The following is a 72,089-nucleotide window of genomic DNA, read 5'->3' as shown; positions in this document are numbered from 1 at the left end:
TCATACGGTTCGCAAGAGCGCGCAGCCATTCGAGTTGATTGTGCTGCACCTCGAGTAGAAAGTGTATTCGAGCAGCAGCAAATTTACTCATGAAGCAGTCTTCTGAGAGCAATCAGTTGTATTCACCTGCGTTGGAAAATGGCTCTAGGGGATGACAAACCTCACTCGCTTTCCTGGAGCTTCGCAGGAAAATATTCCGTCATGTGGTGATTGGTGGAGCTTGACTGGAACTCTGTGTTACAAGAGTAACTCAGAGTCTCCAAGTTTGGCAGTTCCGTGGGTAGAATGAAATTCCCGCTCATCCCTGGTTCTAATGTTCCTAAGAGACAAGAGTAGAAGGTAAATACATTTCAAATGTCCATGAAGGAAATGAAAGATATTTTTTCAGAAATCATATTCAACATAAATGTGAAAAGATGAGATGCGACCCACTTATGATGCCTTGAGATGTACAGGGGTATAGATATCATATTCAACACAAATGTGAAAAGACGAGATGCAACCCACGTATGATACCTTGGGATGTACTAGGTTATGTTCACAAGGGCATTTAAGAGTACACCAAAACTTACTCCTGTAGTACTGATGTAAGCACTTTTACACGCCTTTTTGAATTGCCCCCAAAACATTTGAAGTAGTAATACAATTTTAATTTTCAGGGAATAGTCATAAGCAGTTCATACTTTTAGAAAGAACTGTGCCCACTGTCAAAATTTAGGGAGTTGGATATTTGAGAGCTGATTCACAAAGGCGTGTGGGAGTATGTAAAAGACGACTCTAGTGGTACTACTTCCTCTTCTCATAAATGCTCTTGTGAACAAGCCTCTAAAATTTACCAGGATTTAATAATCCTTTGGAAAGATTTCTATAACCACAGGATTGTTAGTACAGCTGAATAGTCTGCAGCAGAGAGGCATTGCTATGTTTGTTAAGTTATACAGAATCACAACACTCGATTCAGAAAGATTTTGCTGCAGAGAACAGAGTAATGTAACATTCCAGAAATATATAATCCATGAGCGAGAAAAGTGTGTAACCTGGCCAATAACAACATTTTTTTTGCATGCGACAGAATAAACAACAGAAATTCGGAAAATGGTGACAAAGGATTAATATGAGAAACTGCAGGGAAGGCCTGTCCTGTAATCAAGTTAACGACGTGCAGAGTCGAAGCATGCAATAACATTGAGCAGAATGATGACACAGGTAGAAAACAGAGGTTACTGTGATGACACATGAAAAAATTACTGAGAGAGAAAAAGGACTGCCAGCAGAGTATTGGGGAGAGGCGCTTAACACACCATGACAAACCATGATGGTTGTCATTGTTACAATGCCTGGCCACGATGAACCTCAAGCCACAGTGGAATTTGTTCTGGAGACGCAGGCGTCAGCCAAGGAAACATACTTCATTCAGTACACAAGAGTGAGCACCCCAGGAGTTGATTTTTGAAGAAGGTAAGCAAGATAATGCGAACAAGTGCGGTTAAAAATGAAGAACAAATATCTTGATTACACAAAACTATAGGATAACACATTTTAAACCTTGCTAAAAATCAGCTTCTAAAATAGCAGCTGCACTGATAACTATAAATTAATTACACAATAGGGTGAACATGTGTGAAAAAGTCCATGAGAACTAATGCATGGAACTCCATAACAAATCCTATGTTTCTTATTTTCGATCAATCAACTGTATTGCTTCAGCCTTACAGATAAAAGCCATACAATATACTGCACAGATCATAAGTTAGTATGAAAAGTTTAACATTTCTATGGATACCATAATTAGGCAAGAATTGACTCATGCTGCACAGTACTACCTACAACAAATTGGTGATTCAGCTTGCCCAATGAAGGTTTACAATACAATGAGGCATTTCTCCTGGATCGAAGTTGGGCAGGCTGCGCACTCAAAAGGTATAAGGGCGCAGCCAAGACTGAAAAAAATGTCAGATCTATCTTCCTACCATTTGATGACGGTGGCTAAGCAGGAGAGGATACTGTACATTTTCATAGCTCATCAACGTAGTGTATGGAAATGTCTGATGAAGCAGAAGAAAGATAAGTGCAAGACGATATAGCATCAACAAGTATGTGACTGTACTCTGGCTTGGAAAGCTCTCTGGTCCATAAAGGTTACCTCATAAAACATGTACCATTTTAAACAGAGCACCTCCGTCACATCTTGCTATATGAATGCAATATTCATGCTGTGTGAGAAAAAAGTGTATGGATAGCGGCCCCTGCATTAGGATGTGCAGTGTGACTTAATGTGCAAGTGAGCCTCACTACTCTAAGCTGTACAAATAGGTGAAAAAGCTATTGTATTGTGTGCTATAGATGTTATTGGCTGGCATCAGTGGCTTCTCCTCCTGAAGAAAAGGTGAAGATACAGACGTTTTGGGCTCCTCGCAGGCTGTGAAGTAATGTTTTTGAGCTGAGAATTGACCACCCATGAGGACCGAAAATACAAATCTCCTCCAGGACCTGCTCTTTGCACCTCCACCAACCATCTGTGATGACCGCCAATGCGAGATCTGAACTTTGTGCCAACAATGACAGCCCACGACGATTGCCAATGCACCACTGCAGTGATGACAAGCTCTTTGCACCTGATCTGTCCCTTTCGCTGACAACAACCTCCATGTAGCCCCGCCAATGTGAACTGCACGTGGACTTGAACAGGTAACTCTTCAGCAGGAGAAACCTTGTTCCTGTATTGAGTGAGACAAGTAATCCAGCATTTAGCACTATTTTCGTAGTGCCGAATTTAAAGTTAGGCCCATGATAGGCCGGAGGATGCATTTTGCACTAACAAAATAGCACTACATGCTACAGGGCACGAACAGCAGTAGCTAGCAGCCACTTGCTCTCTCTTAGCTTGTTATTCCTGTACTCCAGTGGTTGGATTTTTGCCTATAAATTACTCTTAGAAACTAGAGTAATCTCATAATTTTGGTAGTTTCACAGCGCAAGAGTAAAGCGTAATTACTGAAATTACCCCAGTTATACTAGCGTAATTAAAATTTCTACCAGGCTCACAGATATCCCTGAGTCACACTTTGCGCTTCTTGGTGCTATTTTCACTAGAAACCTTAAAAACTCATATCTCCATTTCTACTGATTTAATTTTTGGGGGGATTTTTACTTCATATTTCCAAAATTGGTTTGGGATTTTTATTGTGTTAAGTTTTACCTTTACTGCTGTTTGAGTGCTGAATACATAGTTTACATATTATCTCTAAGTTTGTGCCAAGCTTCCAAGGGATTAAGCACAGGCTATTATGGTGACATTTGTATATTTACTAAAAAAATAAAAGAGAAAGGTGGAAGTGATGTTATAGATAGGTATGGTAAACATATCTAAATGTACATAATAAACCTCACAAATACAAGGGGGGCGTGGCCAGGACTCCGGCAATGGCGGTCGCTTGAGAGCTTGGCTCCGGAGGGGCCAGCTCGAGAACCCCGGCCCAGCGCGCCGGCACAAGCCGCAGGAGCGCTAAATCATCCGGCCGCGCTGCCGGAAAGTGAGCGGAGCGGCGGGACCCCCGGGTCGAGCCCGGCAAACATTGCAGCCCACGCGGGGCTGCCTAGGCGGCGAAGAGAACTGCGGCCTCACCTCCCTCCTCCGAAGCCGCGGCCTCGCGTGAGTAGTGGGCGGAGCTGCCTGGAAAAGACGGAGAAATCGCCCGAGCCCCGGGTCTTGGAGGCGGGACATAGCGACACTGTGGGGGCACCACTGGACCTGCTGGTGCCCCCCGTGAAGGGGCGCCTCGCCCAAAATGAGTAAAACGGGTGTGGCCCTGTATCCAATGGGGCCGCCCGTGAGCACAGGCACCTGCCCCACAGGGACACCCTGAGCGGCGGCAGTAAGCAGCAAGTGGCCCTCCCTGGCAGCAACCAGCAGAAGGATAGCCGTAGGGTGAGTGACACCCCATATCTCCCCCTCTGAGGAGACGCAGACAACTTTGTACCGCTATTTGGGGGCCAGAGTGATATCACCACCAACCATTGTGAGCACGTGTTGCGCAGGCGGGCGTGCACACCCACGGGCACACTGGTGCCGCCGGCGAAAAAGAGGGAGCGCTCAGCGGGGGATCGACTACGCCCTGACAGCACCGCGCACCTGACCCTGGCTGGCACGGCGGGCCCTACCAGCGGGGGCAGGTGAGGGGGTTGACACTGCCTGGTGCGGCAAACACTCGGGACTGGCGACGCCGGAGTACTCCCCCCCCGAAGCAGAACACAACCGACAACGAACAGCGCCAAAATTGCGGAGCCTAAAACGCGGGGCAAATCTTGGTGGTGACTCCCACGATAGCGCCCGGGTCGGCATCCGGCCCCCTCCCCGGGACAAACCTCTTGGTCGGACCGATGCCCCCCAAGGGCCGACATAAGGGTAGAGTCATGGACCCCCCAACACCCTCTGGGAACGGTGTGGCGGAACTGCTGAGCCAGCCACACTCCAAAGTTCAAGACACCCTAGACAAAATATTGGGAGCCATAGAGGACACAAAGTCAACGCTGCAACGAGACATCAACCAAGTTGCAATTGAAGTGGGTCTCCTGAGAGCCGAACATCACAAGCTGGCTGACAGAGTCAAAGATACGGAGGTCACGCTGGCGGACATCACCCCAAGGCAGAAAGACATGGCGGCGGAAGTAACCTCACTGGCTGACAGAGTAGCAAGGCTTGAACGACGCGCTGAAGACGCAGAGGGGAGGAATAGAAGGAACAACATACGAGTGGTGGGCCTCCCTGAGGGGTCCGAAGGAGAGAACATGGTAGAATTCCTGGAGAAATGGTTGAGCATGGAAGTTGCGCCGGGATGCCTGACTTCCTACTACACATTAGAACGCGCTCACCGCGTGCCATCAAGACCGCTGGCTCCTGGCAGACCCCCCCGCGCCGTAATTGCTAAACTACTGCATTACAAGGACAGAGATATTCTCCTACAGAAAGCCAGAGAAATGGGTCCTTTCAAAGTAGCAAACGGAGAAGTAACACTATTCCCAGACTTTACACTGGAGGTCCAGAACAGGCGAGCCTCATTCTTAGCGGTCAAAAGAGCATTACGAACCAAAGGGATCCAATACTCGCTCCTATACCCTGCAAGGCTGAGAGTGATCGTGGATGAAAAGACCACTTTCTTCCAATCCCCGGAGGAGGCATGGGACTGGCTCGAGAGACGCAGGGCCCAAACACTAAGACCAGCGCTGACGGATAATGGAGCTAGTGGGACCCACAGAGCAACTAGGAGGAAGAGGCCCGGGGATCCCCCGCGCCTGGCCCCGACGAAAACGCAGAGGGAAACAGGCAGAAGAGCGGCCTTGGAGGTGGCGGCCCGGGTCGGGTGCGATGTGGCCTGAAGTCAGAACGAACAGAACAAATGATTGGCCCCACCGGACCTGGCTGCTTCCCCCTGACTATACCTCTCGCCTGTCTGGCTTGGCTGGCGAGTACTGCAATTATGTGTTTGGTAAAGTTGCACCGTTGCATGTTTTTTTGGGCTACCCATAGTTCCGAGGGTGCCCCGAGGAGGGGGAGTTGGGGTTCACAGTCTCGAGTTAATCCAACAGCATGGGCAATTGAATGTTATCACAATGTAGGAGCGAGCGCAGCAGTGGGTAGATTGAAATGCCGGGCGCACTGGTCCTCCAATTTATTAGATCCCAAGAACAGGATGGCAGATTACAATATTATAACCTGGAATGTCAGGGGATGTGTACCCCGGCAAAAAGACACAGAATACTGTCATTCCTAAAGAGAAGGGGGGTGCAGATAGCAATGATACAAGAGACCCACCTAGCCCCAGGGGAAGGAGAGAAACTCAGACGAAGATGGAGAGGGCGAGTGTTCGCTACAGAGTACTCAGCCTATGCAAGGGGGGCAATGATATGGATCAGAGCAGGTGTCCCCCTGACAATTGAAGCCGCAAACATAGACAAAGAGGGTAGGTTTGTGATATTGGAGGGTAAATTACATGGGACCCCATTAGTCCTGAGCTGCATCTACGCCCCTAACCAAGATCAGATTTCATTCATGTCGAGCCTGTCGCGACACCTTACCCGCCAGCATACAGGGGAGGTACTAATAGGTGGGGACTTCAATGCAGTACTAGACATAAACATGGACAGATCCACCCCACCGTTACAGGGAGCCACATCAATTAAAATAGCACAAAGCTTGGTCAAATGGCTTAACTCATGGGGGCTGGTGGACATATGGCGGGTGCATCACCCAACCGACAGGGACTACTCGTTCTTCTCGGGTCTCCATCACGTTCACACCAGAATCGACAGGGTGGTCTGCACCCCGGGCCTGGCCCGTGGGATGACACGTTCTGAATACCTAGCCCGAACAATCTCAGACCACAACCCACTATTATTAACACTGAGGACATCACAGGATAGACCTCCTATACCGTCATGGCGGCTTGCCCCCGCGGCGCTCGAGGATCAAGCGTATAGAGAGGCACTACGAGACTACCTAACGGAACACATTGAGACCAACAAAGGATCCACCTCCTCCAGGGCAGTGGAATGGGAGACACTCAAGTTGGGGACGAGGGTTTTTTGCCTGGGGCAGTCAGTAGGGGTAAAGAAAACACTAGAAAAGGAGCTCACCACATTAGAGAAGATCATACATAAGCGCGAGCTAGGTCTGGGCATTGCAGCCCACGAGGAGGAAGAATACAACGGTGCCCGCAGAGAGCACTCCCAAGTCGAAGAAAAGCTCAGATGTCATAGCATGCAGAAATACCTGGCTTCCCTGCAATCGGAGGAGGGGAGGTCGGGCAGACTTCTGGCGTGGCTGGTGCGCCCGGGCGGGAGCAGTGAACCCATCACTAGTGTAACAGACAAAGAGGGAAACCGTAGACTTAGCCCGAGCCCCATCAATGACGCATTCAGAGATTATTACATGCACCTGTATAGTAGACCTAGCAGCCGGGAGCCAGTGACCTTTGACAATTATCTGCGACAGACCCCGCTCCGTGAACTGAGACCAGAGGACAGGGACAGCTTGGGGGGTGCGGTGACAATAGAGGAGATCAACGAGGCAATAGCGCACCTGGCCCCTGGGAAAACCCCTGGAACGGACGGTCTCCCCATGGACTTCTACAAAAAATATAGATCCTTGTTGACCCCAAGCCTGGCGGAAATGTATGCGGAGGCATTGCGGTGCGGAGAGTTACCAGACACGATGCGCGAGGCACTGGTGGTGCCACTCCCTAAGTCCACTAACAGTGAAGCCTTGGTGACAGATTTCCGCCCACTATCAATGCTGAACAGCGACTTTAAGATCCTTAGCAGGATCCTGGCCGACCGCCTGCTCCCACATATGCCCACGCTGATTCACGCCGATCAAAACGGCTTCATTCCGGGCCGCAGCCCCTCCCTAAATCTTAGACGTCTTTTCTCTATCATGCACATGCCCCGAGAATCGATTCCGCCAACCGGGGTCCTGTTAGCGGTGGACTTCGAAAAGGCTTTCGATTCAATTAGGTAGGACTACCTGAGGACGGTGATGATGAGGATGGGCTTAGGCGAGAAATGGGGGAGCTGGGTTGACCTACTATACTCGTCCCCACTGGTAAGAGTGAAGACGGGTAGAATTATATCCAGAGCATACCCAGTGTTTCGTGGAACCAGACAGGGATGCCCCCTCTCTCCGCTTCTGTTTGCCCTGGCGATTGAGCCTTTGGCGAGCCGACTCCGGGAGGAGGGAGCAGGACGGGGGGTAATGTGCGGACCGACTGAACACATTGCCTCCCTGTATGCTGACGACATACTAATATACCTAGGTGACGGCAACAGCAACCGCCCTTGGGCTCTCAGTGTCTTAGAAAACTTTGGCGAGGTCTCCGGACTTCGCCTAAACCGCGGCAAAACGTACGTGTTCCCCCTGTCTCCTGATGGTGTGCGTCCTGCTTCATGCCCGACAGACGTGAACTGGGCCCCCGGAACCTTCAAGTGTCTGGGTATCCAGATATTCCACGAGCTGGTAGATCTCAGGGAGGGTAATCTGGGCAGGGCACTGCGATCGCTGAGGTCCTCGGTAGGGTTCTGGCGTTCTTTGAAACTAACCGTAATGGCTAGAGTGGCGCTGTCCAAAATGATTATGCTTCCCCGACTCCTCTATTACTTCGCAAACCTACCGCTGCTGATCCCCCCATCATGGTTCCGTGACCTGAACACACTACTAAGGGAACTAATATGGGATGATGGGCGTAGGCGCACTGCACTAACAACCCTCTGCAGACCAACTCAAATGGGAGGACTGGGCGCCCCCGACTTTGAGGCTTATTACTTAGCATCCCAGCTACAATGGGTATCTGGTTGGATGTCGGGCAGGGGTCCACTGGAACTGTGCACTTCTAAGGGGACAATAGACGCAACATGGATTGTGGCACGCATGATAGGTAGGAAGATAGCCCTACCTGGGAGCAACATAATGACGAGTGTTGCATTGGCATGCTAGGAGAGGTGTATGAAAAGAGTGGGAGTGGGTCCCCCCTATTCTCCGGCTCTGCCCATTTCGGCGCTGGTCCTGGGAGATGGGGGACTGCGCCCGGGAGGCCTCGGACTTGGCCCATGGACGAGAGCAGGGATCGAGACCGTGAGCGACCTCTTTAACGGGGGTACTGAGGGATTTCTCTGCCCTAACGGAAGCGGGTGTTCCCCGGGGCCAGTTCCTACTCTTCTGGAGGCTGGTCCACACCCTGAAAGATCATTGGTGCACGATAAACGCAGAGCCTGCAGTCCACGGGGTACTGCACCTTTTGCTGACATCGGGGGATGAACCCCATCTGATAGCCAAAATTTACCGGGCCCAGACCCATGCAGTATTGGCCCCCTTGCAACCCCTGAGGGAGCAATGGGTAGGCACCATTGGGAGGGAATTGACTGAATCAGAATGGAGCAGGGTGCTAGCATACCCACGGGTGGTCTCACGTAACATGCGACTACGTTACATCCAATATAATTATCTGCACAGAACATACCTCACACCGCACCGAATATTCCGAATATACGGAGGTACCCCCAGGACATGCCCAAGATGCCAGGGGGGCGAGGCAGATTTTGACCACATGGTGTGGGGGTGCCCAGTGCTCCAGACCGGCTGGGTGGAGACACTGGCTGCCGTATCCCGACTACTCGGAGTGGAGTTAAGGCCCACTCCGGACCTGTGTTTACTGGGACTCAAGCCAACTGAGTTAAAAGGGAGAGTAAGAGGGCGTTTCCTGGACCTAACGCTAGCCCTCTATAAAAGGCTGATCTCAAAGGGCTGGAGGGCCCCGGCCTGTCCATCGCTCACCGAATGGAAAAGGGATGTTACGAAATGGTCCAGGGCCGAACTACAAGTCCTGAAAGCCGAGGAAGCCAAGGGCGTCCGACTTGTTCCTACTGCCCGACTTGGGAAGAACTAGTGACGGCATGGGACGCACTAACCAGGAGTACAACAGACATTGAGGTAGGGGTGGCTGGAGGGCGGCTTACATCAGAGGGTGGTCCTGAGTAGGAGGTGGCCAAGTTGGTGCCCTGAGGTCCCTGTACTAACAATAGGACCACATGTAGAAACGATAAAATAACAAAATTAAAAAAACAAAAAGCCACGCGAACAGCCACCTCCCACAACGCCCCAGGAGCAAGGGGGCGGAAGAGGTGGGAAAAGCAGACTCCTATCCCGCTCACAAACTAGTGCGCCCTGGACATGGCCCCCATAAGACTGTCATAGCGCGCCAGCTCCTTAAAGAACATTAATCACAAGTATCACCCACACAATGCTGTAAAGTTGACCCTTTGTTTAGTTTGGCTACCCTTCCTGTCCCTTCCAGGTCTCCCTTACATCCCCTCCTTTTCCCCTTCCCTCCCATTATCTCCGATCCTCACTCCCTATGGTCCCCCTTCCAAGTTACAAATAGGAATGGGTTTGTTATTCACAAATTTGTTACATATAAAAATGGCATAAAACCAATACACTAAGACTAACGATGAACTCGGCGTAGTGGATCAAGGGGCTTAAAGCACTAGAGCCAGGACCTGATAACCGCACAAACACACTAGGGGCGCTGCAAGAACTAACAGCGTAACGCGAGTAATGTATGCCACAACTGTGACCAGCTTATGTGTTCATGTATAACTGGTGCAAGTGACTGCTCTGAACCGAAACACAAATGTATAATAACAAAATGTTAATAAAATATATTTAAAAAAAAAATAAACCTCACAAATACACCCCAAAAATCACAAAGATTAAAGTGACGTTGTAGTTGGTGAAAACAGAAACAAATAATATGAAACACACTGAAATTCAACATTTGTAGTTAATTAAAGTAACTATAACTTGCACACTTAAACTGCACAGTGATGTCAGTGATGATGTAATTTCAGATGTCCTCAGTGATGTTATCAATGATATCATACAACATATCAAGAGTGATGTAATATGTGAGTTCATAAGCAAAGCAAAGTTAGTGTGCAAGGACCGGACAACATTACTCCTTGATAATGACATGCTCTTTAGGGAATCTAGACTAACGTTTGTGTACTTTAAGATACTGAATGATTAGTACTGGTCTCTCTGGAAACTGAAAAATCCAAACTTCTACCCCATGACCTTTGTCGGAGATGTGATGTCACCCACTGAAATACATATCATATCCTCTGGGGTTGCTTGGCTTTGTAGCAATACTGGATGGAGGTCTGGAAGTTCTAGTGGCTCCACAGTTCGTTATGGATATCCTCTTCCCCTCAACTGGCTTTACTCCTTCATGTCTCAAATATTTCTGACATGACTACGCACATCCACCGATGCCTGGAGACATCACTGGCAGTTGACAAAGTCTGCATCTTGTGCCATTGGTGATAATCCTCCATCCTGACCAAACAGTAGTGAGTGGCAGAGCTACCCAGAGTGTCTGGCCATGAGTAAATCACATATAAATTCCATGATAAGTTTGAGATTTTCACTTGTCTTTGAGGCATCCTCCACGGTTCTACGACTGCTTCATTATAGGTCATGGATATGGTGGGAAGTCAACATATCATACATTGAGCCCTAGGTACGTCCGACTGGGGCTTTCGTGGCATACCAGGGGAATTGGGATCGGTTCAAGATCTAACAGGACTGAATCCCCTCTCCATAGCACTCTTTCCTACTTCCCTTCCCCATTCTTCCTTGTTGGACTATCTTCCCTTTACCAGGGATCTCCCAGTATCCCTTCATTATCCAACCACCATGACCATCCTGAGTCTGGGTCGGAGTGGGTCTGTTATGCTCTTTCCCTGAAACTCTTCCTGCCTATATCCCTGCTCACATCATCATGTTTCTGTAACTGTTGTTTCTGATGCATACATAAATAAATAAAAATTGAAAAAAATAGAAAGAAGGTACAACTGTTCGGTTGAGGGTGAACCATTGAGCTGTATCCAGCCTGTGTTCCATTGTGATCAGCTTAAAAAGGGACATGGGCCCATGTCCTCCATCACCAAAAACAAATAGTACCCCTTTGATATTTCTTTGCAATTTTTTACATTGAAAATGTAAAAATCCATACCCCCTGCTAGAAATGGGGTCTTTGTTTAGCAGTCAGGTTACCCCCTGTCCAGGCAAGGACCTTCACTCTAGTCAGGGTAAGTCACACACAATCCAATTTATCCTGTGCCCACCCTCTGGTAGCTTGGCACTGAGCAGTCAGGCTTAACTTAGACGGCAATGTGTAAAGTATTTGTGCAATAAATCATGCAATAACACAGTAGAGTACCCAAAATACACCACACAGTGCTTAGAAAAAATATAGAATATTTATCTGGTAAGATGCAGGTCAAAACGATCAAGATTCAATAAGTACATGTTGAAATATCACTTAGAAAATTATAGAAAAAGTCTTTAGTTCTTAAAAATCAACAAATGCCTCTTGCAAGCACAAAGTACCTAGTTTGCATTCAAATTCTCCGCAAGGGAACGCAGGGGAGGAGCTGCATGGAAAACAGGGAGGTGTGCATCGATTTTTCCGGCAGACACAGACGAAGCGTCGCTAAGTTTTCAAACAGGGCAAGCTTTGTGTAAATTTCTGGTGCGTAGACTGGGATCCTCTTTGGGTTGCAGGATTTTCCGATGCCCTGGGGAGGATGCGTTGAAATCTTGCGCGTGCAGAACAAAGTCACAGGGGTGGCGTCGATCAGGTGGGCGTTGCATGGAAATTACTGCTGCACGGCAGGCACTGCGTCGATTCCTCTCAGGAAGGCGGGCTGCAATGTTCCAGTTCGGCTTTGCATCAATCCAGTGGGCCATGTGTCGAATTTCCAGTCACAACGTTGGCACTGCGTCGATCTCCTCATCAGGAAGTCAGGCTGCGTCGTTCCAGTTTGGCGTGCAGTGATTTTCTCAACGCGAGGCAGGCTGTGCGTTGTTTCTTGCAGGGTGTGCATTGATTTTCGCCGCACAAGGAGTTCTTTGCAGAGATGAAGTCTTTTTGGTCCTGAGACTTGAAGGAACAGGAGGCAAGCTCTATCCAAGCCCTTGGAGAGCACTTCTCAGCACAGCCAGAGAGCAGCAAGGCAACAGGGCAACAGCAAGGCTGCAGTCCCTCTCAGAAAAGCAGTCCAGGTGAGCCCTTTGGGCAGCCAGGCAGTTCTTCTTGGCAGGTTGCAGGATCTGGTTCAGGGATTCTTCACCAGAGGTATCTTTTCCAGAAGTGTCTGAGTTGGTGGGGTCAGATACCCTGCTTAAATACCCAAATGTGCCTTTGAAGTGGGGGAAAATTCATAGAGTGTCTTAGAAGTGCACAAGGTCCCCTTTCAGTTCCATCCTGTCTGCCAAGGTCCCAATAGGGGGTGTGGCATCCTTTGTGTGATGGCAGGCTACTGTCCTTTGACATGTAAGTGTTAGGCCCCCCACCCTCCCAGCCTAGGAAGACCTATTCAATATGCAGATGTGTGCAAGTGTGACTGAGCATCCTGTGTTTGGGGTTGTCTGAGTGAATGCACAAGGGAGCTGTCAACTAAGCCTAGCCAGACGTGCATTGTAAGGCACAGAAGGATTTAAGTGCAGAGAAATGCTCACTTTCTAAAAGTGGCATTTCTAAAATAGTAATATTAAATCCTTCACCAGTCAGCAGGATTTTGTATTACCATTCTGGCCATACTAAATGTGACCTTGTTACTCCTTTCAGATCAGAATCTACCACTCAAACAGTATATGAGAGTAGCCCTAATGTTTGCCTATGAAAGGAGCAGTCCTCACAGCAGTGTACAAACAAATTTAGGAGTTTTACAGTACCAGGACATGTAAACTGCACGGGTACATGTCCTGCCTTTTATCTACATAGCACCCTGCCCTATGGCGTTTCCAGGGCCTACCTTAGGGGTGACTTATATGTAGAAAAAGGGGGATTTAAGGCTTGTGAAGTACTTTTAAATGCCAAGTCAAAGTGGCAGTGAAACTGCACACACAAGCTCTGCAATGGCAGGCCTGAGACATCGTTAGGGGGCTACTTATGTGAGTGGCACAACCAGTGCCTCAGCCCACTAGTAGCATTTAATTTACATGCCCTGGGCACATGCAGTGCACTTGACTAGGGACTTACAAGTAAATTAAATAAGCCAATTTGGTATGAGCCAATATCACCATGTTTTAAGGAGAGTGCATAGGCACTTTAGCACTGATTAGCAGTGGTAAAGTGTGCAGAGTCCTAAGGCCAGCAAAAATGAGGTCAGAAAAAGAGAAGGAGGAAGGCAAAAAGTTTGAGGGCGACCCTGCGGAAAAGCCATTTCCGACACCTCCTGTTTCCCTCATCTATTTTTTCTCATTTTGATTATGTTTTGTTCATTACTGTAGCATCTTCGAGGTGTGCACATTAGAATCTTCTTGGATCTGGGTGGACTCTGAACTAGAACTATGCAATGGATGGGAGGTGTTATGGTGTGGTTAACAGAAAGTATGATGTACTGCACAGTACATTAGTGTATTCTAAGGAAAAAAGTTATGTTTGAATGCAACTCCCATATGGCGTATTTCATATCTATGCTACTGGGCTGAGGAAGATGCTTCAACCGATGATGAGTAGGGGGTACATGCCTGAGAAGACATGACTGCTCTCTCTCAGAGTTTAAAATAATATGGCAAACTGTTTGTGCGTTGCCATGTGTACCAAGAGTTTATATAGAGAGGTCTGTGACTAGCACATGTGGAGTCAAATCTCTGCTCCAGCCTGTACACAGCTGCAGAAGAGATAATAGACCCTGCAAAACTGCAGAGGAGGTGGTCGCTATAGACACTGCACCATGCATCAAATACAGAATGATTATTCAGACAAAGCAATAAATAACTATTGCATCAGCATGGTATAAAAGACAGCAAATTTACACACAAACAACAGCGTTTGAAGTACCCAACAAAGCATTCTCCTAATGAAATTTCTGCTTGCAGAAATTGTCGATGCCATTCTGTGTGGCAATAGCTGTCTGAATAGCACGTGCTCTCAAAGGTGGCAGAAGGAGTCATGAAATATGATGCACTCCTGTTCCTGAAGACACCACTGCCTTTCAGCGCTTCTAGTAAAGCAAAACATTGGTGTCAGGTGGGCTGCCAGGACTGAAACACTTCATAGATGCACTGTAGGAAGAAGGTGACAGGAAGATTATGAAATATTTTTAAAACCTTGTAGCAGACGGAGTGAAAGAAGTGCTAAAGGAAATCTGACAGATTGATGCAAAATCATACCAAAAGGTAACAGAAGTATTAGAGACCGAGTGCACTACCCATGCCAAATGTCGACTATGAAAGGTATATGTTCAACCAAGCATGACAATAGGTTGGTGAAACAATGGATGAGTTTGTTGAAAGGCTCAATACACTTATTAAACATTACAAGTGCTTACACTTCATTGACGAAGAAGTCATGTGCCTCAGAATTACTGATGGCTCGTTTAGAAGGTGCATGCTGAGAGAAACACACAGTTTAAAGAAAATGCTGATGACTGCAAGAGCAGAAGACTGAGCAAATTGACAAGCTTTTGACATGGAAGCAGGAGCTGCAACCATGAAATGGCATTGTCTGTGAAGAGCAAACACAAGCATAAACAAGACACACGCAGGTTGACGTCTTCAAAGAAAAGAAAAGTATGCTTCCGATGTGGATTTTCATTTCCCCATGAAGATAAATGTTCCACCATAGAACAGGTTTGCAAAGGTTGTGGAAGAGAGAACCACTTCATAAATGTGACCTGGGCCAAAGAAAAATCAAATGCATCCCAAAGGCAAGAGAAACTGGCCGCAAGAACGTTCCAGAAGCATTCACGCCACACCCATAAAACCAAAAAGCAACATCACCTACAACAAATAGAAACCAGGCAAAATCAATTGTCATCAAACTCATCGTTCAAAGGCTATTCAATGACACCATCAACCACCAGTGATGAAGACGAATATGCACTGATGATATCCACCAAAAGACGGCACACGCATATGGGGGTCATAATTTAAAGAAAGCTCACCAAACAGAGCGACAGTCGTCATATGGGCACTGTCCCAAAATCGAGTTGAAGGTGAATGATCATCCAATAAGCTTCATCAAAGACAGTGGAGCATCGATTAACATCATGCCCATAGTAAAGTTTATTAGTCTATCTCCTGTGCCTTGCCTCTCTCCTTCAGGCACAAAGGTATATACCTGGGCTGCTTCTGAGCCATTGCTAAGCCAAAAACTGTTCTCAGTGACTATGCAATACAAAAAGACATCAGTGCGAGCGACCATTCACGTTCTACAAGAGACCTCGCTGAGTGCTTTCGTACTCGGTTTTGCCACTGCTGCTGAAATGGGACTGATAACCCTCAACTACAACTTCTGTGTTAAATCAGAAATTATGATCCAATTCTCATTGTTGTTCCACGGCCTGGGAAAACTCAAGAAAATTAAAGTACAGCTTCATATCAATGAAGACATCCGACCTGTTGCTCAGCGACATCGTAGAGTTGCTTTCCATCAATAAGAAGCTGCAAAGAAAAAGTTGGAAGCTCTTTTAAAACATGACATCATTGGACACTCACAGGCCCCACGCCATGGGTTTCACTAATAGTAGTAGTACCAAAAAAGTACAGCAGCGGAGAGGTGTGCATTTTCATTGATATGCACCAGGTGTCAGGATCTCCCAGGTTGCTGCAGCCTTACTGGCCAGCACCGGCCCTAGGACCTTTTTTCTTATGCACATGACACTTCCGTCTTGCTTTACTCTTGGTGCATCCTGTGGGATATTGAGGCTGACACTGGACTCTCCGGTGATTTGCATTGCATTCCACACCTAGATGGTTTTAGTACCACACAATAGTTACATTTCTGTGTAGATATTGGGCACATGCATGGCTCTCGAGTGCCACGTTCACCACTCAAAGTGATAAGTACCCTGTACTTTAGTTTTAAGAGTTGCTGTGGGGATACCTGCACATTGACCTTCATGGGCTTTCCGGAGGTGGGGCCTATGCATTGTGTGGAACAATGTAAATTTTCACCTTCAATTTAAGAGCTATTGTTACTCTGTGATTAATAAAGGAAACTTCATATCCAGCCTCATCTTCGATCACTGATAGTGACAACATTCACTAATACTAAGTTTCTTATTTCAGGCCTGGGAATGGTTTCATGTTAGTTCCTGTTTATGCCACAATACACTGTGTTGTGTGGGCATATGTTCCCTCAAGCTGCAGGGAGTTTAGTTACTTGCCTAGCTTTACATGTGGCTTTTTATGGTGATGTAACCGGGCCCTGCATTCCACTTAAAAGGATCAAGTAGGAGCCTCCAAACATTCTGAGAAAGTCATAACCTACTTTGAGTTGGTACTTGTGCAGTGAATTGTCCTACCTCCTAAGTATCCAGGAGGCCATCCTCCTGACGGTCAAGGTGGTCAACTCTATCTTTACAAGAGTTTATTATGTTAGTTTGTTGTTTCAGTCATTTGTTTTAGTTATTTATTTGAGCTTGTTCCTAGACCCATTTCCCTTGGACTCATTCCGATCCCACTGCGTATAACTTCTGGTGGTGACAGCATGGGTGTGAGGGAGAGTCTGTCAATGCTGTCCCCACAACAGGTCAATCAAAGTATCATGGTTTAGCAAGCCTGACACCAGGCAGATAAAGCCATTGAGAAGGAGACAACCTGGTCCACACATAGCAGACATGATCATGCAATTGAACGGAGCCAAGAAATGTTCATGCCTCGTCCTGAATAAAGGGTACCATCTGTTTTGCTTTCCTTATTTTATGACCGAGCTGATAAAACTTCTCTGGAATGCACTTCTTAGTTTAAAGAAGACATTTATTATTATTACTTCACCACGAGGTTCTTGAAAGACAAGATTAGTAGGTTGGAAGCACATGTTTAAAAGTAGTCGCAGCAATGAAAGCAAAATATATCAACGTACTTCTCAATTGCAATGTACACAGCAAATACATGTGATTATATTATAGCATAACTTCAAAGCAAAGAATAAAAGTCAAAATTTCATCACCGTAGGGCTCATCACTGCTCGTCATCCTTCTCATGCCTGCAAGTTGATGAATCCTGTTCAACCGCGAGAAAGAGATTTTCCACCCAAACGGGAGGCCAGGCAGCTGACGTCTGCTCCTGACTGAAGTCCTGGAAAAATTTCTCCTTGCTGCTGCCCAGGGACACCGTTAAAAGCACAAATACTGGCTCAGTGTGGGAACTGAACAAGTTTGGAGAGTGGCCAAGTCTCCAAACTTCGCTCGTTCCCAGGCTGGAATGAGAGGTAAACACAAAATATACGCTCTCTTATCACGTTAAACACAGCTTGGTCTATCATGTGGAAAAACACAGCTCATCTGCAATGTCTCAACTGCAATGTCGAACTCCACGTTAAAGCCAATAGGCAGCTAACCTAAATACCAAATGTAATGTCTAATGTCACGTTAAAGCCAATAGGCACCTAAACTGAATACAGAATGTAATGTGCTCCTGATGAACATTGAACAACTAATATGCGCAGTGGTGAAACACAAAGTCATTGGTCAAACACAATTAATGGCATAACACCATCACTCGAGTTAGAGGAGAACAGCAGGTTACATTACTGCATTTTAAACTCATGATGGTTTGTTTAGATATAAAAGACTGAGTTTTGGAGTGGCTTTGGCTGCTGAAATATTTCAGGATGTTATTTGCTGAGTGATTCAGCCTGTTACACATGTTTTTAATTACAGTGATGACATACTGGATTTTGGGCAAACACAAGAAATAAACTTGATAAAGCCTTGACCGTTGGTGTGCCAGCTATTCACTGATGTAGGCCTCACTCTGAAAGCTTCAAAGTGTGAGTTTCACAAGACCAAACAATTTTTTAAGGCACATGTTCTCTGATGGAGGGATGACTCTGGATCAAGATGAGGTGCAAGTATTATCAATCACTTGTCCTTCCCCTCAAGATGGCACCATGCTAAGGTCTTTTTTAGGCATGGCCATTTATTGCTCAAGATATATCCACAACTTTGCGACAGTGAGTGCCCCACTGAGAGACTTGAGAAAGTGAAATCTACCATTCCAGTGGTCTCCAGAATGCGGCCAGAGTTTCAAAGACGTTAAACATGCAATTGAGAATGAAACGGAAATGGCCTATGCCAGACGAAGCCAGTCTGATACAGAACATGCTCACTCTAAGCCAGAAAAAGAGAGTTAGGCTGTGTGTTGTGGGCCTGCAACACTTTCATGTATTCCTCTATGGAAAATGATTCACCATCATCACAGACCACCAAGTGTTGCAGAGAATTTTAGGGAACCCAAAGGCTAAGATGTCCCGTTGCATAGGGAGGTGGGGGTCAAGACTTTATTGAAATTGTACACAAACTGGGGAAGGATCAAAAACCAGCAGACTATTTTTCACAAGTGCAGCTGCGTCGTCACAGCTCAACATCCAAGACAGCTGAAGCAAATTTCAACTTTATTGTGAAATCTTGCAAACTAGCGGCTCTGTGTATGCAACAAATCATTGCTGCAACCAATGCAGACATGAACATGAATGTTATCAAAGAACTGATTACCATGCAATCATAGAGGTGAAAGACCCTGGTTGACAATGTTGAATTCCAAGTTTAAGAATGTACAGGATGAGTTTGCAGTCACCTCAGAAGTTGTGATACCATGAGGAATTGTCATACCTGAAAGCCTCAGACAGTGAGTCACTTAGCTGGCTCATGAAGGACATTGTGGTGTTGTGGGCACTAAAAGAGCACTAACTGCCAGATGTAGCAAAGGGTTTGCGCCTCGTAAACAGCAAAAAACACCGTTTGCGAGGCGCAAAAGCCTCTTTGCTATGCAGAAATGCATTTTGCGAGTCGGATCCGACTCGCAAAATGCATTTCCGACTCGCAAATAGGAAGGGGTGTTCCCTTCCTATTTGCGACTCGCAATGCGATTCAATTTCATTTGCGACCGCGAAAGCGGTCGCAAATGGAATCGCAGTTACCATCCACTTGAAGTGGATGGTAACCCAGTCGCAAACGGGAAGGGGTCCCATGGGACCCCTTCCCCTTTGTGATTGGAAACAAAAATATTTTTTCAGGGCAGGCAGTGGTCCAATGGACCACTGCCTGCCCTGAAAAAAACCGAAACTAAAGGTTTCGTTTTTTTTTTCCAAGTGCAGCTCGTTTTCCTTTAAGGAAAACGGGCTGCAGATGGAAAAAAAAAAAAAAACTGCTTTATTAAAAAGCAGTCACGGACATGGTGGTCTGCTGTCTCCAGCAGGCCACCATCCCCGTGAGTGCCCATACTCGCAATGGGGTCGCAAACTGCGACCCACCTCATTAATATTAATGAGGTGGGTCTTTGCGACCCCATTGCGACAAGGTGTCTGAGACACCTTTCTGCATACCAATTGCGACTTGCAATTTGCGAGTCGCACGGACTCGCAAATTGCAAGTCGCAATTTGGTTTCTTGCTACATCTGGCCCTAGGAGATTAGGTGTGATTCCCTTAGCTAGATGAGATAGTTGAGAAAGAGCTGAAGGCATGCCACATTTGCAACTGTATATCTCCCAAAGTGACCCAACATCCAGTAATAATATCTGATCTTCCTGCCCATGCCGGTGAGAGAGTTGCAGTTGACTTTTTTGGGCCTTTAGAAAATGGACACCATCTCATGGTAGTCATAGATGAATAACCACGTTACCCTTTAGTAGAAGACCTATCCTTGACAGCCCATGACAAAGCCATGGAACAGCTTAATGATATTTTAACAACATGGAGCATCCCTGAAATTCTCAAATCTGAGAATGGCCCACCCTTTAACAACATGGAGTTTGAAGACTACACGTCTCTGACCCCAAGCCAATTGCATAGTCGAACAATTCGGAGGCATCCTCAAGAGAGTCATTCAATGAGCATCCATGGAGGGAGCTGGCTTGAACCAAGGCATGTGTAAGGCCATCTGGGCATATTGATCAACTCCTCAGTCCACAACTGGTGAGAGTCCAGCTAACCTGGCTATTTGGGAAAGCCATCAGAACAAAACTACATCAATGGACCCAGGATCAATCAGTGAATACTGACAAGATTAGCGTCAGATGCAGCTTAGAAAAGAAAAATGAAAACAAATGCAGATCAGTGTCACCATGACCAAGATTTAGATGGTGACAAGGGATACTGGGTATTGGTTAAGTAGAAACACAGACAGGAAATGGACACTCCTTTTGGTGCTGATCCTTTACAGGTTGTGGTGAGCAAAGGACATATGGTGAATGCACACCATCCTGGATAGTCCTTCACTCAGTACACATCACATTTCCAACACCAACTGTGACACTTGTCGACTCCTGAAACTGAATGGGAAACAACCCAGCTATCCTATCCGCTCAAGAGCATGAGCCTATGGCACCGTTGTCTGATTAGGGTGAGCCTAACTCATCTTGAACCACCCGAGCTGGCAGACAAGTGAGAGCACCTCACCAATTATTCAAGGAAATGTGATTTTGTTGATGTCTACCACTTTTTATTTAACAAAGGGTGAGATGTGGCATCTTGGAGGTATGTGCAGTAGAACCCTCATGTTTCTGTGTGAACTCTGAACAGTAAGGACGCAATGGATGGAAGATGCGAAGGTGTGGTTAACAGAAAGTATGATGTAATGCACAATACGTTAGGGTATTCTGAGGAATAAATGTACGTTTGAATGCAGCTCCCATGTGATGTATTTCATATGTATGCTCCAGGGCTGGTGAAGACGCTACAATTACCGATTTATCTTTTCAGTAAATTGGTTTGGGAAGTGTACTGATTGCTTTCTTGACTCTAATGCTTTGAAGCTGCCTAAATAATTAAAACCTTTTTTATAAGGAAAACCCAGTTGATTTGTGCCATGTCTGCTAGAGGTAAACCCATGTGTTTTCTGTGAAATTGTATTTACCTAAAAACAAATGCACTAGTTTATTAACTTTGTAGGAGTTCATTAAACACTCTACCCCAAGTAATTAATCCAGGAAATCACAAATGTTTACAGTTTTATGAAGCATATTTTCTATTTCTTCAATTTCTTCCACTAAATTAATAAAATAAATACAAAGCGCTGAACTTTTGAGAGTGAAGAACTTTGCAGCTTCATGATTTTTGGAAAGTTTTATTTAGCAAATTTACTAAAAGGAAATCGTGCAATATTAGCCCCTCCTCCAAAACTTTTCAGTGTTTTTCTATTAAATACATTTTAGGACACCCCCTTCTACCTTCACAAATCGATAAAAATACCATTAACATTACATTAGTGGCAGGATATGTAGGCAGTCGCGGCTCCTGGAAGGGAAAAGGGGCAAGGCGGCGTAGCGGGGGGAAAGGACAAACACAAAAATAGTTTTAAAAAAGTATCTTCCTCGTTGCCTCCGCCGCGCCACTCCTCAGTACTCACAGCACTCACAGGCTGCCAGCCTGCCCTGTGGCAAATCCTAACACTGCTTTCATGCTGCTTTGTATCATCTGTTTCGGCACTTTTACAGCCTGCTCAGAGCAGGCGTTAAAGGAGGCACAACATTGTTTACAATGGCCCTCAAAGAGCTTTCCAGGATTAGTGTCAAAGTTATTGACACTAATCCTGCAAAGCTCCAAATTAGCATCTAAAATGTTGATGCTAGTTTCCCTAACTACCTCCATGGTACTCTATTTCTTAGATACAGCGCACACATGGTGGCGTTAGGGGGGCGCTAAGGGGCACAAGAGAAGTGGCCCTGCATTCAGTGCAGCACCACCTGTCTTAGCTTGGGACCATAATTTATTATTTTTTTATTGTAAATGGTTTGCAGCTGCTGCTGCGGTCAGTGGGGTGATGGTCCACTTATGTAGGGCTGAGTTGCCTCTGAATTTACATGCCAATCTGCTGCCCAATACACTAGCCCCCCTAAGTGTCAAACATTAGTTGGTACACTGAAGTGTCTATCATATGCAGACCCTACAATAATGAAGAATCATGCACATAGAGTTCAGGGCCTAAAGGACAAGGAGGAACAGGTAAAGTTTAGAAGCCTTTTTTTAATTTGTTTTATTTAGTTTTGGCTATTAAGGTTCCATAAGAACCATTTACAAATACACGAAGGTGATACGGTAGTCTCAGCCAGTGTCAATAGCTGCTAAAAATCTTTCACAACAATTAACAAAAGCTTTTTTTTCATACACAATCTCTTCAGTAATTGCTCATTGTCAGTAGTGCACATGGCAGACAAATTTTGTCAGTATCAGAGAAGAAACAGTCATGTTGGATATGCAGAAAGGATTCCATTTCAGTTCCATATAACCTATAACAACATCTACGAGTGGCTGATACATTTGTCCAGGCAGCTGTTATTTGCAGTGGTAAATGTACCAGGCTTATTCTTGTACATGTTTTAACCATCAGAAAACATTAAGCTGATATAGGAAATAGGTTCTGCCCCTTTATTTCCCCTGGATCTTTCAGTTTTTGACAAACTGTTTTTGGACTTTGAGGAGCAGATTTATACTTTTTGCCGCAAACGTCCGTTAGCGCAGGTTTGAGGCAAAAAGTATAGCACCGGCTAGTGCCATTCCATGACGCCAGCCGGGTGCCATATTTATGGTATGGAGCAAGCCGACGCTAAGACCCTGTTAGCATCCTTGTAAAGGACGCAAACAGGGCTGGGGAGGTGTAGGGAGAAACGGGGCTTGTGCGCTACACTGTTTAAAAGCAAAAAAGTTGCCTCTAAGCAGAGTAGAGCCATTTTCTGGCGCACAAGCCCCATGGGCATGGCTCCTGTCTTAGTAAAGACAGGCACCATGCCCACCACCCCAATGGCCATGCCCATGGGATAATTTTCCCTGGGCATGGCCATTGGGGCCAGCACTGTGCAGGGGGCCCCAAGTCAGGTGACCTCCTGGTGTGGGTAGGGGTGGGTGGGTGTGTCCCTGGGGACGGGGAAGGGCACATATGGGCAATTTCCATGGTCTCAGACCATGGAAATCTGCCTACAGGTCCCCTTACGCCTGCCCAGACCCAGGCGTTAAATAATGGCGCTAAGCAGGCTTAATGCCATTATTTAAGACCCTCCTCCTCCCATACATGATTTTTGCATGGGAGGATAAATAAGGAGCAAGGGTCTTTGAGGCATTTTTTGTCCGGGAACGCCTACCTTGCAGCTCATTGATAGTTTTCCACAGCAAAAAATGTGGTTAACACCAAAATGTTGCCGCTAGACTTGTCTAGCGCCCAAAAATAAACATGGAGTTAGGTTTGCACCGGATTTGCATTAAAAAAAATGACGCATAACCGGCACAGACAGAGTATAAATATGGGCCTTGGTGTGTGTGAGTCTCATTACCTGAGTCTCACTCACAGTAAATTCTGTGGAAATAGACTGAGAGTGCTAACCACCAATGCCCCCCTTTTAAGACACGGTCCGTTGCTGCATGGCTGCTAAGAAGCTGTAGGCTAGGTATATGTGAACATGCAAGCACATGCATGTTTTAACTGTTAGAAAACATTAAGCTAATGTAGGAAATGGGTTCCACCCATTTATTTCCCCTGGATTTTTCCCTTTGTGACAAACTGCCTTTTTGACTTTTAGTGTGAGTGAGTCTCATTATCCGAGTCTCACTCACATTAAAGCCTGTGGAAATGGACTGAGAGTGCTAACCACCAGTGGCCCCTTTCTAGGATTTGGTCAGTTGCTGCATTGCTGGCTAAGAGAATGTAGGCTAGTTATATGTGAACATGTGAGCATGTGCATGTGTGCAGGTTAAGCATGTGAATCTACCATCTAGCTCAGCCAATATTTGCACACAAGTAGCCTGCTACCTAAGGGCCCCTGGGAGAGGTGCTGACCTAGGGTAGGCTTTACATTTTTGAGTGGTAATTCAGAGTAAAGATCTGTAGAGCTTTACTAAAAGTGTTGTGTGCTCACTGTATTATACATTATGGAAAAAAACGGTGCCATACCTATGCCTAGAGATACTGGTCAGGTATGAACCTCACTGGAAACGTAATCCAAGTGCAAATCCACTGTCACGTTTGTAATAACTGTACACTACACAGCATTTTCAGAATTATCCTATTTCTATGGCTCAGGTACAATCATGTGCATGCCTTTGTCCCCCCATACTGGGCCGAGTTACTCTACTGACCAGCAGGAGGATCAAAGGCCTCCCCACAAAATAGAACTATTAACATTGTTTGGCCCGGTTCCTGAGAAAGGAAGGTTGTAAAGGCAATCTTCAAGTGTTACTGAACACCTCCAGTTGCACCAGGTGTGGACAAGTCAAAACAAAGGAAGAGGGTTGGGCATCTGCAGCCAAACAGAAGATAGGCTTCCTTTTAACGTGTTAGTGGAAAAGGGTCAGGCAGCTGTGTTAGTTGGGGTGGGGACTAAGGCTACATGGGAAATTCTTTTCATATACCACTTGAAGTCGTCATTTTTAAATGTCCCAGATGCTATGCTGAAAGGTTTCAGGAAGGTTGGGGTAGGGCTGGGGTAATGATGTGGCACTCTGGGATTAAGCATACGTGCCTACCTTCCCGAATGTTCGACTCCCACTTAAAAACCTGTGCACAAAGGAGAGACACTTCAAAGGGTAACGGGCCTGGGAATTACATTTGCAAACGAATATCCAGCTGGGAGCCAAAAACACCTAACCCCACTGAGAAAAAGCACTGACTGGACAATGATTTTTACTGAGTGTTATTGTGTACAAGCAAGCTGGAAGTAGTAGCCGACACTACCTACAAGAGAAGATCTTGGACAGATCTTCTTCACTAACCTGATAAAGATAAGTGGTACAAGGGATGCTTGCTTCAAGCATACAGAATATTGCAGACTTATAACTTGTGAAGGACTCGCATCTTGGCGCCTAATAATCCATTTTTTATAGCTAACACATCTTACTAGGTACAGTGCTCATAATACATGAGATCATTTCTTAATAGTTAGCTCCTCCAATGAAAACTTACTTAGGTTTCCCATAAACGATTTTCTTGAATTACACAGTGAGAATGAGCATTCATGACTAGTCTTCTTGCATAAACAGTCTATCAACGCATACAGTATGTACCGTAGTTCTTAAATTTCCCATATCTAAAGCACTCAATACAATTTTTGTGTTTGCTTGAACACAGAAGCAGAACATAATTGAGCACCATTTATAGAAAGAACTTGTGCTTTCTGCAGCATATTCGCGCATTCACTAACTATGCAAGCAGACAGAGAATGATGGACATACACAATGATGGCTCACCACACTGTTTTGAATATATTAAACTTCCGAACTTGTACAACACTTGAGAATTATCTGAGTTAGTGAATAAACAGCAGACAGCACAGAAGGGAAATAGGGACAGGCAACACTACTTCCTTTTTAGGGTTGAGCCTGCGTCGCATGCGTCTGCGCATGCGTTTCGCTTGTGAGACACTTTAGTAATTAGAAAAGGGCTCGGAGCCCCGTCCGTGTCACGTCAGTGTCTTTCATTGGTTTGTGGGCTTGCCTGTTAAAATCTGCTTGCTTTCATTAGTGGAAGGCACGCATACATCATGCCATTTCCGATGGTTAGCCATCCTCAAGCACAGCAACCAAGTGCTGAAAACATGCGAGGCTCCATGTTTTCTGTCCGGTTTGTGGACTACTTTTTATCTTTTTTTCGCAACGCGATCTCGCTGGGCAGAAGTTGAGCGCTTTCCATGACATCGACCCTGTTACATAGTTAATTGCACTTTTGCCAATAGGTTTCACTACGGGTCAACTGTAGCAGCACGTTCGTGCTCTTTTTTTCCATTTAATGTGGCAAGAAAAGTCCGGTTGGTAGTTTATAACTGCTAATAGCTCTAACTTGGAGAAATGGGAGACCTGTTGCATTGTTCGCGTGAGCTAGTCTTTCAATTCGCATCGTTCTTTATTTCCCACTCACACCACGGTATACCGCTTCGCCTGAGCTTGCTATGCAGGTTTCATTCCTAGTTTTTTTTATTTTCAACACTTAACAGGAGTGCTTGTGTTTTCCGCCACTCCATGTTCCAGCGTGCATTTTATGCACATATACAATCTGTAAAAGAATAGAGTGGTGCTTTTGTTGCGACTACTGATTTTACAGTATTAATTTACACATAGGGCATTCTTGGGAGTGTGTGAATGCCTGTATTCCTTTCAGCTTTACTGTTGCTCTTACCTTCTGCCTGGGCTCATTATCCTGTAATTTCTATTGCTCTCCATGCTCTCACTTGTCTTTAGCTAACCTCCCCTCACTGGCTTCTCTTTCCTACTCCCACTTTTGAGTTGTTTCATCAGTATGGCCTTCCGGTCTCTTCCTTGTATCAAATTGCATAATTTGGCACAAACCGTGCCCCTTCCCCAACCCTTCCCCGTCAGCAGCGGTTTCCACTTTTTGTTCTCCACTTCATTCCTCCTCAATCTCAGTTTCTATCTCTTCTGCTACCCCCCTAGCTTGTTGGACTCTCCTTTCTGTGCACCCACTGCCTACTTTATGCAGTATTTTAAAGGGGCCCCTCCTAGCTTCTCGTGTTTGTCTTTGTGGTGCATCTTGAGGTCCAAATCGGAAATTGTAACATCTCTTATTTAGAGCGCTTAGAAAAGGTAAACGTGTCGTATTCAGCGCTATAAAAATACACGTTATTATCACACTATTCATACTCTTAATCAGGTGCTTCGAAAATGAGACACACCCGTTCTCTAAACATTGGAACTTCTGCGTCCTGGAGCCTTTGAGAGCAGCTGGCAGCGACATGGACTTGACATTTTCGGTATTATAAGTCTGTTTTCAATAAAGTGATGCCTAATCAAATTAGCCTTAAATGCAGTGCACACAGATGTCTTTTCTGTAGAATTTTATAAATGCGTGATTTTGCTTAGCAGATACTTTGTTTAATCTGTACTACATGTCAGGAATGTTTTCTTGAACTGCCTCTGTAAGGCTTGCAGAGTTGAGAAGCAGTCTGTCACAGAGTTGCCCCATATGACTTCTCAGACCAGCACTCAGTCCCGGACTTAAGGCGCTTCAGGTGCTGAGAATTTGGAGCCTACGCTTATAATGGTGACACTCAAAACTACAAGTTCCAGAATGGCGAGCTCTGCTGGCTAAAAAGCCCAGAAAGGCTCATGTTAGAACAGGTGACCGTAGTCAGACTGACAGGTGGGCGGCACGCATTAGGATCATGCCTGGATAAGGAAATAGTTTGCCACGTTACCGATTTGGGGATATTTACATTCTTTTATCAATTACGTACGTGACCATGCATTATATCCTTTATATTATGGGAGTTTTCCTGTGGCTTCTAAGGATAACATTTAAAGAAGATGTCGGTTCACATTTTGTGCGCAGTTAGCCATTGCATGCAAATTATGTGTGGTTGTTGGGTACATCTCGCTTGTGGTGAAATTGCAGCACCTCTATGGACCTGGCAATATGAAATGAGTGTAAGTATGTCATTTTCTTTTCAGACTAGTAGTAACATCAATTGAAAGATAATTTAAAGCCTCTCAATCCAATGCTTATGTTCTCAACATTCTTGAAAAATGAGATACTCGGATTGATGTGTATTTTCTATGAATATAATAATTGTTTGTAACATTGCAAAGTCTCCTTAGAGATTCAGCTGCCTCCTTTGGTGCCTGGAATCACGTTATTGGTGTTTCTCTGGGCTGAATGGGATTTCGTTCAGTTTCTCTGGTTGTATTTTGTATCCTGTTTACTAATTTTTAGCTCAGTACAGGTGCAATTCAGATATGGGTTTCTCTGGTGAACTATTTCGAGGCATGAGGTCCAGAAACCTTCAGCTATGCATTCCACAATGACAATGTCAATAGCTCAGGCATTGCTGAGACTGTTTGGCATTGCTAATGCTTGTTTTAGTGGTTAGCGCAAGTCGCTCCGTCCCCTGATGTAATCTCTCTTTGGGCTTCTAACCACGCCCATATCACGTCAGTCCCTTGCATTGGTTCGTGGGCTTGCCTTTTAAAATCCGCTTTCTTTATTTACTGTAAGGCATGCAAATGTCATGCCTTTTCCGGTGTTTAGCCCTCTTCGTGCGCACCAAGCAACTACAGGAATCAGACGAGGCTCCATGTTTTCCTTATGGTTTCTGGGCTACTTTTTCTCTTTATTTCGCAGCGCGATCGCGCTAATTTTTTTCCCCGATTAAAATGTGGCAAGAAAAGTCTGGTTAGGAGTTTACAATGCTAATAGCTCTAACTCGACAAAATGCGCGACCCATAGCATTGCAAATGCTTGTTTCTGAGCTGTGGCTCGTACATTAACCAGGAGAATGTTTTACTAAAGCATCGGCAGTTTAAAAAGTACTGTGTGTTAAACTTAACAATACAGCTTTGCTTTGTACCTGTGTACCAGTTCATGATAAGGCCCTTCCTCTTTGTACTGGTGCTCCCCAGACTTTTACGCACTTCCTGTTGGTCTTTAATGGTCCTCTCAAAAATCAGGGTCATTACTTGTTACCTGTATAAAAAGTTGAAGTAAAGGGCCAACCACTGCTCAGGGTTTTCCTTCCGCACTTTTGGTAGTGCACTCACGCATTTGTGGAGTTTGAGAGTGAGTACCCGAGATGTAGACACCATAACCTCTTTATTAAAGCCTTGTACTGCTGCCACCGAAAGCCACAGAATAGAGCTTCTCGCCTTTGTGAATCTGCTACTGGACTGGCCCATAAGAAGGAAGGAGCAGGGGGTTATTAGGCCTTATAATGTGTGATTTTTCAGGGCCCCATACTTAAACTACAACACGTATTTATTGATAACAAAAGAACCATGCCATTTGTATTAAGTTTGAGGCAGATAACACAGCTAATGCATATAGATAGCACCGGATTCTGGTTCTGGTGTGTTTGTTCCTTCGCTGCGGGACATTTTTCTTAAACTTTGAAATGAGCCCTTGTCCTTTGGGAGTCCCACTTGAGTTCATGGACCTGGACTCTGAAAAAAAACCTCTAACTTGCCAGAGGACGCATCATGAGCAGTTTGTACTTTTAATATCATTGGTGTGCTTACCTCAACTTGCACAGGTTTCTGCCATTTTTTCACCTAATCATTGGTTTGCGCAAATGTCCTCGTTTGTAATTAGTGCAGATGCCATACTTCATTTTTCATCAACAGATGCATTTTATGAACTTGTGCCGGAGAATATGGTAAATGCACCACTTCATGAAACACTTCATAAAACGCGCACTAAGTGATAAATAAAAGTTATATGCAAATCTGTGCTAATCATAAAAGAAAGCAAGGGCCATATAATGAATATATGCGCTGACAAAGAGCAGAGGTGTATGGCAATTTTTAAGACATTAAAATCTAAAGCTCACTCAATTTATTTTGAAATTATCCATGATAATACTGCTGGCGCCACAGCTTGCCGAGCTTTTCGAGCTCTTCTGTCTGTAGTTTATGCACTAGCTCAGAGAATGCTTGTGCTTTAAATAGCATAATGGCTAAAATATAAATGCAAAGCCCTGCTATGCACCAGTGTACCTGTTCATCATGCACACATCCTCAGGTACCCAAACTATTGATTTAAAAAACAACAAGGTGATGGATGGAATACTTCAATTAAGCACAGTCACTGGAAATTGCTCGTGACCACATTCCAATCCATCCTTTTTCACCCACCATGCTTCTCTAGCCGACCTTATGCAAATGAGTACTGACCCTGCTCCACATGAGAACAGTCCAACTTGAACTGTTAGGCGAGGCTCCAGAAGAGAAAATCAGCAACTCCAGACATGTTTTGGCCTTTTTGGCCCTTGTCAGTAGAGTGCAGGTTTTGTCCTATGACACCGCAGATAGGGGACCCTAAGTCTGGACATCCTAGTCACAGCTATAAAAAAACAATGTGATGTCTGGAGTGGAGCAATTGATGAAGCATAAAAATGACAAGACTCTGAGCTGCATCTATGTAAAAAGAGGTTCACATAACAATGTTTGCACAAGCTCTAGGTGCCCAGTGGTCAAGAATCAGTGTTTCACCTTTAGTGTCTTTTTATGCAGATTTCTCCTCACATAGTTGGCAATTCATTACTTTATTTTCAATCTGAGTGTATGTGTACCACTTGGCAACATTGACATCAGCGGCAGTATCGGATCCTCTGCATATTAACTGTGCTTGAAGCTTTAACTTCTTTTCTGAATATGCTTACTGATATTATTTTCAAGTGGGATTCCTAAACGCAACACTGTGTGTACTGCTGCATTATGCCTCTCACCCCTTTGGTGATAGTAAACTCTGGTTCGCACTATCGAATTATTAATGTGGAATTCAGGGGTCTGTATTTAGGAAGTGAAGGCTCATCCACCTTCAGAACACTCTGTAAAGTGAATTTCATTTCCAGAGGAGATGAGGGTGACATGACTGACAGAGATTAGTGAGGCTCATCCCGAACTTTGTATTATGCTTCATTACATTAAGAAGAGTAGGTACTAAGTGGAGCTTGCTAAGCTGTTATGTTTCAGTCATTGATCATCTACATGGGTCTAAACTTTACATTTAGAGAGCATAATTAATTTGATTGCTACTGTAGTCATATGTCAGATGTTTACCAGTGGGAAGGCAATTTAGATTTGCCGTGAGAGATAATGGGCACAGAGTGTCCATGCCCATAAAAATATAATTATATCTGCTAAGAACTATTTTCTGTCTTCATTTACCGTCTGTTTCTCTAAATGTAAATCTTACGATTCTCGCCGTGACAAGGTTTATCTGCACATTCTCCAAATGAGGGGATAGATCTAACTTTATCTGTGTCAAGCATAGGACCCCATAAAAATATGGATAAGAATATGATTATTCTGCCGCCGAAGGATAAGAATAGATGTATTCTAGCGAAAAGTAGAGGCTAGAAAATGCCTTTGATGTAAAGTTACCAAAAAGATTTGTTTTATGTATTGGTTTTCAACACATGCCCTGCAATGGTGTGAAAACGTAGCCAGATTGTAATTTTGGCCTTTAGAATATAATCTAAATCTCATTCAGTTTATTTTGAAATTGTCCAGGATACTGCTGCTGGCGGCAAAGCTCGGGAGAAAGATCAAGTAACCACTACACATTGTTTCCGAGCTCTGCTGTCTGTAGTTTCTGCACTAGCTCAGAAAATGCATGTTATTTAAATAGCATAATGGCTAAAATATATGTGCACAGCTCTGTTATGCACCAGTATACCAGTTCAAGGTACATACATCCATGGGGATCCAAACTATTGATGCTAAAAACAACAAGGTGATGGATGGAATCCTTCAATTAATCTCAGCCACTGACAATTGCTCAGGGCCACATTCCAATCCATCGTTTTTCACCCACCATGCTTCTCTAGACAGAGGCCCCCCTCATGCAAATTAGTGCTAACCCTGCTTCACATGAGAACAGTCCAACCTGAACTTTTAGGCTAGGTGTACGGTGATGTGGACAGTTATTGTTGTTAGTTGGGTGTGTTAATACTATCACAATTTTCACTCAGCCCCATATATATTCCTTTTTGCAGTCCCTTCCTCGTTTAAGAAATGCAAGATTCAAATATTGACTGCGTTAATCAATAGTTATACCAGGCTAGGTAAACACCCCATGAGCCTAGTATTAAACTCTGTGCTAAAAGGAGGATGTGGTTAGCCCATTTTGATATCTATTATCTGGTAGCTACCTTTCAAGCCGTGCAGAAAATGGCCATTCTATACACAAACAAGCAATTTTCAATGTGATTCTAGAGGGGATAGATGGGGAGCTAAACTGTTTGGAAATGCACCAATATTTTGATATATAAATTATTAAAGACATATTATATTTTCTACATTACAACTCACGTACGAAAACTATGATTTGTGGCTTAGGAACCTCCTTGAAACTAGTAATATTGGCTGTCTCATGTTATGAAAAAAATACAGATTTCGAAACATGTCCACGTAGATCCCCTTGATTGGAAGACTATGACAGAGGTTGCACAATATTTTTGTCCAGAAACAAATAAGTCACTTTTAGAAATGGAGACAGAATAGGAACAAGGTTTTAGAGTAAATCTTAAATGCATTTCCAATGGTAGATCTTCCCGGAAAAGGAGGATGAAGGCACACTAGCCACAATTTACGATGTTGTGTTTCATTGCTCTTCCATCAAAAACAATATTGCTAATCTATATAAATATCTCTACATATTTGTGAAGATTGACCATGAAAAATTTGTGCTAGATGGACAGAGGATATTTGAATGGAATAATCTGATAATGACTGGGCACACATAAAGATTGAAACACATACATTGCCTGTAAATTTCAATCTGAGAGAAATATTCCAGCTCTGTTAAGCACTGGCATGCTTGACTACATTTTCAAGGAGGTATTCTGACAGGTGAGTTGATGTTCTATGGAAGGAGATTGGATAGATGAAATATAGTCGTGTAGGGAGTTGGGGCACCACTTTACATTTATAGTGTCCAAATCTGTGGACTAGACATGCAGCCTTATCAGTGTAATTCTGTGTTGTGATGCCATAGAGCCAGAAAACTTATACTAGATAGAAAGTATCAGGTTTTTAGATCCCTGATTGCAGGGTCGCGGGTAGCAAAAACTTGGTGCTCCTATGATGTCCTCTCATCTAGCTTGACCTACTAAACTGAAGTCTGCTGTGATAAAATAGGAAATAGTTAACAAGCAGAGGCAGCTTAGGAACTTAGTGGTTATATGGAGCCTTCCGGGGTGCTGGACCTTGAGCTTTCTGCAGTCCTCCCCAGAGTTTTTACCTTCTTTCTCCTATTTTTGCTGAATTTGTTTTTGTTGGCCTCAAGACTCTGCAAACCAGTTCTAAAGGGTGTGTGCTCTCTGATTAAAACATATTAAATTTGATTATACCAAATTGGCATATTTAACTTGCTTGTAAGTCCCTAGTAAACATGCACTGCATGTGCCCAGGACCTGTAATTAAATGCTTATAGTGGGTCTGCAACACTGATTGTGCCACCAACTTATATAGCCCTTTAGACATGCCTCAGGTCTGATATTGCAGAGTCTGTGTGCACAGTTTTAAAGTGCTATGTCAACTGGAAAAAATTCACCTTTTGCCAGACACAAATCTTCCATTTATATACATTTGCTATCCCTAGGGTAGGCACTGGAGAGCCCAGAAGGTAAGATGCAGTGCATATAAAAGGTAGGACATGTGCCTTTGAGTTCTACATGTCCTGGTAGTGGAAAACTCTTATATTTCATTTTCAGTGCTGCAGGGCCTATCTCTCCCATAGGATACCACTGGAGTTGCCTTATTACATTTTATTATTGTAATTTCCAAATGAGAAAAGGTAACCAGTTCATGTTTGCTGTCTCTGGAAACCTAAGTTTAAATCCTAACATGGTGAAGTCGGAATTTTAACTACTATTTTGAAAATTGAACGTTTAGAAAGTTGGAATTTTCTTGCCTTAGCCATTTGGTGCCTGCAGCCTATCTCTGGTCACATGACTGGGTGTAGTTGATAGTTAGGCTTTGTGTATTCCATCTAGACAGCCACACACAATGGAAGGTTAGGTGTGACAGGATGGGCCATCACTGGCAGGATGGGAGGGAGGAGCTGGGGCAAGCCTCACTCACACCTGAATAGGCTGTGTCTAGTCTCCACACAGAGAGCTGCATACCCCCTATAGTTAGTTTGGAGCCAGGGAAGGCAGGGCATCAGTGCACTTCAAAGCTTGCCTCTAGAAGCTTCTACCCACTTGAAAGGCACAAATGTGTATAGACGAAGGACTTCAGACACCACAACTTCAGTACACTTCTGGACCTGTGAATACTCTGCTAAGAAGAAGGACTGTTGTGCTGCTGAAGGACTACCACTCTGCTAGACTGCACTCTGCTGGATTCCTGCTTTGTTGTGTTGACCTGCCACCTGCTGCCCTTTTGCCTGTATGAGAAGCACTGGATCTGCATCACTTGAACACTGTACCCAGAGTTACTTCAAGGGCTTGTTGGCTGGCATCTTGATCTGAGGCCTCAGGGACATAACAGATTTCAACAACCTAGCATCTGAACCTGGACTCTGCCATCTGTGAGTCTTCCCTGCCAAGTGGTGCCAATTGAGCCCTAGACACCCTTGGAAGTGGTCCTAAGGTGCTCTGCCTGCCTCTGTGGTTCCCGGGGAACCGAAGCATCTCCTCTGCTGTGCAGCGCAAACCCAAGTAGAACTGACTGTTAGAAATGGGTTTGTTGATTGGCAGTCAGGTTACCCCCTGTCCAAGCAAGAACCCACACTCTAGTCAGGGTAAAATCGAATCACCCTCAGCTAACCCCCGCTCACCCCCTTGGTAGCTTGGCACGAGCAGTAGGTTTAACTTCAGAGTGCTAGGTGTAAAGTATTTGTACCAACACACACAGGCCCTCATTACAACCCTGGCGATCGGTGTTAAAGAGGCGGTAATACCGCCAACAGGCCGGCAGTAAAAAAAATGGGATCACAACCACGGTGGAAACCGCCATCATTGACAGCCACTTTAACAGTCCTACAGCCAGGGCGTTAGCAACAAACACCGCGGCGGTCACCGTCAACAGACAGGCGGAAGACAATGTACCACCCACCGTATTACAAGGCACCAATCTGCCAGCTTTTCCAGGGTGGTACCAACGACATCAAAAGCACGGCGGAAACAGTACACTGAAGGGGAACCACTCACCTTTTGACATTCAACGAAGAACCAGGATGCCATGGAGCCCGAACTGCAGGTCCTCCCCATGCTGGTGTATCTGCTAATACACCAGGAATTACAAAGAAGGCAACAACGACGGCCACGGTGAGTACTGCACCTAGCACACAGGGGAGGGTGGGAGGAAAAAGAGTGTGACACACACACGTAACACCCCCACCCTCACCCACAACACCATACACACTAACAGATCCAACAACATTACAAATACACCCCGTAACCCCCTGGAAGAACGCAAGGACAAAAGGAATTGAGTCAAATCTGTGATATTTAGAAAATGCATAGAAAGTAAATGATTGCAAACAACAGGTTATACAAATATGTACAATATGACATAGAGCCGTACAATGTCCATTGCAAATGTCCGTGGACAAGTGGCCCAAAATATCATGGCAGAAGGCCACACTTGACTCCTGCCTCAAAACCGGGAGAACACTGCAGGGGCATCAGGTCGAAAAAACACAGGCACCTCAGGGGGAATGGGGGGGCACCTCAGCCAGAAGATGGTACTATGCCACTGCTCTTCGAGGGGGCAATATGCCCACTGCTTGGTCCTCGGGAGTGCAAAGCCACTGTCTCACAAGTCTCTTAAGTGGGAGGGTTGCCCACTGCTTGGTTCTGGGGAGTGCAAACCCACAGTCCCTCAAGTCTCTCAAGTGGGTGGGTTGCCCACTGCTTGGTCCTGGGGAGTGCAAAGCCACAGTCTCTCAACTGGGTGGGTTGCCCACTGCTTGGTCCTGGGGAGTGCAAGGCCACAGTCTCTCAAGTGGGTGATATGTTCCACTGGTTCTGGAGGGGGCCTTGTGCCCAGTCTGCTTCATCCTGTCAAGGATTGGGTGAGTGGATGCATTTCTCCACTGTTCTGGAGGGGGCCTTGTGTCCAGTAATGCTGCACCTGGGGTGTGGCAGTTCACATCCCCTCACCTGGGTTTCTGAGGCATGAGATGTGCAGGGAACAGGTAGCATGATACTCCACGGAGGCAGAGCCACACTCCATCCTGTGGCGACTTAGGCTGCAAACTGCTGGTACTGCCAATGCTGGTGGTGGTGCCTCAATTGGTGGGTGCAGGGTCCAGGACGTCTCCAGCAGCCTCAGATGGCTGCCCACTGGGGATGCTGCTGATGTCCCATGTAGTGGCACCGGCTGGACATGTGGCGGTGCATATCGCGGTGTAGGTGGCGGTGCCTGAGGTGGTGTCTGCGGCAGAGATGCTGCCGGTGCTGCCCGTGGTGCAGGTGCTTGTAGCAGTGGAGGGAGACACCAGGCCGTCTCCAGCAGCCACAGATGGCTACCCACTGGGGATGATGCTGCTGACTGTCGTTGTGGCAGCGGCGGTGCAGGGGGCGGTTCAGATGGCGGGGCAGATGGTGGTGCAGGTGGCGGTCGTTGCGGCGGTGCTTACCGTGGTACAGTTTCCTGGCCTGTCAGGACAAATGGTGGACACCAGTCCCTCACCTGGAGGCTCTAAGCCCTGAAGTGCCTTGCCTTTGTTTTTGTGTCCCTTCCCCACCTTGGTAGACGCTGCTGGCACATTGGCACTGTCCTCCTTTGTTTTGGATGAGGCCTTGCTGGGTGGCTGGTGCGTCTTGTCCGTGCTGCATGCCGTCCCCTTCTTAACCTTGGCAGGTGGCGGAATCGGGTGGTCTTTTGCATTTGTAGGTGGCATACTGCCAGCCCTGACGGGTGCCCACTTCGATCCTCTCGGACTTGCAGGGAACACAGCGGACACCGACTTGGTGGCTGAGGTGCTGGCCTGGGTCTAGACATCCTGGCCCTAGGGAAAGGAGGCGTAGGGAAGAGGTCAACGTTAGCCAGGAAACGTTTTTTTGACACACTGGGACGGGAAGATGGAGGGGGGGTGGGAGTGAAGGAAGAGGTAGTGGTTGTAGGAGGTGTACGTCTGCTGAGATTGGGTGAAGGTGCATGGGCTGGAGGCTGTTGTGAGGTGGATGGCTGTTGAGTGGGTGTGTGCCTGTGTTTGTGTACTTTGGGAGGAGGGCTCAAAGTCACACTGGGAGAGGACACAGGGGACATGTGCATGGTTGTAGGGGTGGTGACTGCTCGTGAGGGGTGTGTTGTGATGGGCGTGCTGGTGATTGAGGCAGTGGCTGATGATGTAGTGCATACATGTGTGAGTGGAGACACTACTGGGAGGAAGGTGGACTAAGAGGAGGAGGGGGACACAGTGGAGGAAGTGGATGTTGGTATGTCTGCATGGGTATGGTGCTTGTGTGAGTGCCTGTGTGTTAATGTGTGGTGCTTATGTTTTCCTGAGCCACTTTTGTGTGTTGATGTGTGTGCATGCTGGTCTGAAGGCGTGCTTGGGATAGGGTGAGGTAGAGGGGATTGGGTCGGGGTAGTGGAAGTTGGAGGGGGGATTCTGGACAGAGGGACAATGGCTGCCATCAGTGCCGAGGCCAGAGCCTGAAATGCTCTCTGATGGGCCGCCACTCCAGAGCGAATGCCCTCCAGGTATGCATTTGTTTGTTGCAAATGCCTCTCGACACCCTGGATGGCATTCAGAATGGTTGACTGCCCAACAGTGAGGGATCTCAGGAGGTCAATAGCCTCCTCACTGAGGGCAGCAGGGTTGACTGGGGCAGGGCCTGAGGTGCCTGGGGCAAAGGAGATGCCCACCCTCCAGGGTGAGCAGGCACGGGAAACACGCTGAGGGGCTCCTGGGAGGGCGGTGCTGGTAGGGGGGGTGGTGGCTGTACCTGTTGTTGGGGTGGGCACAGAGGTGTCCGCCACCGCCAGGGAGCTTCCATTGGAGGAGGAATCGCTGTCACTGGTATCCCCTCCTGTCCCCATCGTGGAGCTCCCCTCGCCCTCCGTCCCACTGGTGCTTTCATCCTTATTGGATTCGCCCTCATGGGCCAGGTGGGATGCAGCTCCCTCCGTCGCCGGTGCCTCTGCTCCTCTGCCAGATGATGCTAATTCACACAAGGACAGGGTGGCAAAACAAGAAGGGGGGAAGAGACAGAGAATACACTTGGTCAATGCCAGCAGCACCACTACCGTTGGTGTACACAACACACACTGAGCTGCCCTATGCACTAAGCCATGCCCAACCAGTCACTAAGGTAGTCACCAGCCCATGGGGTGCAATGCCTAACACAAGCATCTGCACACCTGACACCCACAGGACCCTGCCCAGTAGTAGATGGCCACTTGTACCATTGGGGTAGGAGTGCTTCAGAGCATGCAAACAAGGGACCTACTCTGCCATGATCGCCCTGGCCCAGGGACACCCACAGCCCACATCCCCCACCCAGTTAGTTCCTAAAGCGCGCAAAGTCAGCTTTAAGAATCTGTATGCACCCCCTTGTGGCTGCTGTGATGCCCTCAAGCGCCCATCCAACTCCGGATAGGCCACCGCCAGGATGCCGAACATCAGGGGGGGCCATGGTGCGACAGGCACCCCTTCCACGTTGGGAGGCCAGCCCCAGCTGAGCCACCGACGTCTTCTTGGTCCAGCGCGTAGGTCCTCCCATCTCTTGCAGCAGTGGGTGCTCCGCCTGTGATAGATCCCCAGGGTCCGCACCTCATTGGCGATGGCACGCCAAATACCCTTTTTCTGGTGGGCGCTGACCTAGAGGGAAAAGACAGTGGAGCATGTAATTACTCACCCGTCCAGACCATTATACTCATTGCCCAACAGTTCCCACCCATGCCCTGACACACATACACTGACCACCTCTCATGCAGCATTCAGGCCAGGACGCCTTAGCCCCCCCCAACATGTGGCTTACATCCACACCACTCCAAACAGGCATTGCCCACACATCATGCTCACAGTGTACTCACCTGTTTGTCTGGAGGACCGTAGAGTAACATGTACTGGGGAGGACTTCATCCACCAGTTTCTACAACTCCTCCGCAGTGAAGACAGGGGCCCTTTCCCCAGACACTCTATCCATGGTCGGTTCTAGACTCAAGTCACAGCAGCACTTGCAGTGTAGGTCCTCTCCTGTTGATGGTCAGTTAGCAAGTGAGTGAATAGGTTGAAAATGGCGGTGACGTCCGCAGCGGTGCGTACCGTCATCACTGGCGTACATCGCCATTGGCTCCTGGGACCCATAGGGCCAAATGATAACCAATGCAGAGTTGCGCAGCGGTCATCGACCACCTACTGCGATGCAGCACAATGCCAGCGCAGTTACCTCATTTCTCCTTGTCCCTCCTCACAGGTCAGACAGCCGCCATTTCAGGGGGGCACATGGCATGGCACCTATGTGCGTCACAGCACATATTGGCAAATATACTGACTCTAATACACACACTGCTTCTGTTACAGTGATTCAAACACAGTTGTGCTATCTGTGTGGTAAATGACCTTCTGCTCACCGTTCTCCTCCATAGGCTACAACCGTTGAGGTAGCATGTGAGATGGCGGCATCCTCCGGTGTACAGACCTCTGGTGGACCTGTCGACAATGGAGGACAGACACATTATCATCACATACAGACTTGATTGTGCCACAATCCAAGAACTGTGTGCCCAACTGGAGCCAGACCTGATGTCATCTATCTGCCAGCCCACAGGTATCACCCCTCTAGTGCAGGTCCTGTCAGTGCTCCATTTAGAGGCAAGTGGTTCCTTTCAAACAACAGTGGCCATGGCCTGCTGAAACACATGCACAGCTACATCTTCTTCCCCCAGGTGGAGGATTTGGCCACAGTGAAAGCTGACTTTTATGCCCTGGGACATATCCCCAACATCATTGGTGCCATTGATGGGACACATGTGGCATTTGTCCCCCCGCAGAAATGAACAGGTCTACAGGAATAGAAAAAGTTATAATTCAATGAATGTGCAAAGGTGTGTTTGGCAGACCAGTACATCTCCCCTGTGAATGCCAGATATCCTGTCTCAGTGCATGACGCCTATGTCTTGAGGAATAGCAGCATCCCTTATATGATGGGGCAACTCCAGAGGCACCGGGTGTGGCTATTAGGTGAGGCCAAGGTCCCCACACAGTATAGGTTGGGGTCTGAGTATGGGGTTGTCCCTAAGGGTTAGTGTGTTGTCCCTCGATATTTACAGGTGACTCTGGTTACCCCAACCTCTCATGGCTACTGACCCCAGTGAGGAATCCCAGGACAAGGGCAGAGGAACGTTACAATGAGGCACATGGGTGAACAAGGAGAATTATTGAGAGGACCTTCAGCCTCCTGAAGGCCAGGTTCCGGTGCCTCCATCTGACAGGTGGATCCCTGTACTACTCACCGAAGAAGGTGTGCCAGATCATTGTGGCATGCTGTATGTTGCACAACCTGGCCTTGAGATGCCAGGTGCCTTTTCTGCTGGAGGATGAGCCTGGTGATGGTCTTGTGGCAGCGGTGAAGCCTGTGGACAGTGAGGAAGAGGAGGCAGATGAAGAAGATGTGGACAACAGAACAAACATAATACAAGCAGTACTTCCAGTGACACACAGGTAAGAGACTGTAACTCCTCTTCACATTTCAGTATACTTTTGGACATTGTACATGGCAGCTTCTTACCCTCTGTCTATGGCCACTGACTGTTCCCTTTGGATTCCCTTTTTTCAGATCTGTTTACCCCATTCTGGCTCCTGCTATCTGTACTGCTGCCCACCAACTGTCATACATTGGTATAATTCAATGAACATAGACGTTGCAATGCTTTGAGATCGTTGTATGAATACATCTTTCCAATCATTACACTGACTCCAGTATGGTTTATATTTCAAAGGTGTTTATTTTTTGTGATAAATAGTATGGGGGTATGTGCAAGGGGCTGGGGTGATGGTGGAGGAAGGTCCATGGTAGAGTCCAGTCTCTTGGTATCACAGGTGCATTGTCCAATGGGGCATAGGAAGGGGAGTAATGGCAGTTCAAGGTGGACAGGGTGACAGAGTGGGACAGAAGGGTGATAATCAAGAGAGTCCTATTTCCTGGCAGGGGTCTTGGCAATGTTCTCTGTCTTCTGCCTGGATCGCAGGGACCATTTGCGGAGTGGTTCTCCTTCTGCAGGGAGTGGGATGCTGGTGGCCTGTTGGTCCTGTGGCGGGGCCTCCTGTCCACTAGCGCCAGCAGAGGTGGAAGGCTGTTCCTTGATTTGGCTAATGTCAGGGCCCATTGTTGTGCCACTGCCTCTCTCATGGTCTTGCCCATGTCAGCCAGCACCCCTGCTATGGTGACCAGGATGATGTAGATTTTTGTGAGGTCCTCCCTGATCCCCAGGTATTGTCCCTCCTGCAGCCGCTGGGTCTCCTGTAACTTGGCCAGTACCGTGCCCATGGTCTCCTGGGAATGGTGGTATGCTCCCATGATGTTGGAGAGTGCCTCATGGAGAGTTGGTTCCCTGGGCCTGTTGTCCCCCTGTCGAACAGCAGTCCTCCCAGCTTCCCTGTTGTCCTGTGCCTCTGTCCCCTGAACCATGTGCCCACTGCCACTGACAACAGGTCCCTGATCTTCCTGTGTTTGTGGGATTGCCTGGGGTCCCTGCAGTCGTGGACACACTGCTGATTGATGTGTCCTGGGGACAGTGGTATAGGCCCACTGGGTGGGTGCTGTGGTGGTGTTTCCTGAGGGGGAGGCTCGGTGGTGGGTTGGGACTGTGGTAGGGAAACCGACTGTCCAGAGGTCCCTGATGGGCCAGGTTGGTCATCATGATCCAGGCGTGCAGAGCTGCTGTCATCTCTGTGGGCCTCTTCTGGGAGGGGCTGGTTGTTGGTGGCACCTCCTCTCCGGTGATGTTGGGTAGAGGTCCTGTTGGGATGCAAATGCATTGTTATTGTATCTGTTTGTGCCATCTTGTGCAATGGGTTTGTTTCCCTGTAAAATTGTGCTTTCCCTGTCGCCTTGTGTGATTGCTGATTGTGTGGGCTGGGTCTCTCTACTGGGCATGCTGTGGTGATGGGTGTCCATGCAGGGCTGTGATGGGGGTCCATGCATTAATGTTGCATGCAGGGCTTGGTATGGGGATGGGTGGGATGTGAGGGTGAGGTATATGTGAGGTGATGGAGTGATGGGAGTGGGGGTACGGGTGGGGGCATGTGATGGCATGCAGGTAGGGTGGGGGATATCATGGTAAAGATTTGACTTACCAGAATCCAGTCCTCCTGCTACTCCTACGAGGCCCTCAGGATGCATGATCGCCAAGACTTGCTACTCCCTTGTTGTTAGTTGTGGGGGAGGAGGTGGGGGTTCATCGCCAGTCCTCTGTACAGCAATCTGGTGTCTTGAAACCACAGAACGCACCTTCCCCCGTAGGTCGTTCCACCTCTTCCTGATGTCATCCCTGGTTCTTGGATGCTGTCCCACGGCGTAGACCCGGTCCACGATTCTCTGCAATGCTCCATCTTCCTAGCAATGGACTTCTGCTGCACCTGTGATCCGAATTGCTGTGGCTCTACCAGGATAATTTCCTCCACCATGACCCTTAGCTCCTCCTCTGAAAACCTGGGGTGTCTTTGGGGTTCCATGGATGTGGTGTGAGTCATATGTGTGAGGTGATGTGTGGGGTGATGTGTTGGGGTGTATACTGTGCTGTGCGTGGATGGTGTATGAGTGATGGTGTTCTGTGCCTCTGATTGAGTGTGTGCTCTTTGCTTGTCTCTCTGTGCTTGGTCTCTTTTATTTTAGTTGTAAGGGGTTGTGGGTATTGTGGGTGTGTGTTTTATAGTGTTGTGAGGGTTTGAGTGTGGTGTGTGTATGTGTGTCAGGTGTGTGTATTTAGAATTGTCCAAGGTGGTGTTTTTGTATGTGTGTGTGTATTTTGAGCGCTGTGGTGATTACCGCCAATGGTTTATCGCGGTTGAAAAACTGCCTTGTTGATTCGCGGGTCGTGATACTGTGGGCGTATTCCTGTTGGCGTGACGGTGTGGGTTTTGCTATCGCCATTTTATCACTGACCTGTGGTCTGGTGGACTTGTGTGGGTGTCTGTATTGTGGCGGTATTCTCTGTGTGGGTCATAATACCCGTGGCGGATAACCGCCGCCGACACGGTATCTTGGCGGCCGTCAGCACAGCGGTAAGTGGGATTTACCGCCAGGGTTGTAATGAGGGCCACAGTAACTTAATGAAAACACAACAAAATGACACAACACAGGTTTAGAAAAATACAGAATATTTATCTTAATAAAAACAAGAACAAAACAAAAAAAATCCACAATACACAAGTCAAGTTGTCAATTAAAAAGCAAGAAGAGTCTTCATGTAGTTTTAAACACAACGCTAGCGCAGCTAGCATGAAGATGTACCTGGTGCGCATCAAAAATAACCCTGCACGGGCGAGTGTGCGTCAAAAAGGGCTTGCGATGCGTCGATATCACTCACGGGCGAGATATTGTGTTGTTTCTCCTTCAGTCGAGTTGGCGTGTGTCGTTTCTTCTCTCCGCAGGAGAGCGATGTTTTGATTCAGTCCACACACTCGGGTCCGGGCAGGCCTTGAGTCGTTTTTGCATGCCCAGCCTTGGTTTGCATCAGAAATTCAGTTGCATGATGATCCCAAAGCCAGGCAGCGTGGGTTGCGATCTCATGGGTCTCCGTCCGCGAAGCTGCGCGTCATTTCTCCAGCCGTGGGTGTCGATCTTCCGGTCGTATTGCAGGCGAGCGTCGATTTTTCAGCCACAGATCGGAGTTGCATCAATCTTTTCCCCTCAAGGCGGTCTGTGCGTGGATTTCTCACTCTTGGCCTGCCAGCTTCTCCTTTCAGGGTCCCAGGAACTGGATGGGCACCGCTTGGCAGAGTAGGAGTCTCAGCAAAGGCTCCAGGTGCTGGCAGAGAGAAGTCTTTGCTGTCCTTGAGACTTCAAAGAACCGGAGGCAAGCTCTAAATTAAGCCCTTGGAGAGTTCTTCACAAGAAGGAAGGCAACACAAAGTCCAGTCTTTGTCCTCTAGCACAGGAAGAAGCAACAACTGCAGGGTAGCTCCACAAAGCACAATCACAGTCAGGGCAGCTCTTCTTCAGCTCTTCTCCAGGAAGAGGTTCCTCTTGGTTTCCAGAAGTGTTCTAAAGTCTGTGGTTTTGGGTGCCCTTCTTATACCCATTTTGCCCTTTGAAGTAGGCTTACTTCAAAGAAAAGTCTCTCTTGTTTGTGAAATTCTGCCTTGCCCAGGCCCCAGACACACACCAGGGGGTTGGAGACTGCATTGTGTGAGGGCAGGCACAGCCCTTTCAGGTGTGAGTGACACCTCCTACCCTCCCTCCTAGAACAGATGGCTCATCAGGAAATGCAGAGTACACCCCAGCTCCCTTTGTGTCATGGTCTAGTGAGAGGTGTAACCAGCCCAACTGTCAAACTGACCCAGACAGGGAATCCACAAACAGGCAGAGTCACAGAAATGGTTTAAGCAAGAAAATGCTCACTTTCTAAAAGTGGCATTTTCAAACACACAATCATAAAATCAACTTTAGTAAGAGATGTATTTTTACATTGTAAGCTCAGAGACCCTAAACTCCACATGTCTATCCACTCCCAAAGGGAATCTACACTTTAATCATTTTTAAAGGTAGTCCCCATTTTAACCTATGAGAGGGACAGGCCTTGCAGCAGTAAAAAACAAATTTAGCAGTATTTCACTGTCAGGACATATAAAACACATGACTATGGGCGTCATTCTGACCCTGGCGGTAAAAACCGCCAGGGTCGACGACCGCGGGAGCACCGCCAACAGGCTGGCGGTGCTCCCATGGGCATTCTGACCGCGGCGGTACAGCCGCAGTCAGAAACGGAAAACCGGCGGTGCACCGCCGGTTTCCCGCTGCCCTGGGGAATCCTCCATGGCGGCGCAGCTTGCTGCGCCGCCATGGGGATTCCGAGCCCCATACCGCCATCCTGTTCCCGGCGGTTTTGGCCACCAGGAAGAGAATGGCGGTATGGGGTGTCGTGGGTCTCCTGGGGGCCCCTGCAGTGCCCATGCCAATGGCATGGGCACTGCAGGGGCCCCCGTAACAGGACCCCACAAAGATTTTCAGTGTCTGCCATGCAGACACTGAAAATCGCGACAGGTGCAACTGCACCCGTCGCACCCCTTTCACTCCGCCGGCTCCATTCGGAGCCGGCATCCTCATGGAAGGGTGTTTCCCGCTGGGCTGGCGGTCGCCCACCAGCCCAGCGGGAAACCCAGAATAACCGCAGCGGTCTTTTGACCGCGCAGCGGTATTCTGCCGGCGGGACTTTGGCGGGCGGCGGAGAATGAGGGCCTATATGTCCTACCTTAACCATACACTACACCCTACCCTTGGGGCTACCTAGGGCCTACCTTAGAGGTGCCTTACATGTAAGAAAAGGGAAGGTTTAGGCCTGGCAAGTGGGTACACTTGCCAAGTTTGAATTGGCAGTTTAAAACTGCACACACAGACACTGCAGTGGCAGGTCTGAGCCATGTTCACAGAGCTACTAATGTGAGTGGCACAACCAGTGTGCAGGCCCAATAGTAGCATTTGATTTACAGGCCCTGGGCACCTCTGGTGCACTGTACTAGGGACTTACTAGTAAATCAAATATGCCAATCATGGATTAACCAATTTCATACCCATTTTGTATAGGAGCACTTGCACGTTAGCACTGGTTAGCACTGGTAAAGTACCCAGAGTAACAAAAACAGCAAAAACAGAGTCCAGCATACATCAACAACCTGGGAAACAGAGGCAAAAAGTTAAGGGAGACCACGCCATGGATGAAAAATCTAGCACTGATGCATTTCCACACTGCATGGATTGGAATTGCAGAAGAAGACCTGCATCGTATCACAGCCTGGTGGTACATCAGAACTTCCACTCTGCAACACAGCCCTGACACAGGCCCTCAGATCTCTCATTGACAGCAGCCTCAAAGATGACACCAGCCTCTGCATCTGAGCCTCGCAGCTCTTCAGAACCAATGCATCATACGACTCAATTTTGTTTAAAAAAAAAATTAAAATGGGAAAAAAGGACTGCAGAAGAAGGCGTGTGTTTTTCCCCTAAAAATAGCACCAACAAAGGGTTGGTGGTGCTAAAACCATCATCTTCCCAGCTTTCAGGAAAAGTCTGACTTGAATCAGAAAACCACATTTTTCAACACAATTTTGGCATTTTACTGGGACATATCCCATTTTTACTATATTTTGTGTTTTTAGCCTCCTTCCAGTTAGTGACCGAAATGGGTGTGAAACCAATGCTGAATCCCAAAAAAACGAAATATTTCAGAAAGGTAGACAAAATTCTGAATTCAGCAAGGGGTCACTTGTGTAGATCCTACAAGGTTTTACTACAGAAAATAACAGCTGAAATAAAACAATATTGAAATTGAGGTAAAAAAACAGCAATTTTTCTACACGTTTTACTCTGTAAGTTTTTCTTGCAATGTCAGATTTTTAAAAGCAATATACAGTTATGTCTGCTAGACTCTTCTGGTTGCGGGGATATATAGGGCTTGTAGGTTCATCAAGAACACTAGGTACCCAGAGCCAATAAATGAGCTGCACTTGCAATGGTTTTTCATTCTCTACCTAGTATACAGCAACTCATTTGGTGAAATATAAAGAGTGAAATTGTTAGAAATGGGGACTTTGGTTGGCAGTCAGGTTACCCCCTGTCCAAGCAAGGACTCTCACTCTAGTCAGGGTAAGTCACACACAATCCAATTTATCCTGTGCCCACCCTCTGGTAGTTTGGCACTGAACAGTCAGGTCTAACTTAGAAAGCAATGTGTAAAGTACCTGTGCAATAAATCATGCAATAACACCGTAGAACACCACAAAAATAAACCACACAGTGTTTAGAAAAATATATAATATTTATCTGAATAAATGCAGGTCAAAACAATTAAGATGCAATAAGTATATGTTGAAAATATCACTGTAGAAATGGTATAAAGTGTCTTTAGTCTCTTAAAAGCAACAAATGTCTCTTGCAAGCCACAAAGTACTTGGTTTGTGTTCAAAATCACTGCAAGGAACTGCAGAGGAGGAAATGCATGGAAAACAGGGAGGTGTGACTTCGATTTGCGTTGTTTATTTTCCCATGCAGGGAAGGCTCAATTTCCGGCACTCGGTCTTGGATCCTCTTCGTGTTGCCGGGATTTCGGACGCCCCGGGGACGATGCATTGAAATCTGGCACTGGCAGGACCAAGTTACAGGGGCTGTGTCGATCCGGTGGGCGTTGCATGGACAATTCTACCACATGGCAGGCGCTGTGTGGATTCCCCTCAGGAAGTCGAGCTGAGTCATTCCGGCTCAGCTGTGCGTGGATCCAGTGGGCCATGTGTCGAATTTCCGGTCGCTACACTGGTGCTGCGTCGATCTTCTCCTTGTGAAGTCGCGCTGCTTCATTCCTGTTCAGCTTGCGGTGAATTTTTCATTGCGATGTAGGCTGTGCGTCATTTTCTGCCAGTTGTGCATTGACTTCCGCCGCACAGGGAGTTCTTCTTGCAGAAATAAAGTCTTTTTGGTCCTGAGATTTCAGAGACTTCAGGGAACAGGAAGCAAGCTCGATCCAAGCCCTTGGAGAGCACTTCTCAGCAAGCATTCAGGTGAGTGATGTGGGCAGCCAGGCAGTTCTTCTTAGCAGGTTGCAGGTTCTGGTTCAGGTGATCTTCTCCAGGAAGTGTCTGAGTTGATAGGGGCAGAGACCCTGTTTAAATACTCAACTGTACCTTTGAAGTGGGGGAGACTTCAAAGAGAGACTTAGAAGTGCACAAGGTCCCCTATAAGTTCAATCCTGTCTGCCAGGGTCCCAGTAGTGGGTGTGGCAGTCCTTTGTGTGAGGGCAGGCTACTGTCCTTTGACATGTAAGTGTCAGGCCCTCCACCCTCCCAGCCCAGGAAGACCCATTCAATATGCAGATGTATACAAGTGAGGCTGAGCTTCCGGTGTTTGGAGTTTGTCTGAGTGAATGCACAAGGGAGCTGTCAACTGAACCTAGCCAGACTTGGATTGTAAGGCACAGAATAATTTAAGTGCAGAGAAATGCTCACTTTCTAAAAGTGGCATTTCTAAAATAGTAATATTAAATCCAACCTCACCAGTCAGCAGGATTTTGTATTACCATTCTAGCCATACTAAATATGACCTTCCCACTCCTTTCAGATCAACAACTACCAATCAAACAGTATATGAGAGTAGCCCTAATGTTAGCCAATAAAAGGAGCTGGCCTCACAATTGTGCAAAAATGAATTTAGGAGCTTTACACTACCAGGACAGATAAACTACACAGGTACATGTCCTGCCTTTTGTCTACATAGCACCCTGCCCTATGGATTACCTAGGGCCTACCTCAGGGGTGACTTATATGTAGAAAAAGGGGAGTTTTAGGCTTGGCGAGTACTTTTAAATGCCAAGTCGAATTGGCAGTGAAACTGCACACACAGGCCTTGCAATGGCAGGCCTGAGGCATGGTTAAGGGGCTACTTCAGTGGGTGGCACATTCAGTGCTGCAGGCCCACTAGAAGCATTTTATCTACAGGCCCTGGGCACATATAGTGCACTTTACTAGGGACTTATGAGTAAATTAAATAATCCAATGCCATCATGTTGAAAGGGAGACAGCATATTCACTTTAGCACTGGTTAGCAGTGGTAAAGTGTGCAGAGTCCTAAAACCTCACAGTGTCCAAAAAGTGGAGGGAGGCAGGCAAAAAGTTAGGGGTGACCACTCTAAGGCTGTCAGGTCTAACATGCATCAAGGAAACCATTGTATTTCCAAAATGGGCACAAGATAAGGTGTTGAGAAGCAGTGGTTATTTGCACATCTCTGAATTCCGGGGTCCCCATATTAGTATGTGAATTACAGTGCATTTCTGAAATAGACGCCCTTTTTTACACACTGTCTTACATTTGGAAGGAAAAAATGTAGAGAAAGACAAGGGGCAATACCACTTGATGTTCTATTGCGTGTTCCTTCAAGTCTCCCGATAAAAATGGTACCTCACTTGTGTGGGTAGGCCTAGTGTCTGCGACAGGAAACGCAACATGGACACATCACATTTTTTAATTGAAAGCTGACCCATTTCTCTAGCTCAGCCGGCACCTAGGGAAACCGACCAAACCTATGCATTTCTGAAAACTAGACACCTAGGAGAATCCAAGTTGGGGTGACTTGTGGGGCTCTCACCCGGTTCTGTAACCCAGAATCCTTTGCAAACCTCAAATCTTGGCAAAAAAACACCTTTTCCTCACATTTCAGTGACAGAAAGTTCTGGAATGTGAGAGGACCCACAAATTTCTTTCCACCCAGCGTTCCCTGAAGTCTCCCAATAAAAATGGTACATCACTTGTGTGGGTAGGCTTACTGCCTGCGACAGGAAATACCCCAAAACACAACGTGGACACATCATATTTTGCCAAAGAAAACAGAGCTGTTTTTTGCAAAGTGCCTAGCTGTTGATTTTGTCCTCTAGCTCAACCGGCACCTAGGGAAACCTACCAAACCTGAGCATTTTTTAAAACTAGACAGGTAGGGGAATCCTAGATGGGGTGACTTGTGGGGCTCTCGCCAGGTTCTGTTACCCAGAATCCTTTGCAAACCTCAAAATTTGGCCAAAAAACACTTTTTTCCTCACATTTCGGTGATAGAAAGTTCTGGAATATAAGAGGAGCCACACATTTCCTTCCACCCAGCATTCCTCCAAGTCTCCCGATAAAAATGGTACCTCATTAGTGTGGGTAGACCTATGCCCGCAAAAGGAAATTCCCCAAAACACTATGGGGGTCATTCTGACCCTGGTGGTCATGGACCGCCAGGGCCAACGACCGCGGAAGCACCGCCAACAGGCTGGCGGTGCTTCCATGGGCATTCTGACCGCGGCGGTACAGCCGCGGTCAGAAACGGGAAACCGGCGTATTCCCACTGCCCCAGGGATTGCCGCTGCCCCAGGGAATCCTCCACGGCGGCGCTGCAAGCAGCGCCGCCATGGGGATTCCGACCCCCTTCCCGCCAGCCTGGTTCTGGTGGTTTTCACCGCCAGAACCTGGCTGGCGGGAACGGGTGTCGTGGGGCCCCCTAACAGGGCCCCACATAGATTTTCAGTGTCTGCGTGGCAGACACTGAAAATCGCGACGGGTGCAACTGCACCCGTCGCACCCCTTCCACTCCGCCGGCTCCATTCGGAGCCGGCATCCTTGTGGAAGGGGGTTTCCCGCAGGCCGGGCGGGCGGCCTTCTGGCGGTCGCCCGCCAGCCCAGGGGGAAACTCAGAATGACCGCCGCGGTCATTTGACCGCGGTGCGGTCATTCGGCGGCTCCCGCCGGGCGTGCGGTTACCGCCGCCGGCGGGAGTCAGAATGACCCCCTAAGTGGACACATCAAAATTATCAAATACAAAACTACCTGTTTTTGTAGGGGGACACCTGCGTTTTTGGTCCTGGGCTCAGCAGCCATATAGGGAAACCTACCAAACCCAAACATTTTTGAAAATTAGACACCCAAGGGAGTAAAGTGTTTTCTTACCCAGAATCCTCAGCCAACCTCAAATTTAGCTAAAAAATCACATTTTCCCCACATTTTTGTGTGAGATCACCACACCAGGACAAATTTACTACCACCCAACGTTCCCCTCAGTCTCCCGGTAAAAATGATACCTCACTTGTGTAGGTGGGCCAAGTGCCTGTGACAGGGACGAGACAAAAGCATGCCGAAGTTGAGGGGGAACCAAAGCGGATCCAAAAGGGCAGTTTGAAAAAAAACATTTTTAGGCTGACAAGTGGGGCAATATTTTTATCAGTATGGATGTGACAATGCTGGGTGGTAGGAATTTTGTGGATTCCTGCAGGTTCCGGAATGTTTCATCACAAAAATGTGGGAAGAATGTGTGATTTCCAGCAAAGTTGGAGGTATGCAGGGCATTGTGGGTAAGAAAATATTGCGGGGTACATGTAAAGCACACCACCCTGGACTCACCCAGATGTTTAGTTTTCAGATGTGTCAAGGTCTTGTGGATTTTATTACATGGCAGTATCCCAAAGTCCAAAAAGTGCAGCCCTCACTATGCCAAGTGGGACGATTTTGAAAGTTAGACAAGCTCTCATAGCCCAAATGTAAAACTAAAACCTAAAATAATCAAAGGTTCTCTTGCTTGCTGTGGGATAAGATGTTTTAGTGTGTGAGGGGAGAGCTGAAAGACTGTTACCCCCTTCAGTTGGGGTGAGGGCATAACCATGCCTATACTGGTTGGTAGCCACCACTCTACTATTTGTTTTTTTTAATTCCGTGGTATCCAGTAGGCTTTCTGCCCCCTGGGGAGTGGATCTGGGGTAATTGCTCCATCTGCCCACCGGTGGGCAGAACAACTTTGGCACCATTTATTTGGGGTGGGGGTATGGCCATACCCTCACCCTTTTTTTTTTTTAAGATCAAAAAAATCTTCCCTGGTCTCATGTGGGCTTTTGGCCCCCCTTGGGGGCAGATAGGCTTCCAGAAATAGGCCGATCTGCCCCTACGGGAGGCAGATTTGGCCAACAGTAATGTGCCCCCATAGGGAGCGACCCTTGCCCAAGGGGCTGCACCCCCAAACAAAACACACACATTCACACATACCAATCCCTAAGTGGTTTCTGTCCCCCCTGGGGACAGATCGGTCTAATAGAAATAGGCTGATCCGCCCCCAAGGAAGGGCAGAAATGGCCTAAAACAAATTTGCTCCCCCAGGGGAGCGACCCTTGCCTAAGGGGTCTTTCCCCACATCTACAAAAATAAAACAAACAAAATTATCTCTGATGCCTAGAGGTTTCTGCCCCCGCAAGGGGCAGATCAGCCTAATTACAATAGACTGACCAGCCCCCAAAGGGGGCAGAAATGGCCCCCCAAAAAATTCCCACCCCAGGGGAGCGACCCTTGCCTAAGGGGTCACTCCCCTTACATGAAATTGACCTAAAAAAAAATCCCTGGTGTCTAGTGGTTTCTGCCCCCCTTGAGGGCAGGTTGGCCAAATAAAAGTAAGCCAATCTGCCCCAAAGGGGGTCAGAAATGGCCTAAAGATAGTTTTGCCCCCAGGGCAGCGACCCTTGACTAAGAGGTCACTCCCCACATCTAAAAAAATAAAACAACAGCCCAAAAAAATAATCCCTGGTGTCTAGCGGTTTCTGCCCCCCCTTGGGGCAGATTGTAATAATTAGAATAGGCTGATCTGCCCCTGCGGTGGGCAGAAATGGCCTTAAAATAAATTGCCCCCCTGGGAAGCGGTTCTTGTCCAAGGGGCTGCTCCCCTTATTCAATAACATTAAAAAAAAATCCCTGGTGTCTACTGGGCAGTTCTGCTGCCCGATCACTTCACGATCGGGCAACAGAAATGCTGAAAGAGACATCAAAGGATAGGAAAAGCCTTTCCTTTCCTTTGATGCCTCTCTCGCCCCCTCCACGTGATCGAAAGAGGTCTTAAGACGGCATGGAGGGTCCTGGGAGGGCAGGGGTGGAAGGGGAAGCGATTCCCCTTCCATCCCTGCGCATGGGAGGGGGGTGCCAGGCCCTCTGGACAGGGCTAGCGCTTCCCCTGAGGGCTGGTAGCAGGACGTAACTGTTACATCCTGGGCACCCGAGCGGTGCTGTCCAAGACGTAACCGTTAGTCTTGGGCAGCCGAGGGACCGATAAGAATCTTCTAGAAGTGTCCAGCGCTCTGTTTAATTAGAGGGGGCATGAGCCATGTGTTTCTCTATCTAGGTCGTGCTCCCTTTCTTTGATGAAACATGTTATTTTTAAATGGTGAAGTTCTTAGGTCCTGAGTTAAGGAAAGTGGTGCTGTTCCCAGTGCAGTGCCACATTCCTTGCACCTCTTAGCCCCCTCTTAACACCACCATGCATTGCGCAACTTTGTAAATCTGGTGCGGCGATTTTGGCCTCGTTCGACCACGTTAGCGTAAAACAATTACTGTGGTGCAAGGAGGCTCTAGGGGCTCTTAAATCAGCCCATTATTGCCACACTGTGTTCTGCATTTGAGCCACTGGTTGCAGATGGAGCCCAACGGCGCTCATTTTCGGTGACCGCAATTACTTTTCCTCAATAGACCTTAATCCAGAGCAGGAGAGAGAAAAATACAAAAGGGGGAACGACGGAGGACGAGAAAGACAAAAAAAACTTGAAAAAGGGAGTGACCTGGGATGTTAAAGAACAGGAATGAGATCTAAGGGCAGGTGGTGTCTGGTAGTAGACGAAAGCTACATGGAATCAATGCTATCCAGCCTTGGTTTTTGGCTTCCCGACCTTCGATAGGGCTGGCCCCAGACTTCTGGCCAAAACGTTTGGGCTCGGCACTTATTCTTGGCTTCACTGATAGCTCTCACTTTCATAAACACCGACAGGTCATTGTAAACACCCATTTCACTGTGACAGAAAACTGAGACAATAATGTAAATACAGCGTGTTAATCTTTCAATACAAGAAATAACCAATATGAAAACAACTGTTAAACAAAACAGGAAAAACAATATTAAACTAGATTCACTTGAAAACAAGGGGCTACGTTTTCATATCACAAAAGGAAGTTTGAAGTGAACAGAGTGCATGTGCCTTTCCTGACAGACGAAAATGTTTAAAAAAAGGGAACTGAGATTGATTTAACACTGATATATGTCACTCCTGACAAAGCGAGAAAGACTCAGCAGGAAAATAAAATATCTCGCAAGAGTTATTTTTGCCTTAGATGGTTTAATTAAAACATGCTTATTGACTACTATCATTAAAGTCTTTAAAGTAAAATCAGAGGTGATTCAGGCGTATATACCATACCGCTGTGCTGGCTTTACAAAGTAAGAGGAATAAGAAACGTCTAAAGGCAAAAGGGCTCATTCACGCCAGGGGCACTCTTCAGAGCAGAAGACAAGTGCCAAAGAGGACATCGATAACATTCAAATGTGCCTTCCTTTGAGTTTCATAGCCAGAAATGTGCAAATTGTCTAATGAGCACACATAAATGAAGTTCCTGAGAACACTAGGTATGTACACATATTAAGCTTGTGTGATGCACCCTCATACACGAACAAGCTTGTGCTTGTTATTTCCGGTGCTGAACACCATGGCTTATTTTTGAGGGCCGGCGCTTATTCTTCTGCCTCAAGCATTTGCTGCGAGCGAAATACTCATCTGGGAAAGAGGAGGAACAGAAAAACGAGAAAACGTCACAAAGGAAGAAAGCAGAAAGCTGCCAGAGTAAGCTGAAGGGAGAGGAAGTGGCTTTAAATGGATTGAAGAGGCCGAGATGGCTTCAGGATTACGCTGCCCCAGTATTTCGTGCTCGCACATTTAAATGCAGAGGCACGTGTTTAAGAGGAGGCCTCTGGGCACCGGCACGTTTTTATTTACAAATTAAGCACTGGTAACAACAGCATGAAAAAAAACATGAGAATAGTGCCTAAATGGCATTCCAGATGTTGCATCATAAGCACAAAAATGTGCACATTGTATAATGTTAAAGTGATGCCCAAAGGTACAGAAAAGCTAACTATTTACTGCACTATGAGAGCACATTGGATACAATTGATGCATATTTCTTCTGAACATATATACCTGGTAAAACAGAGAAAATGATAGAAAAGGAATGCTAACGCGTCCCTTTATGATAATTTATTACACATCAGGACTCGTTTTAGGCCAATAAATCTTTTGACCCAGTTGAGAGACACCTTAGGACGAGATAGCTAATCAGTATGTCAATCAATACATCAATAATGTCATCAATATTTATCACAACAATGCATTTCACTTTAGTCAAAGTCATTAATCAATTCAAGACTCTACCATGACCTTGCAGCCATGAATAACCACACCAGTTTAGTGGATTTTATAAGTTTTATTCCCTATTAATTACAATCTAAAAGCAGGTGCGTTAATCTCAACATCAAGAAACATAACAGCATAGTCACGATATGGAAACTTTGGTAAGATTTCATTAAAGCGAGAATCACAAACATCAGAACATAACACGGCATGAACATAGGTCAATTTAGTAGAGCGTCAATAATGCGTCAATTGAACAAAGCATAGTCTCGGTCATTTGTCTATTTGCGTCAGTTTTTGTGAACACCTGTCTTAACCACTGATTAGCATTAGCATGTTGGGCTTCATGCAAAACAATTTAGAACACTAATTTGGAAAACATCTATCTAAGGTCTCTGTCAAAAGTAAGCAGTTGGTACCTAGAAAGGAAAAGCAAACAGACAAATCACAAATGCATTGTCATAATTACCCTCCAAGGTTTAGGTCAGCGGACAGGTTCAGTCTTCGTCTTCAGGACATCAGTCAATTCATCATCAGTCAGAACTCAGCTCCAGGGCATAAGGGCACTTCCCTCATAAGGAGGTAACTTGTAACATGCACAAATCTAAGGGTGAGGATGGTTTTAAGTAAACCACCAAGTCACCAAACAGAGTGACAGAGTTTCTGGATAAAATCAATAGCATTCCCTACCTAATTCTAAATGACTCCCTGTGACATGGGTTTTTACCCCTTTTCCATTGTACATTCCCCCAAAATTGTATTGGTCATCTGTTATACCCCATTATCTTTAACCTATCAGAAAATACATTAGGTAACCTAACTCTTCACCCCATATCATTTTACAAGTCTTTGATTGGTCTTCATAATTGATGTCTTCCGCGGTGGCACGTCCGGTATGATTTCAACTTTCTGTAATTCTTTGCACATCTTTTGGTCAGCAGTTCCATTGTCTTCACCGGTTTGAATGACCTTGTACATTACATTAATCTACACTGTTTCAATTTGTTTTTAACATTTATTCCACGAGCAGGAAAAGTATGCATGAGAACGGAGCTAACATGGTTACATTCGTCTTCTAATTTGAAGAAAAAGAACATGCAGGGTCATGTCCTTTTATGAGTCAACACACTGCAAGATAGAAAAATACATTTCGTATGAGAGCCAAGCGACTAAGCTTTAGCTCATGCTAACTTAAGGCCTATGAGGATTTCAGCACAGATTCAATAATTCAATCATTAGTACAGGCTTATTTAAACGTAATATGAGCATTGTGGTCATTATTATTAGTCTACATATACATTGGCGGCCACTCCCCGTGGTCACATTTCAAGTGCACGTTTAAGCAAAATTACTAATATAGTTTCTATGCAGCATTATCACACATTAATTCATAAACATTTTATGTTGATATATTTTATATAAGCTACGCTCTCTCAGTCCCTCCTCTGATGACGTTCGTCATCATACAAACCTTTCCCTTTGACCTTTCACTTTAATTTTTCACTTTACGCATAATGGGCATTTCAACATCTTGTCCCTTGTGTGAAATCTCCCAAATTTCATTAAACATTTTCTCCCTTTCATTTTCTTCATGCTTTTTACTCCTCTAGGTCCTATTTGTTTTATATTTGTCATTAATTTTGCAAGCTCCCCATAATCCTAATAGACAGGCCAGAACAATTAATAGGCCCCCTAATATTTTTGCAAGTACCCCATTCCAAATATTGCTAAACCAGCTCCCTACTCTGGCAATTTCGTTTCCTAATTTCTCTCATACTCCAGGTTCCTTCAAATCCTTCAAGTCTGTACTATCTTTAGTTAGGTTAGTAAGTATTCCTCTTATCTTTTTACTATTGTCTGGTATATATGAGCAACAATGACGCTCGTTGAGCATCTTGCAGACTCCGCCGCTCTTTGTTAAAAGAATGTCTAAAGCAAGCCGATTTTGAAGAGTCATAGCTCTTTCTGCAGCAAGTTCAGTATCCATCAGGAGTATAGCCCCTGTAAAATTTGTCAGCATGTTATTCACAATAGTAGACAACTTTCAAATCTTTATGGAGTTTAAAATAACCCCTACTGAAGGAATTATGGCTCCAAATATGTCACCAACAACAGCAGCCGTTGTCTATCATTTTTGTCTAACATGTTGTAATTCAGACGTTTTAGGTATTTGCTTTAAGTCATCAATCTGGTAAATCTTTGGGAAAACTATTCCCAAATAACATGTCCCATACCATCCCTTAGGGAGACGGTAATAAGCATTAAGTCCACAGATATAATAGATCCCAGGGATCGCTGGGTCCTGTCCATTTAACATGAATGTCCATTTACTCTGAAACAAAAACACATGCCTGCATTCACTCGTTCCCACAAATAAAGTGTTGTGTTCAGATTTCGGCCTATATATACAAAGCCTTCCTACATGTAATGCATCTATAGCTAGTTTGCCTTGCGTCTTTATTGCAGTGTAAGCATAATCATTTGCATATGTGCGTTTCTCTAACTCTTTTTCTAATCTTTCTTTCAATGCTTTGCGTCTATCATCAGTGTGATCTAAGAAGCTTTTCTCTACAGGTGTCAATAAGCAAGTCAGATTATTGCGATGTGCATAAGCTGTCCCAAATGTAAGCGTTGGTTCAAAGAAACCTCTGACTAATTTTATACTATGCTCCTTAGCTAACTTGTTCAAAAACTCAATTACAGGCACGAAAGAAAACACTGCATCCAAATGTGAATAGAAGTATTGCACATGCTCCTTATTATTGAATCTTGTTAATAGCAAGCTACAACTTATCCCATACGTTAATGGAAGGCTATGGTAGGTGACCCCTTCCTGCACTGATGAAGGAATCTTTGTGCACGCATAACAGTTTTTCGCATCCAAGGTCTCAACGTATTAATTCAGCAAGCAATAGAAGACATTAGTGGAAAGTTCCCCCTTTGAATTAGTTCCCTCATGCAAGTGTTTTGCATCCTGCTCAAACTTTTCCCACGGTGTTAATGTTGTAGTCTCAGGTTTTGAAGCATTGTTAGTTGCTTTCTTATCCATCCACGGCATTCCCACAATTACAACTACAATTATTATTGCACACACAATACCTAATATAAGATTCAACCAACCACACACTTTACTCTTTTTGTCACTACCTCTATTATAAGCCATGTCTGTAAAGAATCCGATAGTAGAACAATAATCAACTTGAGGACGATATAAAACTTTCTCTCTTTTTTTTTTTCAAAAGTCTCTTTCTCTCTCTGCGTGTATTTACAGCGTTTCACTCACTCCAGGACCCTTTTGTCAAATCAGGTTAGCAGCTTGTCATAATCTGGTTTTTCAAAGTCAATTCAGGTTATCAGTGTCACATCCGGTAATTTATCAATCTCTTTCTCAGCTTTTTCAGTTTTCAAATTCAATTTCGATTTTTAACAAAGTCTCTCTCTCTATTAATTGATTTCAGGTACCGTAGGATTGACCTGGCACTTCTCGATCAAAACAGAATGCTAAGAATTCTTGTTGCCATTCAGATGTTGTTGCGTAGGCCCATTCAGGACCTGCATACCTTCTATTTGCCGTTCTTTTCCTTTTCAGTCTACGTTCGCCTTGCAATTCTCCTTCACTCAGATCTTCTGTTCTTGTGGTATCGGTTTCTTCTGTTATTGTTTCATTTGGTACAGCCTTTTCTTTCGCAGCCTGCTTCTCTGGCCATTTATCTCCCTTATGCGTCTTTTTCTTGTTTGTCCTTTCAGGACGCTGAACAGCACCCTCCTCTTGTGCTATGGTGTTTTCTCTTGATGGACCCTCAACTGGCACAGGGGATGCCGGTGTACCTTGATCTCTCTCTACTATTTCCCTTTCTTCTTCTTCTTCTGGATCTGTAACAGGTTCAAGCTCTAACCCGTATCCGTCTGCTTCTGGGAGAACCTCTCCTTGATTTAGTTCTCCTGCTGCCTCTACTGAGATAGGCACATTGTCACCTCTCTCGAACTCGTTTACTGTTTGAGGGACGAGGCTGTTCTCAGTGGGCTGTCCTGGAATCTCAGTTCCCTATTGGCTATTTTCAGGCCCTGAGACTTCCCTCTCTGGAACTGTTGAGTTGGAAACTTCAAGTTCCTCATCAGTTGGACACGTCACCTTTTTTGTGTGACTGGCATGTATCCAATTTGGAACTCCTGCACATTTCACAGCAGTGGTTGTTGTCAATATTACTTGATATGGCCCCTTCCAGCGCGGCTCCAAACACGACTTTCTCACGTGCTTCTTGACAACCACCCAGTCACCGGCTTGCAGAGTGTGACCTGGATCACTGATCGGTGGCAATGTGTTGGCTTCCACCTAGTGAGAAAAAGAGCGAACCACATCAGCCAAACCTTTGCAGTAGTCCAACACCATATCATCCGTGATATTGACAAGAGCATTTGCAGGTACTGCGGGCAGCCTCATAGCTCTACCCATAAGGATCTCAAGGGGTGATAATCCTGTCTTCTTATCCGGGGTGTTCCTCATTGACATCAGCACTAAGGGTAATGCATCTGGCCATTTCATATTGGTAGCTGCGCACATCTTCGCCATTCTCGATTTCAAGGTACCGTTCATTTGTTCTACTAGTCCTGATGCTTCAGGGCGGTAGCTACAATGCAGCTTCTGTTCAATGTCTAATGCGGCACACAAGAGCTTAATCACCTCATTGTCAAAGTGTCTGCCCCTATCTGATTCTATAGGGACTGGAAACCCGAACCTAGGTATTAGTTCCCGAAGCAGCAGCTTTGCAACTGTGAGACTGTCGTTTCTACGTGTGGGGTAAGCTTCAATCCAGTGGTTGAGAACACACACAATCACCAACACATACTTCAATCCTCCACAAACAGGCATCTCGATGAAATCCATTTGCATCTTGCTAAATGGACCGCCAGCTCTCCCCATGTGGCTCAGAGTTACCACAGTCCCTTTTCCTGCATTCATCTGTTGACAGATGATGCACCTGCGACAAGTAACCTCTGCGGCATGTCTGAATTTTGGGTTAAACTAGTCAATCTTGAATGTCCTGATCATTGCATCTCTCCCAAGATGTGCCTGTTCATGGTAAAGCCTCGCAAATTGTGATAGAAGACTGTTCGGCAAAGCCAGTTTCCCTTCCTCTGAGACCCACAAGTCATCAGCTCTTTGTACACATTGCATTCTCTGCCAGGAGCGTTTTCCTCTTTGCTAGCACAACCCTGTAATGTTTTTAGCTCATCTATGGAATCGACCACCCTTAATGCAAGGTTCGAACAGGTGTCATTTTCAGTTTGCGGTAACAATTCCCACTGATCCTTGAACGATATACAGTTCAATGCACAAAATCTTGCGACTTGATCTGCATAGCCGTTTCCCATGGACACAAAGGGGGTTATTACAACTTTGGAGGTGGTATTAATCCGTCCCAAAAGTGACGGTAAAGTGACGGATATACCACCAGCCGTATTACGAGTCCATTATATCCTATGGAACTCGTAATACGACTGGTGGTATATCCGTCACTTTACCGTCACTTTTGGGATGGATTAACACCTCCTCCAAAGTTGTAATAACCCCCTATGTCTTGTGATTTAACATGAGCACTGCATTTCACCACGGCAATTTCAAGAGGCAACTGAATTGCATGTAACAAATCCTTAATTTGTTCACCATTTTTTACAGGAGAACCAGAAGAGGTCATGAAACCTCTCTGTGACCACAATTGGCCAAAATCATGCACAATTCCAAATCCATATCTGCTGTCAGTATAGATAGTTACTCTCAGATTTTCAGCTGCGTGGCATGCCTTAGTAAGGGCAATTAGCTCTGCCACTTGAGCGGAATACACTCTCTCAAGCCAGGAGGCTTCAATGATACCAGCTATGGTACATACAGCGTATCCGTCTCTCAGCATTCCGACTGAGTATCTCAAGCAGGATCCATTAACAAACATAATGCAGTCATTTTCTTTTAACTGCGTATCTTGAATATCAGGTCGGGGCTTGGTACATAGTTCTGTTACCTCAAGACAATCGTGCTCCACTTCCTCTTCATTATTAATCTCTGTACTTTCAACAGGAAGTAGAGTTGCCGGGTTTAATACAGTACATCGCTTCAGTGAAACATTAGGCAACCCCAAAACAATTGTCTCATATCTGGTAAGTCGGGCATTTGTCATGTGCTGAGTTGTGGTTCGAGTCAACAGAATTTCAACTGAATGCGGAACCATTACTGTTAGGGGATGTCCCATCACTATGCCTTAACACTGCGTGAGGCTTTGACCAACTGCTGCAACTGCGCGCAAACAACCCGGTAAGGCTGCTGTGACGGGGTCCAAGGTAGCTGAAAAATATGCTACAGGGCGATTTGCACCTCCATGGACCTGTGTTAAGACAGACAAAGAACAAGCATCACGTTCATGACAAAACAGTAGGAAAGGTTTTCGTGTAATCAGGCATACCCAAAGCTGGTGCTCTGCACATGCACTCTCTCAATTCCATGAATGACTCAAGCTCTTCTTTGGATAGGGTTATGGTGTATGGTTCGTCCTTAATCTCTTTGCCTGTCAGCCTTATCAATGGTTTTGAGATAATTGAAAAGTTGGGTATCCACTGGCGACAGTAAACCACCATTCCCAAAAACATCCTGACATCTCTCTTTGTTGTCGGGGGGTTCATCTGCAAAATAGCGGTCACCCTTTCCTTTGATATTCTCCTGGACCCTTTCTCAATCAAGTATCCTAAGTACTTCACCTCTTTCTGACAGTACTGCAGCTTCTTTGGCGACACTTTATGTCAGTTCTTTCCTAAATGATTCAGTAAGGCAATTGTGGCATGCCTACAGTCATCTTTTGTCCTGGACGCAATCAGCAAGTCATCAATGTACTCTACTAGAGTCGAATTGAAAGGCAGTACTAAGGATTCTAAGTCCTTTTCCATTATCTGATTGAAGATGGACGGTGATTCAGAAAACCCTTGTGGAATTCTGCACCAACTGTATACCTTGTCCCGGAATTTGAAACTGAATAAAAACTGGCTGTCCTCATGAAGAGGTATCGAAAAGAAAGCTTGTGACAAGTCTACGACGGTGAACCATTCAGCATCACACAGGACCTGAAACATGATCACTGCTGGATTGGGCACTATGGGGCAACACTTTACCACAATCTCATTTATTTTTCTCAAGTCCTGCACAATTCGAACCTTCCCACAGGGCTTTTTCAGACCCATTATCGGTGAATTACATGGGCTGCTCAATACTTCTTTCAGGACTCCCTGTTTTACAAAGTCTGCAATTATTTGCGACACCTGAATAAGGACATCTTGTGCCATATGGTACTGTGGCACCTGGGGGAACACCGCGTTTGGCTTTACTTGTACTTTAACTGGCTCTACGCCTTTTATCAGTCCCACTTCCTTTCTAGTCAAATCCCACACCTTTTCCGTCACCGTTCCCTGTAACTCGGCTGGTAAGTCAGTCACTGTAAGCATTTGGAACAATGTTATCAATGGGTAACCTTAATTCGCAGCTTCTGTTTCTGACTCTAAGAACTGATCATCATCCCCTTCATCATCACTGTTTGTCTGCACCTCAATTCCGTCATTGGAACAGGTAATCAAACATTTCGTTTGGCACAGTAAGTCTCTTCCCAGTAGGGATACCGGACTTGAATCACAGACTACAAACTTATGCAGTCCCTGGAAGTTGCCAATCTCAACTTGCACTGGATCTCTAATTGGATTTGTCAAGTACTGGTTTGCTACTCCGACCACTCTTATGGTACGCCCCGAAAGTGGCAATTTCGGAACCTCTTCACTTCTGACCGTGGAGCGCGTAGCTCCAGTATCAACCAAGAATGAAACCTTGTGACCCATTACCTTTCCCTCTACATAGGGTCCCCTCTGATCTACCTCTAAGGACGCTGCAAGCCTGCACTCTTCACTGTCTGAACTGTCATCCGACCATTCTTCATTCATTCCATCTTCACCACGCAATGGGAATTGCTGTACTGTATTATTTTGGCTCATTTCTTGACCTGTGACCTGCTGAGGAAGCATCACCTGCTGCTGTCCTATTGGAGCCATTGGTAGTTGCATTTGCTGTCTAGGTACCATGGGAACCTGCTGTTGTACTTGCTGCATTTGCGCTGGCTGAACACGCAGCATTTGCATTTGCTGCATGGGCTATAGCCCTTGCATCTGAACCATGTTATTTTGAAAGTTCGGGTTTTGATTTCTCAACTTTGGACCTCTCATATTTTGCAATGTACCGACATTAGTGCTTTGTTGAATGACACCATCCTGCACCACATTTGGGCATTCCCGCTTCCAATGCCCCACACCCCCGCACGCGTGACATGGTGACATCTTTTTCATCCCTTGCGCATCATTTTGAACCACAACAGTATTCAAATCTGGACCGCGATTCACAAAACCTCGACCTCGGCCTCTCGGTTGTGTCTGAAACACACCATTCCCTTGCGGTTGCTGCTGTATCATCTGCTGAATTCCATTACCCTGCATTCCTGCCTGCGCAGCCCTTATCTGCATCACCACCACTTTCTCCTTCAATTTTTTCTGCTTCAGCTCAATCTCATCACTACAGTATTTTGCATACTGCAACACCTCATCAATCGGCTTTGCTTGCCAACAGATCAAATGATTCTTAATCATCTGGCTAACCTCTGGTCTCAGACCTTCAACAAATCTGAACACGAAATGGTTCATGTCTTTCGGCTCAATGGTCTCAGTACCACTGTAATGTTTGAATGCCTTCAACAACCTCTCATAATAAGCATTTATTGATTCCTTAACCTCCTGTGAGGTCCGGTCGATTTTCTGCCAATCAGTCACTTTCAGCGACACTTTCTGCTTCAAAAACTCAATCACTTTATGATAATACTTCATCACTTCCTCAGAGGGTGCTCCGGTCAACTTATCCCTTGCCGGCTCCTGCGTCGGCCAGTCTACCTCTCTCTTGCACTCAAGCCATAAGTCGGGCGGAACAATGATCTCAAACAAGGTATTCAAGTCTTCCCAGAGACACTTCGCAAGCTTCACAAACCTATCTGTTTGTTGGTACCACTCGATCGGTTTCTCCCTCAACCGGGGATAATCGTTTGTAAAAGATAGGATGTCTTCCCTGGACCACGGTACATGAATTAAAACCCCACCAGCTGTTTCTCTCATGGGTAACTTCTTTACTGATTCCGTATCTGGTGAAGTTTTAGCTTTACTTGATCCAGGACTGTCACCTTTCTCCTTGTCTCTTTTCTTGGCGCATCTGCCTTCCAGCTTTTCTAAAGCTCCCAGATTTGCGCACTTTGCAATATTTCCTTTAAATGCGCTTTCATTCCAGCAGACCTCATATGCTCGAAGTCTTTTGAATCAAAGTCTAACCTGTAACTTCTTTTCAAATGTTTAGTATTCTCAATGTCGATATTGTATTTGTCTGCCAGGTTCGCTAATTTCTGATGTACCTTGCCTACTTCTTTAGTGATCTTAGGGCACAGTTATCTCAATTCTGCTTCTGTGTATGACTCTAATCTGTTTACCCCCATTGTTCCATCCACTAATTCAGCCGCTTCCACGCCCAGTCTCACGAAGTTCAGGTAATCATCTTTCTCCGACCTTTCCGGTTCCACTGCAGCTACTGTAGTCTTTTGCGTAGTAAAGGTCTTCTCTAACCACTCATTCAACTGTTGTACCATAAAACCTTGCAATGAAATGTTCCCTGCATGCATCATTGGCGACTGTGAAGCATTCGTACTTATTGCTTGTGTGGTTAACACTCCTAGCCCTGCCTGTCTCATTGTTTCCAACGGTGCTTCAACTGGGCTAAGGTCTATCAAAGACCTTGGTTTTTCAACCGCTTGCTCTCCTGGGGCCATTAACTGGGGGGTTCCTAAGGACCCTCCTCTTATCATATCTTGGGTCATTATTCCCTGATCACATACACCAGCCTTACCTTGTGTATACAATGGCACCGGTGGACCAACAGTAATTGACAATGATATTGCAGCTGATGTCTGACCTGGTCCCAAACCTCGTGGAGCAGCAACTCCAAAGGTCTGATTTTCTGAAGCCGGGGCAGGTATTAATGGAGGTCCTGCTGCTGGATTATATCCCGGTATCAGTTGTGGCTGGGGCAGCAATTGCGGAGTTGACTCAATCTGTACTAACCTCGATTTTGTATATATCGGGTCTGGCGGCACTATCAGGTTTGTAGTAGTCTCTAGTACCGGGACGTCTGGGTAGATTCTCTGTATCTGCGGTGGAGGTTGCAACTGTATCTGCATGTCTGGCGCAGTGGGTACACTGACACCATTCTGTATCAAACCTGTATCACTAGTCTGTACTGTATCAGTAACTCCCTTCTCCTGCGTCTGGTTCCCAGGACCCGCACTAGTGCTCGGGACATTGTCGCTTACCGCAGAAGGTGGCGGGCGATCATGTAATATCTGATTTAAGACTTCTTCATCTTCTGAATCATCTTCTTCTTCCCAAGATGTCTTAGTTTCTTTAGGCTCACTAGAGTCCTTGTCTGTTTTACATGTGGCTTTCTTTCCGTGTGCCTCATCTCCCTGTGTTATTGCTGGGAACAATTTTAATCCGTCAACTATTCCCCGTCTCCACATTTTGCTCTCATTATCCCACCTAGCTTCCGCTAAAGTCTTTTCTGCCCTTTTTATTCTTCTTTGGAATTTTTCTTGTCTCTTTTTAATAGCCATTAAGTCCCAAATTGCTAAAGCCTCATACTGAGCTGGACTCGGAGGTGGCTTCTGGACACTTAACATCCACCTTAAATTCTCTAAAACTCTCGTATTGAACGTCCCGTGTTCTGGGAACGCCAAACATCCCTCCTTTTCTGCCAATTTGTGCCACTGCTTCATCCATAAACAAGGCGCGACACCCTTTTCCTCCATGACAATGTAAGCTGGAGTACCCTCAGGCGGTGTAGGCTCCCCTTCACTCGCCATAATGTATGCATCTCCTTTCAGAGCTCTCTTAAAAGCTTTGACAAAATTCATCTTTACGTTTTTTCTTTTGTTTGTTTTTAATCAAGAAGTGACTTTAATTCCCAGGACACTCTTTACCCTACCTTTCTCAATCTATTGCCTCTCACAGACGGCAGCCAATCCGTGCGCGACCCCTCTCGATAACTGACCTATCTCCGCGCGGCACCACTGACGTCACACTCACACACTGCAGCTGACAAAGTCTTGCGGCTCGTCCGTCCCTCACTGAATTCACACCAAACTAATGCAAATTACTGCGAGCACCTTAATCAACAATACAAATTTGCCGGTTTACTACAGGAAGGGTACACATTTGCTTCAGAACTTTACAGAGATTTCACTTGAAGCCTCGGCCGCCTCTCTCTCCTTCATAGTTCCCGCGTACGCAAGCAGAATTCGACCAGCAAATCCTACTCTCGACTTGTCAATGGTTTGTTCTAGTGCACTTTAGAACTTGCCAAATCTCCATCGAAGGTTTCACACATACAATTTGACTCAAACTCGACTTGTCAACCACGCCCGATTGACCCATTAAACCGCACAAATTACAACATAAACCCAAGTGTCTCCCACACTTGTCAATATACTCCGGAGTCTTAGACCACGACGCGTCCGTGCATGAACAACCAACCACGTGGATAATTTTGAGCACAAAGCGCCACACTCATATGAAGTACGCCGACTTCCCTACTCTCATACTTTGGAGTACGCCCACTCCTACTAATACAACATTTACCTGGCCTAAATACCAACAGACTTCACAAATCACCTGCAAAATGCATAAGCTGAGCAAACGCAAATTCTTCACCACACATGCTATGACGCCGAGAACATTCCCAACTCACTTAGGCAGGCTCCGAGATCCCGGGAAAGTCATGGTGAATTTAAAAACACATCATACCTCCAATTTGCATTATCTCAGAAAACAGTCTAAACAATAATTCTCCGTCCTAGGGCCCCAAAGGGCCAAACCGTCGCTCTGCTACCAGAACTGCTAACGCGTCCCTTTATGATAATTTATTACACATCATGACTCGTTTTAGGCCAATGAATCTTTTGACCCATTTGAGAGACACCTTAGGACGAGATAGCTAATCAGTAAGTCAATCAATACATCAATAATGTCATCAGTATTTATCACAACAATGCATTACACTTTAGTCAAAGTCATTAATCAATTCAAGACTCTACCATGACCTTGCAGCCATGAATAACCACACCAGTTTAGTGGAATTTTAAAAGTTTTATTCCCTATTAATTACTATCTAAAAGCAGGTGCATTAATCTCAACATCAAGAAACATAATAGCATAGTCACGATATGGCAACTTTGGTAACATTTCATTAAAGCGAGAATCACAAACATCAGAACATAACATGGCATGAACATAGGTCAATTTAGTAGAGCATCAATAATGCGTCAATTCAACAAAGCATAGTCTCGGTCATTTGTCTATTTGCGTCAGTTTTGGTGAACACCTGTCCTAACCACTGATTAGCATTAGCATGTTGGGCTTCATGCAAAACACTTTAGAACACTAATTTGGAAAACATCTATCTAAGGTCTCTGTCAAAAGTAAGCAGTTGGTACCTAGAAAGGAAAAGCAAACAGACAAATCACAAATGCATTGTCATAATCACCCTCCAAGGTTTAGGTCAGCGCACAGGTTCAGTCTTCGTCTTCAGGACATCAGTCAATTCATCATCAGTCAGAACTCAGCTCCAGGGCATAAGGGCACTTCCCTCATAAGGAGGTAAAGTGTAACATTTACAAATCTAAGGGCGAGGATGGTTTTAAGTAAACCACCAAGTCACCAAACAGAGTGACAGAGTTTCTGGATAAAATCAATAGCATTCCCTACCTAATTCTAAATGACTCCCTGTGACATGGGTTTTTATCCCTTTTCCATTGTACATTCCCCCAAAATTGTATTGGTCATCTGTTATACCCCACTATCTTTAACCTATCAGAAAATACATTAGGTAACCTAACTCTTCACCCCATATTACTTTACAAGTCTTTGATTGGTCTTCATAGTTGACGTCTTGCGAGGTGGCACGTCTGGTATGATTTCATCTTTCTGTAATTCTTTGCACATCTTTTGGTCAGCAGTTCCATTGTCTTCACCGGTTTGAATGACCTTGTACATTACATTAATCTACACTGTTTCAATTTGTTTTTAACATTTATTCCATGAGCAGGAAAAGTATTCATGAGAACAGAGCTAACATGGTTACATTCGTCTTTTAATTTGAAGAAAAAGAACATGCAGGGTCATGTCCTTTTATGAGTCAACACACTGCAAGATAGAAAAATATATTTAATATGAGAGCCAAGCGACTAAGCTTTAGCTCATGCTAACTTAAGGCCTGTGAGGATTTCAGCACAGATTCAATAATGCAATCATTAGTACAGACTTATTTAAACGTAATTCAAGCATTTTGGTCATTATTATTAGTCTACATATACATTGACGGCCACTCCCCGTGGTCACATTTCAAGTGCACCTTTAAGCAAAATTACTATTATAGTTTCTATGCAGCATTATCACACATTAATTCATAAACATTTTATGTTAATATAGATTATATAAGCTACGCTCTCTCAGGAATATTTAGTAGAAGTCATGTGGCAACCTGTAAAAGAACTAACTGGCATGGATCAAACTCTTCTGTAGGAAATACATTTGTAGGTGCAATAATGTTATGCATGGTAATGAAGACTAGGGACGGTCCACAGATCTAAGGTAGTCACAAAAGGTGATCGTGTAGTCAGTCCTTTAAGTCATGTGTAATATGGACCCATGATGGAGTAATAAGGCACATGAGTAAATCCCACTCAAGGGGCAGAGAATAGTCATTCCCATGGGTCAGCGGTTTTCCCGAACACCCGCAATGCAGCCAGCAAAGTTTGTCTCGAACTATTCCTACACCGAAAATGATCATAAATTTGCCCCTGCCAAGAACTGCATAAAGTCCCTTTGCAGGGTGGAAATGAGGGGGAACACCTTCAACAGTTATGAGGTGGTAGGGGAATTAGTTATTACATGTGGAAGAATATTCTCCCAATAGAGATAATAAGATAAAAAATTAGTCATTGCATAAAAGAGATCATATAAAAATTGAAACTGCAGAAAATGTTGGAAACAGGAATTCACAAAAGCTTTCCAGCTTTATGGCTAGAAGCTTCTGAATGGCACCACTTTCACATGCAAAATTCTGTAAATGTTTCTTTGAAAATGTAAAAGATCCTAAATCTGCACTCATTCGAGGTTGTACATTTGTGGGTGCAGTTTTGCAACTTTCTACGTGAATTGAACCAAATGTAAACTTGTGAGATATGTAGTTCAGCTTCAAAGGGTAAAAACCTTATGATCTGGTGCACTGACTATAAGCACCTGAAATGCGGAACAATACCTGCCTCCCCACAGCCTGGTTGACAGGTAGCAAATAAAATAGGTTCACGCTCTGCGAAGGTGTCATTCTGAATTTTCTTCATGAATGTGGTACTTCTAATACAGCTCCTCAGCTTCACAGTTTGTAACTCGTTTATAACTTATTGCAAAAACCATGCACTTCTAAAGCATGTTACATTTTAGGTGCCAGGTGGAAATGTTTTTCTTTCACTTCGGCACCATTTGTCAGTGAGAAGTGGCTCAAACTGTTTTTCATTTGATAATTTCTGTCTGTCTTTGGCACGCCATCTGCAGAATCTGCACACCTTTGCAAAACATTTGCATACACCAAGTTGTTTTACTGAAGTGTCAGTTTGGTGGCTTTGGACTAAAACGGTTCTATATTTAAGAAGCGCATACGTAACTTGGCCCTGGGCGGTAAGGAAGCACGAAAAGCACAATGTGAGGCAATGAGTAAAATGAGTCAGAGAGTAAGGAAACATGAAAAGAGAAAAGGAGAACTTGACAAATGATGCTTAAGACAGGATAGCTGAAAAGGTAAGCTTTGGAAAGTGTTTTTAGAGCTAAAGGAAGCAGTATGACGTTAATAGGAGTAACAAATGTGGCATGAAGCCGAATACTTTTTGGGAGCATACCAAGAGTAGTTTGTTATGTGTAATGGCTTCAGTACTCCCCTCTTAACTGCTTACTTTCTTTGTCCACTGAGGCCCGTATTTATAAACATTTTTGCACTGCACATGCACCACGCAAGCGGGTGCAGGAGGACGCAAAACAAAGTGGGATTTATCAAGTCACGCAAGGCCCTGCATGGCTTGATAAATCTAGAGTAATGCAAGGCAACAAAAATCGGTGTCTTGCATGAAGGTGTTCCCCATGAGGAATATGTGGGTCCTCACTCATTCACCTATGGATTTTGGTGCATTCTTAGTGATAGCCCTGATAATGCATCAAAATGCTACACCTTCCTAGGTGAGGTATACTAGGAAAAATATCTTTATTTATCCCCGTTTTTTCCTCTTTCTATGTGTGCTGCATTGTGCAGCACACATAGAAAGGAATATGCCTCTCTGGGTTGTTTTTGTGCAGGAAAGTGTCTCTTTCTGTACAAAAACAATCGCATCTACAATGCAGACACCCGTGGAACATGATGCAAGGATGCCTCCATTGGCGCTAGGTAGCAGTTTTCACACATGTGCTAGGAAAGGACAGGAATGCACTGTAAAATGTTAAATACGGTGCATTTCTGCCCTTTCTCACAGTGCAGCACAGCAAGGTGGCTTAATGAGTTGTGCTGCATGAAAGATTGCTACATCTGCCCTTACTATTCAAGGGTTGACAAAGTGATGCAGTGGTCCATTTTATAAGTTATAAATGTACTTGGTAGTGATAGAGCGGAACGTGGTAACAAATTTACCTACGTTTGGACGCTCTTTAGGCCGATGAATCTTTTGACTTAGTGGGAACTCTCTGTTCTCATATATCGATCAATCGCATCAAATCAATAATCAATAACGAACATATGCAACACCTTGAACAACATAACACTTTACAATCAATCCAGAATACATTTCGGCGAACCCTGACCTTTCAGTCAGGAATAACCACACCAGTTTATTGCAAAATTAGTGAATTTATTTCCCTATATTAACAAAGCTAGCACAATGTAAATGTGTCTCAACACCAAATGATAAACATATATGAACATTAATAGCTGTCCATAACGTCGAAACAAGTGTAATCTATGAAGCATTTGAATCACAAGGCATTCGATAATGGCTATGCAAAACACTAATACGATAATCTGTAATGAACTAATTGCGTACATTTAGTCAGCATAACAAGATCTCAATTGCACCGTGCAACATATGGAATCCTCGTCTAACCTCGAATTAGCATCGGCATGTGGGGCTTCATGCAAAAACAATTTAGCAACATTAATTTAGAAAACTCCTTGCTAGGGCTCTTACCAAAATCAGCAGTTGGTTACCTAAAAGAAACACAATGCAATTTTACGATTTCTTTTCATATTTACCAATTACGATCAGCATACAAGGAAGTCTTCGTCTCACAGGTACCGTTCTTCGGTCATCATGGGTACCCCTTTCGATCGGCATAGGACGGGGCAAAGGGGCAGGGGTGGACGGGGCAAATGCCTCACGGCGGCAAGGTAAAACTACTACTTCATGCAAAGGGACAAATCAAAGCTAAAGTCCCTAGGGCAAGAATCATTTAAAGTCTCTTTCCCTCGATTAGAGAAAGCATCAAAGTCTCTCAAAATGGCGTCGCAGCAAAGTGGGCCATAATAGCTACGAAGTCAAAATGGCAGGATGTCCGATGATAGAGAGAGCGTTCCTCTCGTGCACCTGGGTTTTATAGACAACAGTTCAGGTCCAGTAGGGTCTCCATTGGAGGGTTCATAGGTTAGCTTCAAATTGACCAATCAAACACGACAGTTCTCAAGCTTTTACTTAAGCATACATTATCCTTGGAGATGGGTACGTAATTTGCAACATTGTCTCTCGATTAGCTTACTCTCAGAGCCTCCATTGTCCGCACCTGTAAGTCGACCTTGAATTTAAGAGAAAATATGCCAGGCTGGCACCAACTTTAAGATAAGCATGTGAACAGTTTCTGTGGAAAAGTACAGCTTCAAGCTAAAATACAAGTTTATTAGCACAGTGGAAAAATACAAGCATCTAAACCGTGAGACCAGGCAACTAGGCCAAAGCCTCTGCTAAAGTAATGCTAAGCTAAAACATTTCAAACAAGCAAATCGTAGCACACGTCTATGATTATGTCGGATTAGTGCAATTC

Source organism: Pleurodeles waltl, chromosome 2_1 (genome assembly GCF_031143425.1).
Source record: "Pleurodeles waltl isolate 20211129_DDA chromosome 2_1, aPleWal1.hap1.20221129, whole genome shotgun sequence".
Lineage (NCBI taxonomy): Eukaryota > Metazoa > Chordata > Amphibia > Caudata > Salamandridae > Pleurodeles > Pleurodeles waltl.
The sequence above is the reverse complement of the archived record's forward strand: the minus strand, read 5'-3'. Positions refer to the sequence as shown.